Below are 72,089 nucleotides of genomic sequence, written 5' to 3' on the forward strand. Positions count from 1 at the left end.
GCTTTCCCCCTTTCTCTTAGAGAGTTTTTATAGGAAAGTTTTATAACTTAGAAATACACGGTAAATTCACTTTTCAAAGTGTCCCGTTTTCTTCCTGGGATTTAACCAGCTGGCTGAAAGTTAGAGCTGCACATTTCCTGTAGAGATAGAACAAAGGCTACTTTACTTAATCTCCTGCTGTTCTAGGACATGATACTAAATGCCAGAGACTGCAATTTCTTGTCTCAGAGGAACACAGGAGGCAGGTCAGCTACAGTAGAAATGTAACTTAAATTTAGATTAGTGAGCTTTTATTATTATCCAGAGAACCTAAATATCTTGTAAGACAAAGTCTTACCCCCACCAACACTCTTCCTTCCTTGCTGCCTCAAGAAGAACCCACAATAAGAAAGAAGCCCTCTCAAGGTTGTCCCTGGCAATTTTCACTGTAATGTTTTTCTAGTAAGTACCACACATTCAATGCTGTCATATGTATAGTATGACTATACAAAATTAAATATAAAGATAATAAAAATTATGTGAACAGTATGTTCTTTTAGGCGTAATATTATCTTGTATACTTTTGTACATTAATAAAGTTGCTAATTTTAATTGTTGTGCGCTCCATGAACTCTTGAACTCCTATCAGCTATGGTTGTCTCTGCATGGTCTATGCAAGATCAATCTGGTTGACATTGCAGTATGCATGATTAGAATATTCAAGGAATCCAAATGCTATCTGAGAAACTAATGGCAGTTAATGGCTGTTAGGAGTGTAAATTATTTTTACTCTTTAAGGGTTTGAACCCAGGTAAGTTGGTCCTGTATACACATACCATATCGATAGGACAGCACTATTTGAACTCAAGATATTAAACACAAGAACAAAAATTTGAGGGTATGTATAGGACATAGGAGAAGTTACAGTAGATAATGGGAGATTGTATTCAATTGCATTGTAGATACTTATGAAATTCAAATAAAGTTTTGTATTAGAAAAAAATATTAAAAACATAAAGTCTCACTGCATTTTAGATGTTTTTTTCTTAATGATCAACAGTTATCCACTTACATTCTAAAAAGAAGTTAGTGTCAGCTACATATTTTAACAAAAATTATACATATAAATTATGTAAATATAACATCCACAAAGAAAATACTTACATACTTAGATTAATTTTGACAATTATTAAATCACAAGCATGTCATGAAATGGACATTTTCATCCTGTTGATTTTTTTAAAAGAGAAGAGTTTCTGTAGAAATGCTGACAAATGCTGTGAGGCCATATTCAGTACTATCAATCAGTAAACACTTGTGCGAATTATTTTCCAGTCCTTGAGAAGCTGCCATTTGGCATTTAATTACAGGCAGTTTATTAAATTCTCCAGGCTTACAACTTGAAGGTGAGCTTGATATTAAACAGGTCCCATTTCTATTTCATACAGACTCCAGACAATTCCCAGCCCTGTCTCTGAAAGAGCTATCATTGCTCCCCTTCCCACACAGGCTGTCATATGCATAGGTCTCGCTGTTTTTCCTGATTTCCTACATCTTTTTTACTCTCATTCCCTTTCTGGGGAGGACAGAAAGATTGCTGCAGAGTGGCTGTCATATGTCAAAGCAATTTCACCCACTTCTGCAATCAGCCATACTGTCAGCATGTCCAGGGTGAGCTGTTCTGTTTCTATTACCATCCTATTACCAGTTTTACATGGGCATTATTAGGTCAACTCTTTTGAATGTATAAAATGCACACTGATGTTTCCCTGTCAATGTGAATGCACGACAATTTTTTTTTTTTTTTTTTTTTTTTTGCTTAACGGTATAGTATCATGGCTCTTCTTTGTAGCCTTTGTAATACTAAATGACTTTTATTTGCTTTTAAAGGCATATCATATTGAGATTTTCTAAGTTTTACTTTTAATTTTTAATGTTTAATTAGTGGCACACAAGTTAAAAGCTAGTTAAAGTATAATAATCAGGTAAAGCAGAATGCCAATGTGAATGTAATAGGCTCTATAGAATCCTACACAAATGGCTTCTCACCTCTAATGGCACTGAATGGGGAAAGTCACATTGCATTTCCATAAGAGTGTCAAGTGAAAAAATGTGAATTATGTGGCAAAAATAAACCCTGGAAATCATAATATAAAATTTCTCACTTTTAGGATGTGTTGATATGTGCAGCCAACTGTTGGACTTTTATTACAGCATAGACTGTGATATTTGCAGATTCTCTGGTACAAGTACTCCAGACTAGATGATTTTAATCTTTAGACCTGACAATGTGTGTTTTCTAGTCAATGTTTTAAAGATGCACATTGTTAAAAATTTGTATCTCACAGACACATGCACATACATTTCTAGAGTCTTCTTTAATTGCAAAGGTAGCTATTTTAAAGGTATATTAAATATTGATTTTTGCTTCTCTTAGAAACATAAGTATTTCTATTTACACATTCAGAATATATATATATATATATATTCTGAATGTGTAAATAGATAAAAATGTATATTCATATACATAATGAATGCTTGCATTCCTACATACATATTCCTGTGTAAGTGTGCCACAGGACACACATGGCAGTTAGAGAATAACCTGCAGGTATTAATTCTTACTTTCCAATTTCAAGAGAGAGAGTTATGTGTCTGTTTACTATGCCAGGATTGCTAGCTCATGTGCTTCATGGCTTCTTCAGTCTCCTCCTCTCACACTGTGATGGAGGCCCACTAGAGTTAGTGAACATTGAACGACTGAATGTAGCTTTAGTTCTGAGGCTGCAATCTCAGGCTTGTATGGCAAATATTCTCAGCCACTGAGTCTCCTCCCCAGTTTGTTGTCCTCTATCCTTGGTATCCTTACTCAACAATTTACTTGATGTTAAATTTAGATCATTGGACTTCTAGTATTTGGATAACTATATACAATATAATTTTATTCATTAATAAAGAAACTATAATTAATACATTTACAAGAAAGCTGATGAAATTGGAAATCATCATTTGGAAGGAAATATGTTTATTTTCATAAATGCAACTTTTATTTAAATGGAGATAGATGAATTATATTTTGTATAATTATATTATATTGTCTATTTATCTACCTATATAGGTGTGAGATTAAAATATAAAGTAACTTATGAGAGCAAACTAAAAGTTCGATAGAAGTGAAAGGAAAAACCAAGCAGAATAATGAATTAGATGTAACATAACCACAAAGCTGAGCTGGAATCAGCAGTAATAAGGAAAACATCAAGAGGGAACTTGGGAGTTAGAGCAGGAAATTGTGCTGGAAATAAGAGAAGAGTGTTGTAAATGAATGAGAATTCTATAAAACAAGCCAACTACCCTTTGCACTAACTGAAACATTAACACAAAGAAACACCTCTTGTGTACAACAACTTGCTCACAAAATTTCTGTAAATATACAAGTGACTTTCCAGGACAGACACACATCACTTCAAGCACACTAGTGACCTATGATCATTAACTTTTGTTTATATATCCATTTAAATATGAGGACAGGGGATGAAAATGAATGGTTTGGATGCGTTCAGTGGAGTAGTTTAGGACACTTTTTACTTAAGTAAGGGATACCATATATGCCTATGAGTATGTAGAAGAGGCACAGTAGTTGATTAGAATGGTTTACAATGCATAGCCATAACTCTTAGTAGAGAACAGGAGTTTGCAACTCTCTAGAGCAAGGGCTAATTTTTTTTTTTAAGTTAACATTTTATTGAATGTGATTTGATGACTGTCTGGATTATAGTAACTAAGAAATATCTGCTTCCTCTCTTCATGGGAAGTTGTGTTTTTATTTTATTTTATTTTATTTTATTTTATTAAGCTCTCTAATAATGAGCTATTTTTAATTGAATAACTTTATTTTAAAAACAAAGATAAATGTAGAGATTTTAACCATTTTTGCATAAAAGTATACAAATAAATTTTTGTCAGTACTTGATTTTTTTTAAAGGTTTGATAGTGCACATTAAAATCTTACTAGCTACAATGGGGATAAAGTACATGTAAAACAAGATGTAACCTGGAATTAGTCAAAGTTTTCTTGGTGTGTAAAGATTAAGCATAATGGTTTTTCATTTTCTTTCTTTTCCTTTCTTTTTTTTTTTTTTTTTTTTGGCCTTTGTTTTTTTTCTTGAACTTCACACAGTCTGTGGGTTGTTTCTGGGGTGTTCTGAGTTTTCTGGAGTTAGTATCGAATTACCAGTGACTGCATATTATGTCTGTTCTTTTGTGATTATGTTTCCTCACTCAGGATGATATCCTCTAGAGCAAGGGCTTTTAAGGAAGCAAAATCTTCAGTGCTTTACCATTCAAGCTGTCTTTGTGGGCCACTTGGTCCGGCTTCCTGTGAAACTGCTGCCTCCAAACGTTGTGTCCAGTGTTGCAGTGCTGTACCGTTCCTTATCCTGACTGCTGGAGGCCAGTTGTGAGTTTTAGTCTCTGTGGATGATGCAGTGAAGTACAAACAGCTGTCATCCAAAGCTGTACAATAAACAGCCTGGAATGTGCACACAAAGAGCTGTATCTGAAGTTCTGCTTTCACACTTGATGTTTTCATTGCCACCTTTCTAATATTAGGATATTTTCCTGTTGACAGTCATCATATTGAATCATTGCGGTGAAGATAAGACTTTGACTTCCGGTTTTTTTCCCAATGCTGAGGATGATAAGTTGACTGTCCAGATGATATAATAATATCCAATTAAGTAGAACTGCAGCTACGCAGCAAGCCTTCAGAAAAATACTGGCAGAAAAAACTTAAGATTCTCATAGTTATTACATTATTAGAAATAATCATTCTCGCTCAGAATTATTTTCAAAATAAATCATCAGAAAACGATTTGTTTCACAATAACCTTAACAAAATTGAAGAGACAATTATTTGACCTTTTTCCCCCCAACAGGCTGATGTATATACTGATACAACTAAGGGCATATAGTTACAGTTCAAAAACAGAATCTAAGTTGTAATAAATTGTTACTTTGTTTTAACCGTCACTCAAGTCATGATAAAAAAATTAGTAGATGCATCCTAAATATTTACTGCTATTTCCACTTAGAATTTCCTTACACTGTATCGATATTAATATTCTTATTGTCATCTTCATACCTTTCCACAAACAAAAAAAATTATGATGAAATCAACAGGAACGTCACAAGGAAGCAAGACAAATGTGAAGTCAATGATGTGAGCCCCGTCGGCGTCAGATTATAGACGATAGAAAGCTTTTCAGCTTTTTCCTTTTCTTTTTGTCATTGTATAGCTAGCCAGCTATGGGGAAAATGGAGTTTAAATGTGTCAGAAGATAGAATGAATAGGGATGTCAAAAATATATACAAATATTAAAAAAGTACAAACCTTATGCTCTTCTGTTAATGTCAGGGTTGTAGTTGATCACTTTCTTTCTCTCAATTTCCTCATTCATTTTAGACCATTGAGGACTCTTGCATCAACCTATGTTTAAAAATGAACATAGAATAAAAGACTTCTTTTCTGTTTCTCTTAATTTATAGTTAGCTTCAAGATTAATGGTAGCAGGTAAATGACTACATATTTTTGCAAGAGTCTTGGTTTTACAAAATTTACATATAAATCATATATTAAGATATAAATTTTATAAAATTATAATCTTATTTTAATGCCATAATTTTAAAACCAATGACAGGTTTTATCTACATGATACTAAATATTAAATTTAAAGACATTCAGGTGGTGCCATAAGGAATTATTTAAATGTAGCATATAAATAAACTACTAAATAAACTACTAAAATTTTATTTGAAAATAAAATTAATATAAATGCCATCTTTTTTCATAGTGTCAACTGATTTTCATTTTTTGGTCTTTAATAATTTATGTTTTTTTTTTATACTTTATAACTCAATCACAGTCCTCCCTCATTCCAGTTGCACTCATTAAAGTTCCTACCTAGTACTCCCTCCCCTTCTCCTCAGAGAAGGGGGAGACCTTGTGTACTATACCATCCTGTGATATTTCATCCCATCTAGACTAGACACATCCTTGCCCACTGAGGCCATGCCACACACTGAGGGAGGTGAGAAGGAGCCATTGGCAGGCAACAGCATCAGAATCGGGCCCTGCTCTACTTGTTAGGAAACACACATGAAGAGCAAGCTGCACATTCGCTACAAATGTATAGGGGTCTAGGTACTGCCCCTGAATGATATTTTCTTAGTGGTTCAGCCTATATGAGCCCCATGAGCCCAGGTTAGTTGATTCTATAGGTCACAGAACCTGAAAGGCTTCCTCTCACAGGACCCCATATGAATGGATAAGGACCAACCTAACCACAAAAGTTTCCACCCAAAATTTTCCTGCCTAAAAGAAAGGAGCAGAGACAAAGATGGAGCAGAGAGTAATAAAATGGCCAACTTAAAACTGGCCGAAATTTAGAAGTACCTCTTGGGCAAGCAACAAGTCCTGACACTATTGATAACATTACATTATGTGTATAGAAACAGCCTAGCACAACTATGAACTGAGAGACTCTATCCAGCATTTGACTGAAACAGTTAACCACAGTTATTCATTGGTCTGAGACCATGGACCCTCTTAAGAGAAGAGTTCTAGAGGGATTGAAGACTTTGTAGGTAATGAGAACCCCCCAGGAAGAGGAACAATATCAACTAACTTGGACCAGTGGGAGGTCTAGAGACTGATCCACCAACCACAGAACATACAGGGGCTAGACCAAGGCCCATGGCACATATGTAGCATAGAACTGCTTTCCCTGGCCTCAGAGGGAGATGATGCACTGAATCATGCAAAGAATTGATAGCCAGGGGGGCCCCCACCCTCTCAGAGGTGAAGAGGAGGGAAGATGTCACAAGGGACTCTCTGAGGGGTGGTCTCAATAGAAGGGGCAGCATTTGAAATGGAAATAAAGGAAGGAAGGAAGGAAGGAAGGAAGGAAGAAAGGAAAGAAAGAAAGAAAGAAAGAAAGAAAGAAAGAAAGAAAGAAAGAAAGAAAGAAAGAAAGAAAGAAAGGAAGGACTATTCAACAGTTTTAGCTATCACAGAAATTCAAGTTAAAACCACTTTGAGACTTCATTGAACCCCCTCAAATGGGTTGATTCATCTCTTAACAACATTCTAAATGTTTTTCCTTATACCCAAAGATAAGTGTAGTTTTCTCTCTTCCTCAAGTAATTTTTCTTAATACAGACCCTGTTGACAAAGTCAAGTACATAAAACCACAACCAATCAAAATGCAGAGAGGTAGAGCCCAGTTTCAGCATATGCATAAACAAAACATGTCTGTACCCAGTGCTCAGGGCACATTACAGAAGAGAGATTGTAAGAGCCAGAGGCCTGACTGATGAGGAAGTTTGATGCGAGATTGGTTACTCATAATGTCAGAAAATGATAGCAATAAAATTTTTACAAACATGATGTTCCAAACATCAGTAGCACAATGACACCACAAATGAGCGTTCCAAAGAGGACAGGAAAAAACCCAAGGGGTTCACTCCTGTACAAGAATTTTAGGCAACCATGGGATGTTGTGTGGGGGAGAAATAGTCTCCAGAGAAAGCACATCAGTTAGTTTTACAATACAAAATGGTTACCCATTAAAACACACATAGACACAATTCACATTATAGAAAGTAGGCAAGTTATATCAGAACTATATGTTTTATTCATAAATGCATGAATAACAATGAAAAACTATGCCATGAGTTTGAAAGAAAATAAGATTTGGAGAAAGAAATCAGATGGATGAAATGATCTAATTATATTATAATATCACAGATACACTGAAACTATTAGATGGGAAAGTAGGGAAAACCTTAGAACACAGGCACAGGAGAAAATTTCCTGAACAAAACACCAATGGCTCAAGCTCTAAGGTCAAAGATTAACAAATGGGACTTAATGAGATTGCAAAGTTTCTGTAAGGCTAAGGACATTGTCAAGAAAACAAAACGGCAACCAACAGAATGGGAAAAGATCTTTACCAACTCCACATCAGATAGAGGCCTAATATCCAAGGTATACAAAGAACTCAAAAAGCTAGACACCAGAGAATCAAATAACCCTATTAAAAAGTGGGGTACAGAGCTAAACAAAACGTTCTCAGTTGAGGAACACCGAATGGCCAAGAAACATCTGAGGAAGTGCTTGACATCCTTAGCCATCAGGGAAATGCAAATCAAAACAACCCTGAGATTCCACTTCACACCAGTCAGATTGGCCAAGATCCAAAACTCAGAGGACAACAGATGCTAGCGAGGTTGAGGAGAAAGAGGAACACTTCTCCACTGTTGGTGGGGTTGCAAACTAATACAACCACTCTGGAAATCAGTCTGGCGATACCTCAGAAAATTGGACATAATACTACCTGAAGACCCAGCTATTCCACTTCTGGGCATATACCCAAGAGACACCTTAGTACACAACAAAGATATATGCACCACAGTGTTCATAGCAGCTCTATTTATAATAGCCAGAAGCTGGAAGGAACCCAGATGTCCTTCAGAAGATGAATGGATACAAAAATTGTGGTACATTTACACAATGCAATACTACTCAGCCACCAGAAACAATGACTTAACCAAATTCTTAAGAAAATGGCTGCATCTAGAGAATATCATCCTGAGTGAGATAACCCAGTCACAAAAGAACAGACATAATATGCAGTCACTGATAGTGGGATGCTAACCCCAGAGGCTCGCACTGCCCCAGAAACAACTCACAGACTGTATGAAGTCCAAGAAATAAAGAAAACAATACAAAAGAAAAAAAAATAGTCATGCTCAATACTCATCCACCAAGAACACATTGACAAATTCCCGTTTGTTCCCTGTATTACATGTACTGTCTGCTCATTGTAAAAAAAAAAAAAACAAAATCTTTACACACCAAGAAAACGTTGACTATGTCCAGGTTGCATCTTGTTTTACAGGTACTTTATGCTCATTGTTACTGGTGGGATCTTTATCACACTATCAAATCTTAAAAAAAAAAAAAGTACTGACAAAAATATATTGTATAATTTTATGCAAAAAATGCTTAAAATCTGTACATTTATCTGTTTTGTACAATAAAGTTGTTAATAAATAAATAAATAAATACATAAATACATAAATAAATAAAAGCCAAAAAAATCAAGTACTGACAAAAATGTATTCGTATACTTTCATGCAAAAATTCTTAAAATCTGTACATTTATCTTTGTTTTTTGTTCAATTAAAAAAAACAAACAAAAATAAATAAATAAAATCACAAAACAAAAAAAAAATAATTGGCTTGCAGAAAAGGAAAAAAAGAAATAAAGAAATGTTAGCAAAAAAAAAAACAAAAACAAAAACAAAAACAAAAAAAAAACCCCTAAATTATCAAACAAGGATGTGCAGATAGAACGCCACTTACTATTGGTATGCATGGGATTTATGGAGATCTGTGCTCAGCAACTCCATCTGCCCTTCTCTACCCTGGTCTCTCATCTCCTCAGTTTCTTCTTGCGGTGTTTGAGTTCAGACGGGAGTGTCTGTTTCATACTCAACAAACACTTGATCATTTTTCTATATCTCTGGCCAGGTCATTTCAACTTCAAGGTGACCTGTATTTGTTCTAGTTTGTGTTTCACTTGCTATGATAATCAGTGACCAAATTATATATATTTTTTGGCTCTTTCTTAATTTTATTACATACTTATTACATTATTATTTTCTATTTTTTAAACTTTATTTTATAAAACAAAGATAAAAGAAAAATTATTTGAATATTTTTGCATAAATGTATACAAATACAATTGTGTCAGTGCTTGGCTTTTTTTTTTCTTTTTTTTTAAGGTTTGATACTCTGCATTAAGGTCTTACTAGTTACAATGAGCAAAAAGTACATGTAAAACAGGATGTAACTCGGAATTAGTCAACATTTTCTTGGTGTGTAAGGATTGAGCATGACTTTTTTTTTTTTTTTTTTTTTTTTTTTTTTTGCTTTGTTTTGTTTTCTTTTTTTTCTTGAACTTCACACAGTCTGTGAGTTGTTTCTGGGGTTGTGCGAGCCTCTGGGGTTAGCATCCCACTATCAATGACTGCATATTATGTCTGTTCTTTTGTGACTGGGTTATCTCACTCAGAATGGTATTCTCTAGATGCATCGATTTTCTTAAGAATTTGGTTAAGTCATTGTTTCTGATAGCTGAGTAGTACTCCATTGTGTAAATGTACCACAATTTTTGTATCCATTTATCTACTGAAGGACATCTGGGTTCTTTCCAGCTTCTGGCTATTATAAATAGAGTTGCAATAAACATTGTGGTGCATGTGTCTTTGTTGTATATTGGACTGTCTCTGGGGTATATGACCAGAAGTGGAATAGCTGGATCCTCAGGTAGTACTATGTCCAATTTTCTGAGGAATCGCCAGACTGATTTCCAGAGTGGTTGTATTAGTTTACAACCCCACCAACAGTGGATAAATGTTTGCCTCATGTTTCATATTAGGCTTGGAAAATACATCTCAGCCAGCACAACATAGAAAATCTGCTTATTAAGCTATCATTTTAAATCAAATAAACATTAAAAAAGAGAAAAGGAAACTTGTACACAATTTGTAAAGAGGGAAAAGATTGAAATGCCTATTGTTAATATTAGTAGTAAAATTAAGAAAAATACTGTTGAAGTGGATATGTCAGGAAGAAAATGTAATCAATTTTAGAAGGATTATAAAAATAGCAACCAAAAACCAACATGATCAAAGAATTATATATATGTTTATACTTTCATTTTAAAATGTACTTGCTTTTACAAATGATATATACTTGTATTACTGTATGTAAAGTTATATATATATATATATATATATATGATGCATATATATATATATATATATATGATGCATATATATATATATATATATATATATATATATATATATATATAATGCATCCAGATGTGAAAAGCTTTGCAAATCATATTAATTTCAATTTACTACAATGCTTCATTAGAAATAACAAAAATTCACATATACATCATTCTCATTCTTTTTTATACTTTATGTGTTTCAATAAAGACTCTAAACAGTGTTTTAACAATTATGTGTCTGGATGAGGTTTTTTTTTTTTTTTCTGATTTAATCTATTTGGAATTCTGTACTCAATGTCCCTAATCATTAGGGAAATGCAAATCAAAACAATCCTGAGATTATACCTCACACTAGTCACAATGGCTAAGATCAAAAACTCAGCTGACATCAGATTCTGGTGAAGATGTGAAGATATAGAAACACTCCACTATTGTTGGTGGGATTGCAGGCTGGCGCAACCACTCTAGAAATCAGTCTGCTGGTTTCTTGGAAAAATGGACATAGTACTACAGGAAGACCCAGCTATACCACTCCTTGCCATATACCCAAAAGTCAGTCCAGCATCTAACAAGGACACATATTCTACCATGTTCATAGCAGCCTTATTTATAATAGCCAGAAGCTGGAAAGAACCCACATGTCATTCAACAGACAAATGGATACAGAAAGTTTGGTACATTCACACAATGGAGTACTAATCAGCTACTAGAAACAATGGCTTTATGAAATTCTTAGGCAAATGGATGGAACTAGAAGCTATCATCCTGAATGAGGTAAGCCACTCACAAAGAACACACATGGTGTGCACTCACTGATAACCAGATACTAGTCCCCAGTTGTGTATGTAACAGAGGGTGGTATTGTCTGTCATCAATGGAAGAGGCCTTTGGACCAGTGAAGGCACATTTTCCCAATGCATTAGAATGCCAAATCATTGAGGTGGAGAGGGTCATTGGGAGAGGGAAAACCTTCATAAAAGCAAGTAGAAGGGGTGGAGTGATGGGAGGGGAAAGGGGGATAACATTTGAAATGTAAATACAGAGAATATCCAATAAAATAATAAAAAATAATGACATTAATCTTGAATTTCAGGACACTAGACAGTGCTGTTTGCAGTTCATAATTTCTGAACAAAGTTTTAGATTTCTTCTTGTAAAACATCATATTTGTCATTTGTCTGCACATATAAAACAATTTTTTAATTATTTAAATTTGTTTTCTGTTAACTAAACTTCAATATACAAATTGTCAGAATTCCTTAAGATTCTAGAGAAGTGGAGGAATCAGTGTATATTGTGATGTAGAGTGCTGAGCCCATCAACCCAGAGGAGTAGAAGATCCTTACAGAGCAGCTAATAGATACGCTGAGTCCTTCCTCCTGTATTTGGTTTGCCCCTATTTTTGATGAATAGGGGATATTCTTAATTAATTTATCAATAAAACCAAAGAATTAGTTAAAAAAAAGACCTGTAAAGGCCTGTGTGTGTGTGTGTGTGTGTGTGTGTGTCTCATTCATCTACAAAGAACAGACTATCCCTGCAAATCACATGAGCAAATCTTACATCAATAACTTTAATTTGTATTTCTTATCAATTCCCCCCTTTAATCATATATTTTAATTTCTTTCTCTATTGCATTTTTATTTCTTTCTCTTTGTTTTAGTATTCCCCTTTCACTTTTTCAGTCTTTCTCAATATAATACAATAGGCCATTATAAAAGCTGAATACGTGGCTTGCAGCTCTCTTTCTGTTCCCCACAGGAACTGTAAATGCACACACTGTATGTAAGTGAGATGTACATTAACTTACCTTCTGCTACACAGGAAGACCAGGAGCAGGCTGCTAATGTGCACTGTGTTGAGACTCTGAACATGGGGAATGAGAATTAGCTCGCAGTAGTAATTTGGTAAACACCTGGGAAAATTGCAGGCTTCATTTCTTGCAACGTAGAATATGATTAAAAAGAGAATATATTATTATCCTGGGCACCATTTAAAAATGTGTAGACAGCATTCTACGATGTTAAAATGGAAATTGGAAGTTGTACTCAGAGATGAAGATGCTGCATGTTAATTATTGTACTGTGGAGCACTGCAAGTGCCATTCAATTATTTACCTTCTCAAGAAGTATTTTGATTAACCTGAACTTTAATTTTTTACATACTGTATTTTGAGAAAATAGTATAATGTTCTGTGCTTAGCCAAGGACACTCCAAAACCAACAAAATATATTTAAAAATATCACAGGAAGCACAAAAGATTGTATCTAAAATGTCTTCCTAATTAAGAGAACTTTTAAAAAATCAGATATTTTACTTTTAAAATATTTGAAACTCTTGCTAGTGAGTGTTTGCAATAACTTTGTTCTTCTAGAAAATTTTTGAAGTGTTTACGATTCTGCCCATAATTCATTGAAAGATTCCATGTGTGAAGATAATTGTGTAACATGCAAATAAATCTTATTTAGCTATTTCTTGGTGGAATCAAACTTCAAATGGACACTTACTTCTGACCAAAATTCTGACATACTATGTCCTTCAATGTTAAGTGATATTTGCTTATGTTACAGCTTCTATGAAACCTCTATAATTTATAGTAATATTCTACATTAATCTGGACAAAAAGCACCAATTTTACAAAATGGTCATCACAGTTTGGTGAACATTTTTTCCTTTTTTTTTTTTTATTTTAGAGACTGGGTTTTACTGTGTAGCCCTGGCTGTCCTGGAACTTACTCTGAAGAAGAGTCTGGCCTAAATTTTAAAAGCTTCTGTCTCTTGAGGGCTAGGATTAAAGGTGTGTGCCACTTCTGCCTGGTGATAAACATTTTAATAAAGGAGCTAGCATTTGCTGATTGTTTAGCTCTATTTACAACTAATTTAGTATTCAAAAGGACAAAAACACTCAATTCATTCAAAAGGGTTACAAATAAATAATAATTATTTATTTTGTTTTTAATGTGGTTAATTATTGTATTAAAAGAAGTAATAAAAGTATACATCTTCGGTGTTAAATAGGGTATCAGAATTGCATATTAAAATATTCTCCTGAGATTCACTCCATCCCATTCACTTTTAACATGCATTAATTGTCCCTCAGAATCACAGTCATAAAATTAAAATGCTGCATATATTTTTCATAAAAAGACTGAAATTTGTTTACAAATCAAAATTCATCATGTAAAAATATTACTGAGAGAACAAGATAAGATAAAATGCTAATTGACCAAAGAGGATGCACTCACTAACTTTGCCTAAGGGAGTGAATTAAAATAGAGTGGGAAAACGTAGTCAAGGAGCCGGAACGTGGTTTGTACTGAGAGAAATCCAGTGTGCCAAAGAGCATCAGATGGAAGACAAAGTGGCTGACTTCAGTTCAGTGGAAAAGTGTCATCTATGAGGTGAGTGGGAAGGTAGTAAACAATCCTATGGCTTGTGCATTTGCAACACACACACACCAACACACACACACACCAACACACACATACACCAACACACAAACACACACACACAAACACACACACACACACACACACACACGCACGCACGCATGCACGCACGTGCGCATGCAGCCATGTGCAGGCATATCAGGAAGTACTGTCTTGCTTTCCATGGTTTTCTTCTTTTAAATATGAATTTAGGCATGACTATTGCCTGAGAAAACTAACAAGGAGAAAACTGAGTCCTGATGAAGAAACTGACAATGAGGGCATTGCATAAGAAGTCTTACCTATAGGACATACATATGACAATCACTAGAAATCACTTTCACAGATTCATGTGCAAGTGTGCGCAAATGTTCTGAATGCTCTGTTTTAAATATGTCATCTAGAATACCATAATTAACTGTATTTTTCTATAGAATAATTAAAGCACATTTTAAATATTCTGTTAAAGAAAATATAGTTATCAGCATTTATAACTTCTCAGTCCTCAAATAATTCTCAGTCTTATGGAAATGTGTACCTGTACCATCCCAACTAACCTGAACAAACAGTTTAAGCATTTCTGACTGGTTCTCATTGTTTGTTGTCTGTTGAGGTAGTAATGAATCTAGGTTGGGAGCTGTAATTAAATACTTTGCTTTAATAAAAGACCTTCTGTTTGCTCCTGCTTAACAGCTCAACCTCAACAGCTTTTGTTGGCTTATAGTTTTCTTTAATGCCATTATTGTGAGGGAACCACATTTCATCATGCAAAGGCCAGTTCCCTTGACATTAAACTTTACAGTCTTCAATATTAAATATGTAATTCACTTATAATATCCTCCCTGTGGACAACATTTCACAGATTACATATCTATTTCTTTCTTTATTGCCAAATATTTGTTTATAATCTGCAGCTGTTTAGTAATGTTGGTAATTATTTTGTAACTATTCCAAATGGGCTTTGACATGCTGTGATACTTACTTGATGACACTTGACAATATTAATAAAGATGATGCACAAAGCATCACTTTCCAGATAGTTCCTTTTTCATTTGATCAATACTGTTAAACTTTACCTACTTTGTCCATGCTGTTGATAGGAAATTGATCTAATTAGTGATGAAATAAGAGTTAGAAAATCTCATACAACCTTGGTTAGGTAATAAAAATGACTGTCCAACTTCATTAACCTCATATTGATACAAACATATCTAACAATTAGTGTAATCTAATGAATATAATATTTTTCTTCATTTTCTATTTTTCTCACTTTGGATATAAAAACTCTCATTACATTCCAAGAATTATCCTCATCTCTTCTTTGTTTTTATTCATTATCAGTATGAGGATTGAAAAATGATATTACTTTTTATGGAATTATAGAAATTAAGTGAATTTTAATTGACAAATAATCACTTGTTGAAATGTAGAAGAGATTGTCTACGTGGCTTCAGTATGTTGGATTCCAAGCTAATTGATTCAACTTCAAAGATAAAGGATGCATTTATTTTAGCATGCACCCTCACCAACTCTTTAGGGATAATGATAAGTGAATATGAGGCCTATGCAGTGCAATATGACTTTAATTAACTATTAAACCTATTAGAATTGATGTGTGTGCTTCAGCTACTTCCACCATCAGATGCTTGGTGCGATCTTGCACGTTCTGCTGCCCGGGCCTCAAATTCTATCTTCTTCATATAGTAATCTCCATAGATAGCCAAGGGAACCAATTTTAAAGCAGAGTAAAGTGAGACCTCTAATCCTCAGAATGCTGACATTAGCTTTAGTTGTTTTGTGTCCTCTTGTTAGTTACCACTTGCTGTGTAAATATTAGACACAATTTGACAAACCAATATGGAGACCACACCGAACACCAAGTGCAGTATTGAGAGGGCTCTTTTCCCAACACATGCCCACCCAAAAGCTTAAAAAATGTGATCAGATTTGGAAATATGATCTTTGCATATGTGGTTATTTAAGCTGAAGAAACATTAAATTGCAAAGACCTTCTAACCAATGACAACTGTCCTTGTAAACACCAAAGGATATACACTGGAATAATGTGAGTTTTAATTTCTGAGTTGACATTGTTAATCAAATATTGGAGTGGTGATTTAACAGTCCAAAGGGCTGTCAACAAAATGAAAATTAGAAGAAACCAAGGAATAGAAGGTTGTTCAACATGTTGGAAAGAAGCAGCTTGGCTCACACTGACTTTATAGGTTTGGCCTCTGGAGTCATAAAAATGATACAGTTTGGCCTTTTAAAGATGGCCAGTATGTAGAGGTTTGTCATGGGAGCTGGAAACAAATACAGTGAACTTTTGTCATATCAATAGTTGGAGAAAATTGGAAATACTATTCTGGGAACTCATGATGAAAAGAGTCACAGAGCTGAGCTCAAGGCATCCAGGTGATGCGAATGTGTGGAGCCAGTGCCACTTGTCTGCAGTGCTCTTTGAGGTCCTGCCTGGTGTGAGCCTGACACTGACAGACTAATCCCAGGACTCACGACTGACAGCAGTAAGCAGGGGCGCTGTGAGGAGAGGTCTGTGGCCACAGGATCCACACATGTGCTCATTTCCTTCAGCTCTTTGACTTAAAAATGCATCCTATGGTTAATGTAAAATGTAGTTATTGTTCTATATCATTGTTTATTAAAATGAGTGATTTACTTAGTCTGTCTTTTCTCACGGACACATAAAATGTGATTCTTAACCTTAGATATAATGACACAATGGAAGTATCACAGTTACTTTTTGTTGTGCTTTTCAGATATCAAAATATACTCATGAGAATAAATGAAATTGAATAATATATAAATTAAAGTTATTTGTTTAATAGTAGCATTCACAAAATAGAAAAACCAAATGTAATAATCAGAATCAAATAATAATGTTGGATTCATTATTAAGAATTCTAATGGTTGTAGTATCATAGATATTATTACTAGATATTATCTTTATTGAACTTAAAATTATATTTATATTATGGTTTTGACAATCTTTTTGAAGAAAATTACATATCACTTGTTCATTCACACCAAAATATAGTGCTGATTGCCTCTTATTTTGACCCCGTAGATGGTTTGATCTATTTTATACACTTATTGGCTTTTCTAGAATACTTTTCCCAAAGATATACAGATATTATGAAGCCGTGAGATTTTATCTGAGTGTTAAATTTCTATTTTTAAAAAGTTTAAAAAATTCAATCATTCAAATATTTTGTGCTAACAAGAATTTCTATTAGTCCTTATTTGGTTGGCTGTAGAAGAGTATTTAGTAGTTCCTCCATCATAAAAATTTATATCACCACCTTATTTAGATAAAATTTTATTTTCCATGACATTAGACTTTATGCCTTTGATTTTTAGATTCTTAATAACATACTGTCTTATTTAAAGTCCCATAAAATGATTGTGGTTAGCATAAATCTTTGAAATGAATAAAAGACTCCTGCTTAAATATAAAAAACTTGGATTAATGAAAAATAAGATTCACTTTCAACATGTTTCTTTTACTTACTTTGATAATTAAATATAATTTTATTAAGTATACAGTATATATATAGTATATATATATATATATATATATATATATATATATATATAGTCTTATAGTATAACTACATCATTCCTCCATTCCCTTTTCTCTATCTAAAAATTTTCATAACCCATCTTACTTTCTTTCAAATTTAAATTCATGGTCTTTATCTTCATTAATTGGTGTTATATATATGAATGGATGGATGGATGGATAGATAGATAGATAGATAGATAGATAGATAGATAGATAGATAGATAGATAGGTGCACTCTTTCATGGGAAAAATTATTTCTTCTGACTTCTACATTACATATTTGCCTGTAGTTCTTTCTTTGTGTGGAGCTGAGACTCCCTGAACTCACACCTTCTGTTCTTACTAGTGTGTCTATTGCTTTTGTTTGTCTTATGGTCATGTTAAGGCAGTTATGTTGGTGACACTTTAAGGTGGTAATATATGAAACTTCTATGATATACAATATTACAAAGACTCCCTGTACCACTGCGTGTTACACCCTTTCTTTACTATCTTCTTCAGTGATACCTGAGGTTCAACTCTGGACATTCTACATTGTATTGTCGAAGTATCTGCTGTGACTGGGATACACAGTTCTGTGTTTTGATTGGTTGTGTTTTTAAGTAATGGTCTCTGTCAGTTGCAAAGAGAAGTTTTATTGTGGTATTATGAGAACTATATGTATTCAATATTTAAAATATTTATAGAGTTCCTATTAATTTAGTAAAAGGTAAGTTGTCCTTCAAGGTTCATGACTTAACTAGCTTCTTAATGAGCAAGTTACAAGTCCAATTATAGTGTGCCCAGGTACCACCACGATGGCTCATGGTATGGCTTCTCTCTTGTGTAATCATTCCATGATGGGATATTGCTGTGGTTTATGCACATAATAACTGACTTTTATTGTTCATTTCTTCTCTCTTTGGAACCTTTCAAAGCACCATTTGATAATATAAAATCAATTCCTCAGGAGCAAACTTTCTGCTCAGTTACAGCCCTGGGAGCTCTGGGCCTGAATTGCCTGATGTTTTTAGCAGCTAGCAAGTAACTTCCATTTCTCAAGAACAAGAAAGAATATGCAATAGCCTATGATGTTTTTGGAATCTCTTGTACAATCATGAGTAGCAGCTCGAAAAAAAGAATTTCCTGCTGAGTGTTCAATTTTTGTTAGCTGGTAAGAGACTATTGGAGAGAATTTCTGCCCATAAGAGAAACTTGTATTTAAGTGATATATTATTCTTGTGTTAATTATAATATTTATATATTTATATGGTATATATTGTATTTAAATGTAATTTATAGTTTAAATACATTATATATTTATTTAATTATATAATTAAATATATAATATTTTATATTATATAACTACTGCTTGAGTAGAGCCAATACTATCTGCGATGACCTGAGGAAGATACCATACTGCTCTGATTATCACATAGTAAACAATGACATTGCCAGTGTTTCAGAGTAAACCCACCTGTACCCTGTGTTTGTGAGTCTGTGTTTGTGATTGTTGTGATGGAAGACTAGCCAACAGCAACTTGGGGAGAAAAATCATCATTTCAGCTTGCATGGTGTGGTCCATCTCTGGTAAGATCTCAAAAAGAAACTTGGCATCTGGAACCACTGAAGAAAGTTACTTACTGTCTTACACTTCAGGTATTGTTCAGCTTGCGTTCTTATGCAAACCAAGACCAATTGCATGGGGATCAGGGACCATCCACAGTAGGACACCCATTTCCACAAGAGTCTTTTGTCAAGTAAATGCCCCACATACATGGGTCTAAACCAATTTTATTGAAATAATTCCTCAATTGAGTTTCTACCTTTCTAGGTGACTCTACTTTTCGTGAAGTTGACAAAAGTAACTAGCAGACTCGAACTGAAGCAGGAAGATGACGTTCATAATATTTTGAAATATTATGTCCACATCTCCTTCACAGTACTAGTATTTGTGGTACCTTTAATGTTTCCTGCTTGTGTATGTTCCAGATATATTTCTGTAAGGTTGTTCTCTGAATAATCATTATATTGATTTATATTATCTTTTCAAGCATACTGAAATTATTTTGGCAACAGAGAAAGAAAAGATCTTGCTTCTCAGTATATAAATATATGAAGAATAAATTTTGTTTTCTTTTGGTGTATAATAACTGTATTAATTTACAATAATTGAAACAATTTGGAACTCAAAGGATTTAAATTAATCTGACAATGAACTACATCCTTGCTTAGAGATTGTGTAAAGAAGGATTTGGTTTCAGGCTCTGCTTGGTTATGGAATAATTAATTCTATGTGGTTGGTATCTGAATTTCTTTTTTATAGCTTTCTCCTGTGTGCAGCTATTGTTTGCAAGCAGATTTTGGGTGTCAGAATAAATGATGTGGTTCCCCATTTCATAGAAGTGAATTTGATCAAAGTCATCAGACAACCATTATCTTAAGTCACTTAAGTTGGAGTCTAGTGTGACAAACATTAAAGAATAGGGTCTATTTATACTAATGTAGATGGAATGTTTTACAGACACAAGTTCTCTGGAGTAGTTAAAACTTTTTTTGAAGGCCATCTCTCCAGGCCTTCAAATCAGAAGCTTAGCAGATACAATTATTTGTTTAGTTGCTAATTCATTCACTAAATATGCATTTCTTCACTTCATATATTCATCCAGATATTTCCAAAACAACACAAAACAAATGCCACACCCCTTACAATTTATCATGATTTATATAAGTAGTGTCTCATTAGAGTAATCTGAAAGTTAATTTATTCAGAGTAGATGCTTACATATCAGCAGAATAGAGAAATGAAGCATTGACTTTTTAATTACAGTAAAAGAAGTTATCAGTTTGTTATGTGACATTTTAAGATTTCATGGGATATAACCCTTTTTGATCATCAAAATACAGGATCCACAAATAAAATATTCTGAAACAATCTAGTGGCCCAGCCTATGGTCAACATAAATTTTAATGAGACAACTTTTATTAAGAAATTGCTTACACCAGTAGACATTTTGGCCCACTTTGTAGATTTTCAAAAAAATCACTTACATTTATTTACATATAAAAATTATCAACAATTGTTCTCTGGTGAGTTAAAAATCAACATATCTTGAAAACATATTGCAATGACAAGACAAGTGCTTATAAGAGCTATACTTTGGTTTTCTCATTTTTTGTGAAAGTTAGCCTGAATGCATCTCACCACACAAGCAAGGATAACCTGTAATGCTAGAGCCTCCTTCCTCTACAGCTTGAGTTCAGAGGTTAGTGTGTGATAGATCTGCACAATACCAGCTTTGATGTAGGAATGCATACTTTTCACTGAGGGTCACTCTAAAGTGAGGATTAGCCCAAGCTCACATTTTTCTATTTATTTTGTTTTCGTGTTTTAAATCTGAAGAACTAAAGACTCACTAGAGAGCATTTATTGGGAATGGTAAAGACATTGTAATAGCATATAGACAAATATTAATATGAAGTTTTACAGTATTCTATCAGGAGAGATGTATTTGAACTTTTCTTGGAATACTGGACTTTTTGATAATGCTTTACGCAATATGATTGTCTTATTTACTTTCATATTTCTGAAAACTAAACAAAAACATAACCAAAGAAATGTAGAAAAGAAGGCATTTACTTGGCAGTTTGTGCTTTCAGAAGGTTAGAATCAGTGACCAACACTTTGTGTGTGGGGGGAGGTATCACAGCAATGAGGCAGCCATGATAATGGGACAAAAGATGAGAGCTCCCCTCCTGAGCCACAGCCATAAAGAAAAGAGAGTTACAGGAATGACATGAACTTTAGAAACATTTGGCCCTACAACCAATGGCAAACCTACTTTAACAAGGCTATCCCTTCTAATTTGTCCCATAAAGTTCCATGAATTGGGGACAAAGTATAAAATATATGAACCTATAGTGGTTACGATTGTTTGATTGAGAATGGCCCTATTGGCTCATATCAACTTTTATTTGTTCTTGCTTTTCAGGAACAGAAAATTTATCAGAAGTTTTTATTTTGATAATTGAATCTTATGAGGGCAGTGTTTTGCCCTGAGGATATTCTTCCTGTATTCCGTTCAGGATCAGGCCTTTCTTCAGTTGCTCGTCTTTCATGACCAGCCTTTGTTCTAACCTTAAATTTTCTACTTATCTTCTTATATCAAGACCTACATTTAACATTTATGTCTGCCTCACTCATTCTGCTTCATTGTAGTCCTGTGCAACATTACTGACTAATAACCATGAAGTAGAGTCAATATTAGCTTCTCCTGAAATCTCTCCTACTAAAGGTTTACTTCATTACTTTTCAAATTGACTCAGGAATATTAAGGCCTGTGCAAAAGCAGCCACATGCTTTGCCAAAATATCTCAGGAACTGTCAAGTTATTAATACTGTATCTTCCATAGTTCACATTAATTCCATGAATGATGAATTTTGAATATCTATGCTCTAAATGCAATGGCACCCACATTTATTAAAGAAAATTTACTGAAATTCAAAGCACACATACACCTCAGCACTCCTGTCTTTCAACCTCTGGTGGCCTCTTTGGGCCAAATTACAGCAGTGAACAACCTTCCAATCCAAAGTTCCAATGTCTTTTATGTTCCCCATTCCTGATAGCATCTTAGTTACATTTCTGTTGCTGTAATAAAACACCATGCCACAGGTCACATTGATAACTTATACAGAGAAACATGTGATTTGGGTCTCATGGATTCAGGAAGTTCAAGTTTATCAACTTTATGGTGAGGAACATCAGAGCACGTAGTCAAGCATGATATTGGAGCAGTTCTTTAAAATTAATATCTTGAGACACAGTCATGAAGAAAAGGGGCAGTGAGAATGGTTTGCACTTTGGAACCCCTTAAGCTCACTCCCAGTGACATACCTCCTCCAACAAGACCACTTTTTCTTCAACTTGCCAAGCAGTTCCATAAACTGAAATTTAAATATATTATAATCTTATAGCAGCCAATTTAAGCCAAACAATCAGTGATTTATGTTGATCATCTTATTGACCAACATTTACACATAAAAGTTTCTTTGAATTATAGTTTATAGAAATGTTAAAATTGTGCTATTTCATTTTTAAAATATGCTGGAATATTCAAATAGTAAATTACTTAAATGGAGGTGTCAGAGCAAGGTCACAAGAAGCATTACACAGTAATTAGTCAACATTTGACACAATGCATTCAGTGAAATTCCAACCTTCAATTATATGATGAAAGTTTATTGATAATAGTTGGAGAAAAATGTATTCAGTAGTATATTCCATGGGAATAGAAGGATATTTTTAACATTTGATTTTATAATTTTAACAAGATTTTTAAAACATCAAAGGTCATAGTTTTACAACTATAGACAAAATAGACTGGGTATTTCTGGTGATGAAAATGGCCTAGATTAATTTATTGTGTATATTACTAAAATACATATAAGAACACATTATCACTATTGTTACTATGTAAAATAAACATGAGATTTTAAAGTTGTTTCTCAAAATCAGGAATCTATATTGTGAAATTTTGCCACTAATAGCTGCTATCATAAGTGAGTAGGAGCGAGCATGCTGTCCTGAGGACATGGGAAGGGGATGGGCATGGGAGCCTATGGAGGAACTGGATTATGTCTCAAATGTAAATACAGAGAGCATTCAATAAAAACAAATAAATGAATAAGAAGAAAAAAAGAAAATAAAAACACCAAAGGAAAATAAGTAAAGTACAAATCATAAGCTTATAAAAATTAATGAACACTGCATATTTTGTATAATATGTGATGCTTTTAATTTATTTCATTCTATATATGAATATAAATCATAAAAAGTATACATTCAGAAATGATTTTTAGTTTAGTGCATTTAAATTCATATAATTTCTAATTTTGTGAACAGGAACACAAACTTTTTACTAAAAAGTAATTGAAGCACAATAAAATATAATTAACATATGAGAATATATAGAAAAAATACAGAATAACAATGTTTTCATGAAGAATTTGCTAATATTGGCAGGAGTATTGCATAAAACTCTAGGGTTTTTATGTATAATCTAAAATTCTAATAAGTGAAGGTTATGCTATTTTTAAAATAAATTAGCAGGTGCCATTTAAACATAGCAATTGGATCATAAGAATTTAGTATTTGCAAAGATTTATAAAAATATTTTTATTCATAATTTAATTATTTTGTTAGCAGGTCAGGTTTAGTTAAAGAAACTGTAAAATATCAAAATCATATTTCAGCTTTTGCAGAGATTGCATTTTTGGAAGACTGCATTCTAGGCATGGAGCATTCATTTAAGAGAAAGAAGATGCATTAAAATAAAATAAAACAAAAATTAAAAACATTAATAAAGGCCCTCATAGCATACGAAGATCTATAATACCAATGACCCTGGTGGCACAGTCCTAGCAAAGGTTACATTTTTTTGTCAGAGTTAAAACAGATGACTTACTTATGAGTCAATAAATATGTCCAGTAATAGGAGGCATTGGGGAAGGTGAAATGGGACATTTCCTCACCAGGAGGCAAGTAAGAAGACCTAAAGAATTATGCATGCAGTCTTCAAGAATGAGCTGCTTCTCTTGACTTACAGTTTGGGGTCAGTATATTTCATACTCATCAAAGGAAAAATATAATATCATGAATGATCAATTTTGAATATCAATGCTCTAAATGCAATGGCACCCTATTCATAAAAGAAAATTTACCAAAACTCAAGGCACACATGTACCTCAAACAATAATAGTGGGAAACTTCAATGCCCCACTCTGATCAATGGACAGATCATAGAAACAGAACCTAAACAGAGACACTGTAAAACTAACAGGAGTTATGAATCAAATGGATTTTACAGATGTTTATAGAACATTTCACCAAAACCAAAAGAATATATCTTCTCAGCACCTCATGGTACCCTCTTCAAAATTGTCCATATAGTTGATCCCAAAACAGTCCTCAACAGATGAAGAAAGACTGAAATAATCCTATCCAGCTTATCCAGATCACCATGGACTAAAAGCTGGTCTTCAATAACAGCAGAAACAACAGAAAGCCCACATACACATAGAATCTGAACAATATTCTACTCAATAATAACTTGGTCAAGGAAGAAATAAAGAAAGGAATTAAAGACTTTTAGAATTTAATGATGATGAAGGCACAACATGTACAGGACACATGAAAGCAGTGCTAGTAAGAAAACAAATAGTTCTGATTGCATACAAAAAGAAACTAGAGAAAGCATACACTAACAATTTGACACCTCACCTAAAAGCTCTAGAACAAAAAGAAGCAAATATATTAAAAACTAGTAGACTGGAAATAATCAAACACAGAGCTGAAATCAACCAAGTAGAAACAAAAAGAACTATACAAAGTATCAAAATCAGGAGCTGGTTCTTTGAGAATATCAACAAGATAGATAAACCCTTAGTCTGACTAATCAGAAGGCACAGAGAAAATATCCAAATGAACAAAATCAGAAATGAACAAGGGAGACATAGCAACAGAAACTGAGAAAATTAAAAAAAAAAATTCAGATCCTTCTGCAAAGACTATACTCATAAAAACTGGAAAATTTGAATGAAGTGGACAATTTTCTAGACAGATACCAGGTAGCAAGGTTAAATCAGGATCAGATAAAACATCTAAAGAGTCCCATAACCTCTAAAAAATAAAAGCAGTCATTAAAAGTCTCCCAACCAAAAAAAAAGCCCAAGACCAGATAGTTTTAGTGCCAAATTCTGTCAGACCTTCAAAGAATACCTAATACCAATACTCTTCAAGCTATTTAACAAAATAGAAACAGAAAAACCTCTACCCAATTTATTCTATGAAGCCACAGTTATGCTTATACCTAAACCATCCAAAGGCCCAACAAAGAAAGAGAACTTCAGAACAATCTCCTTTATGAAAATCAATGCAAAAATACTCAATAATGTTCTCACAAACCAAATCCAAGAACACATCATGATTAAATAGGTTTTACCCCAGGGTTTCAGGGATGGCTCAATATATGGAAATACATCAACATAATCCTCTATATAAACAACTTCAAAAAACAAAACCACATGAACATCTCATTAGATACTAAGAAAGCCTTTGACAAAATCAACACCCCTTCATGTTAAAAGTCATAGAAAGATCAGGAATTCAAGGTCCATATCTAAACATAGTAACAGCAGTATATAGCAAACCAGCAGACAATATAAAACTAAATGGAGAGAAACTTGAAATCCCACTAAATTCAGGAACTAGACAAGGCTGCCCATTCACTCCCTACCTATTATAATAGTACTGGAAATACTAGCCAGAACAATCAGACATCAAAAAGAGGATAGAAAGGTACAAATTGGAAAGGAAGAAGTCAAAATATCACTATTTGCATATGATATGATAATATATTTAAGGGACCCCCAAAATTCTACCTGAAAACATCCACAACTGAAAAACAACTTCAGTAAAGTGGCTGGATATCAAGTTAACTAGAACAAATAAGAAACCTTCCACTACTCAAAGGACAAACAGGCTGAAAAAGAAATTAGAGAATCAATATTCTTCGCAATAGTCACAAAGTATACAAAATACCTTGATGTGCCCCTAAACAAACAAGTGAAGGATCTATATGATAAGAACTTCATGTCTCTGAAAAAGGAATTTTAAGAAGATGTCAGAAGATGGAAAGATCTTCCATCCTCATGAATTGGAAGTATCAACATAGTAAAAATGGCATCTTGCCCAAGGCAATTTATAATTTCAGTGCAATCCCCATCAAATTTCCAAATTGATTCTTCATATAGTTAAAAAGAGCAATTTACAAATTTATTTGGAGTTATCAGAAACCCAAGATAGAAAAAAAAATTCTCAACAATAAAAAAAAAAAATTCTGGGAGGCAATCACTATCCCTGACCTCAAGCAGTACTACAGATTAAAAACTGCATGGTATTGGTAAAAAGACAGGCAAGAAGAAAAATGGAATAATATAAAAGACCCAGAAACGAACCCACATACCTATGGTCACTTGGTCTTTGACAAAGGTGCTAAAAACATAAAATGGAACAAGGATAGCCTCTTCAACAAATGGTGCTGGTTCAACTGGCACGCAGCATGCAGAAGAATGCAAATCGATCTTTTCTTGTCTCCTTGTACAAAGCTCAGTTCCACACATAAAACCAGGTACACTGAAACTAATAGCAGAAAAAGTGAGGAAGAGCTTAGAACACCTCGGCACAGGGGAAATTTTTCTAAACAGAACACCAATGGATTATTCACTAAGAACAAGAATTGACAAATGGGACCTCATTAAGTTGCAAAGGGCATTGTTATAAGGACAAAAATGCAACCAACAGATTAAGAAAAGTTCTTTACCAACCTACATCTGAGAGAGGGCTAGTATTCAATATATACAAAGAACTCAAGCAGTTAGATTCTAGAGAATCAAATAATCCTATTAAAAATGCAGTAAAAAGCTAAAGAAAGAATTCTCTACTGTGGAATATGGAGTGGTTGAGAAGCACCTAAAGAAATGTTCATCATCCCTAGTCATCAGGGAAATGCAAATGAAAACAACCCTGAGATTTCAACTCACACCAATCAGAATGTCTAAAATCAAAAACAGTTGACAGCAGAAGCTGGCAGACATGTGGAGAAAGATGAACACTCCTCCACTGTTGGTGGGATTGTAACCTGGTACAACCACTCTGGAAATCAGTCTTGCATTTTTTCAGAAAATTGTACATACCTGAGGACCCAGCTATATCACTCTCTGCATATATCAAAAAGTAACTCCAACATCTTATAAGGACACATGCTCAATCATGTTCATACAGTCTTGTTTACAATAGCCAGCATCTGGAAAGAACCCAGATGTTTTTCAGCAGAGGAATGGATACAGAAATTGTGGTGCATATACACAATGCAGTACTACTCATCTATTAAAAACAGTAACTTCATGAAATTTCTATGCAAATGGATGTAACTTCAACCTATCATCTTGAGTGCAGTAACCAAGTCACAAAAGAAAGCTCATGGCATTTTCTCACTTATATTTGGATACTAACTCCCAAACTTCAGAATACCCAAGAAACCACTCACAGAACTTTTGAAGTTCAAAGAGAAGAAAGACCAGAAAGTAGATTCCCCAGTCTTTCTTAGAAGGAAGAACAAAACATTAATGTGAGGAAATAAAAGGACAAATAGAGTAGCAAAGATTGGAGAAAAGATTATGCAGAGCCTGCCTCACTTGGAGATACACCTCATATGCATCCAATAAAACCAAGCACTATCCCTGACACTGAGTAGTGCTTACTGGCATGAACCTGATATGGGATGCCTCCTCAGAGGCTCTGCCAGATCCATACTGATAAAGAGCAGGATGCTTGCAGCTCACTATGAGACCATGAACAAGAAAACCTCAATGAAGGAGCCAGAGAAAGGACTGAAGGACCTGAAAGTGTTTGCAACCCCACGAGAAGATCAAAATAATCAGCTAACCAATCCCAACACAACTTCTAGGGACTAAAACACCAACCAAAGGGTTTGCATGGAAAGACCCATGGCTCCAGGTGCATATGCAGCAGAGGATGGCATTTTCTTACATTATTCAGAGGAGAGTCTTTTGGTCCAGTGAAGGCTCATTTTCCCAGTGTAGGGGAACAACAAGGTGCTGAGGTAGGAGAGAGTGGTGAGAGAGGGAGCACCCTCATGGAGGCAATTGTAGGGTGAGGGGGATGGGATTGTGTGAAAGAAATAACATCTAAATGTAAATGCAGAGAATATCCAATAAAAATAAGTTGAAAGATATAATAAAATAATCTTTGTTATTTGAAAAATATTTATATTATTAATTTTATTCTTAATTTCTTTCACCTTTGCTCATTGACATCCCTTTCAGTGTCATATGTGTTTGTGTGTGTATGTTTGTTTACGTGTGCATGTGTGTTTTAATGTGGGTACATATGTGTGTTTATTCATGTTTGTACATGTGTATGTATTTGTATGCATATGGAGTCTGTATGTGTATGTGCATTTGTGAATATATGTGTGTCTGTGTGTCAGTGTGTATATTTGTGTAGTGTGTTTGTGTATTCATACATGTTTAGATGTAGTTTATATGTGTGTGAATGTATATGTGTGTGTTTAGGGGTGTCTGTGTGTATTTATATATGTGTGTTTCAATGTGGGTGTGTGTGTGTGTGTAAATACATGTATGCACAAGAAACTGGAGTTCCCACTGCTCCATATTCTTACAAGTTGTTTCTATTGTCATTTGCTTTATGGTCATATGTCATAATTATAATCATATATGTCTCAATTCAAGTTGATTCAAAAATCTTTCAGACTTATTCACTTCATTAGCCATCGTTCATGCATCCTACTTCTGGTTATCTCTCTTCTGAGAAAAAAAAAAAAAAAAAAAAAAAAAAAAAAAAAAAAAAAAAAAACAGTGCCCTTCTAAAAGCTTTTCTAAATTTCCAAGAAAATCATAAGGACTTTTTGATTATACATCCAGACCATTGCAATATGAGGCTTCCTAGTCTATGTGGTCCTTGCTTATCATGAAGAATCACCTATAATATATGCCCCAAATGTGACTTGCTCATTTATTTTATTAAAATAAATTTTATTTGTTGCTTTATATAGTGATGTGAAAGATAATATATTTTATCAGGAAAAGCCAGTGGGCATTTGGTTCACTTCCTACACAACTTTTCTTATGATATGATTTTCCTCAAATTTGTCATACTCATATCACTTCTATTGAGTGTTGCAGTGTTTCTGCGCAAGTTCATTTGAGTATCAGTAAAGCAAAAAGTCTTTCATGGCAGGTGGCACAGGGCATGTGGCAAGTTAGTGTCACCACTTTCACTGAGTTCTAACAGCAGATAGACAACTTTTCTCTAAAGGATAAAGTATTTCCAGATGTTTCATCAAATGCATTCAAAATCCTCTGTGTATGGTCTGTCATTCACTTAGAGACCCCAAGAAGCTTTTCAATTGCAACCCTAATGAATAATGACATTTTATCGCACCCTTAGAGCTTCAGGACATATAACTAAAATAGAGCCGATTGCAAGGCAACTTGAACTTGTTTGTAGCATGCCCTTGTTCTGAGTACTTTCCAAAATTAGAAAGTTTCTAGATGTATGGTTTAGAGCACTAATTCCAACGTAGTAAACGTCATTTTGAGAATTGAATGATGAAGGCCTCTTGATGCTTTGGGAGTTCCTTGTCTTGCAGCAACTTCAGACAGAGATAAGGACCCAGGGTAATGACCAGATTAACTCTGTGTCAGGCCACAGATAATCAGAAATATTCAGGACATCCCATATTTCTCTAATGTTCTATGCTGTGAGCAATAGTTAATTTTAGAAACTCAGAATTGGTTGAAGTGCAAAGTAAGTGATTAAGCAGTGTTGAGCTACTAACAGGACATGTGCACCATACTCAGTTGTTAACAGGCATCTGCTTCAAACTCCTACCCCAATGATCAGAGACTAATATAGAAGAGAGGATTAGAAGGATTGTCAGAAACAGGTCAGGGAGGAACAGAGAAAAATTGTGTCTCCTGATTCTGGCAAGACCACTGATTTCATGAACTCCCTCTAGCTGTGGTTCCATAAAATAAACCTGCAAAAGATAAACCAGGTCTACACTCTAGCACAAAGGAAACAGCATTTATAATGCCTACTTCACACAGAGAAGTTATGTTAGGTCTTGGGAAAGAAGAGCAAGTTTACTTCTTTAATAAAAGTGTGATTCCCAGTTTGCTGACCATGTTCTCATGGTGGGTCCCATGCACATTATTACACAGACATCAGAGACTGGAATCATAGGTTATTAAATCAAAATGCAAAACAAAATTGAGAGGTCAAAGAAGAAAATATGAGCAAATGCTCTAGGTAAAAATTCTAAAGTAGGTTGATTTGCTGTTAACCAGTATTACGACAGTGAAAAGCTGTGGTTGGGAAATTCAGCAGAAATGTTCTTGTGGCTTCATTAACAAATAAATACAGGGAAAGAAATAATCAAACAAAGCATCCTGTAGGTGAGTAGTATGCCCAAGGTGCAACCATGCCTCATATAACATCAGGGAAAGAATGGCCATCTGAGTGTGTTTATGATGGAGATTGCTATTCGCCATCATCTGTTTGTCCTTACACAGCCCAAATAGAAGAGATATCTAGAGAACAGATAGTGAGAATCATCCTTTAGATGGAGTGTGGTCTGTCTCAGCCATCCCCATCTCTGCAGATATTCCAGGATTGCATTGCCTTTGTTTCATGGTTAGACACAGTTTCATTGGCTTTCAATTACCTCTCCTTCTACAATGCCAGTCAATCCAGAGTCATTGAGAATGAGTGGGAGATTTATTTCAACTTTATATTCTGGACCAAGAAACCTGCCATAGTATATTTAGGGACTTAGTGGACCAATCTGAAACTGAGGCAAAACTCTTTGGATCACTTGTTCCTATAATTCCTTGTTTTGCCTGGAACATTATAATGTCATTTTGAGTCTGCAGAAATCTGAATCTCTTCTGAATGAAGGTTAATCAGTCTTTAAAACTTCTATTTCTGCTTTTCTGTTTTTAAAATTGAACAACTTTACTTTTAAAAACAAAGAAAATGTACAGATTTTAAGCATTTTTGCGTAAAAGTATATGAATATATTTTTGTCTGTACTTGGCTTTTTTAAAGGTTTGATAGTGTGCATTAAGATATTACTAGTTACAATGAGCATAAAGTACATATCAAACAAGATGTAACCTGGAATTAATCAAAGTTTTTCTTGGTGTGTAAACATTAAGCATAATGGTTTTTCATTTTCACTTTTATTTTTCCTTGAACTTCATATAGTCTGTGAGTTATTTCTTGGGTGTTCTGAGCATTCTGGGGTTAGTATCCAATTATCAGAGACTGCATATTATGTCTGTTCTTTTGTGACTCGGTTATATCACTCAAGATGATATTCTCTAGATGCATCCATTTCATAAGAAACTCATAAAGTCATTGTTTTTGATAACTGAGTGGTACTCCATTGTAGAAATATACCACAATTTTGAATCCATTCATCTACTGAAGGACATCTGGGTTTTTTCCAGCTTCTGTTTATTATAAATAGGGCTGCTATGAACATTGTGGTGCATGTGTCTTTGTTGTATGCTGGAGCTTCTCTTGAGTATATGCCCAGAAGTGGAATAACTGGGTCTTCAGGTTGTACTATGTCCAATTTTCAGAAGAATCGCCAGAATGATTTCCAGAGTAGTTGTACCAGTTTATAACCCCACCAATAGTGGAGAAGTGTTCCTCTTTTTCCACCTCCTCACCAGAATCTGCTATCATATGAATTTTTGATCTTAGCCATTCTGACTGGTGTGAGGTGGAATCTCAGGGTTGTTTTGATTTGCATTTCCCTGATGGCTAATGATGTCTAGCACTTCCTTAGATACTTCTCAGCCATTTGATATTCCTCAATGAGAACTTTTTGTTTAGCTCTGTACCCCATTTTTAATAGGGTTGTTTGATTTTCTCCTGTCTAGCTTCTTGACTTCTTTGTATACCTTGGATATTAGGCCTCTATCTGATGTGGTGTTGGTAAAGATCTTTCCCCACACAGTTGGCTGCCTTTTTGTTTTCCTGACAGTGTCCTTAGCCTTACAGAAATTTTGGAATCTCATTAAGTCCCACCCTTAAGTTTGATGTTGGCTGTTGGTTTGCTGTATATTGCTTTTATTATGTTTAGGTATGGGCATTGCATTCCTTTTCTTTCCAAGACTTTTAACATGAAGGAGTTTGGAATTTTGTTAAATTCTTTCTCAGCATCTAATGAGATGACCATGTGGTTTTTTTCTTTGAGTTTGTTTATATGATGGATTGTGTTGATGAATTTTGGTATATTAAACGATCCCTGCATTCCAGGAATGATGCCTATTTGATCATGGTCACTGATCGTTTTAATGTGTTCTTGGATTCGGTTGGCAAGGATTTTATTGAGTATTTTTTGCATCAATGTTCATAAGTGAGATTGGCTTGAAGATCTCTTTCCTTGTAGCATCCTTGTGTGGTTTAAGAAAAAGGGTTATTGTGGCCTCAAAAAAAGTTAGGTAGTGTTCCATCAGATTCTATTTTGTGGAAATGTTTGGAGAGTATTGGTATTAGGTCTTCAACGAATATCTGATAAAATTCTGCACTGAACCCATCTGGACCATGGCTTTTTTTGGTTGGGAGGCTTTTTATGACTGCTTCTATTTCTTTAGGTGTTATGTGATTATTTAGATTATTTACCTGGTCCTGGTTTAACTTTAGTATTTGCTATCTGTCTAGGAATTCATCCATTTCCTCCAGATTTTCCAGCTTTGTTGAGTATAGAGTTTTGTAGCAGGATATGATGATTTCTTGAATTTTCTAAGTTTCAGTTATTATGTCTCCACTTTCATTTCTGATTTTGATAATTTGGATACTCACTCTTTGACCTCTAGTTAGTCTGGCTAAGGGTTTATTAATCTTGCTAATTTTCTCAAAGAACCAGCTCATGGTTTTGTCGATTCTTTGAATGATTCTTTTTGTTTCTATTTGGTCAATTTCTGCTCCTTGTTTGAATATTTCTTGCTGACTACTCCTCTTGGGTGTATCTGCATCCTTTTGTTCTAGAGCTTTCAACTGTGCTGTCAAGATCCTAGCGTATGCTCTCTCCAGTTTCTTTTTGGAAGCACTCAGAGCTATGAGTTTTCCTCTCAATAGTGCTTTTATTGCATCTAATAGGTTTGGATATGTTATGTTTTCATTTTCATTAAATTCTAGAAAATCCTTAATTTCTTTCTTTATTTCTTATTTGACCCTGTTATTGTTTAATAAAGCATTGTTAATTTCCATGTGTATTTGAGCTTTTTGTTGTCTTTGTTATTATTAAGGACCAGCCTTAGACCATGGAGATCTGATAGGATTCCTGGGAGTATTTCAATTTTCTTATATCTATTGTGGCTTGTTTTGTGACCGATTATATGTTCAATTTTGGAGAGGTGCTGAGAAGAAGTTGTATTTTTTTTTTTTTTTAGGATGATATGTTCTGTAGGTATCTATTAATTCTAATTGGTCCATAACCTCTGCTAGTTTTACCTTGTTCAATTTCTGTTTCCATGATCTGTCCATTGGTGAGAGTGGGGTGTTGAGGTCTCCCACTATTATTGTGTGGGGTGGTGCAATGTACTTTTTGAGCTTTAGTAGGATTTCTTTTATGAATAAGTGTGCTCTTGTGTTTGGAGCATATATGTTAAGGATTGAGAGTTCCTCTTGAGAAATTTCCTCTGTAATGAGTTAAAAGTTTCCTTCCATATCTTTTTTGATAACTTTTGTTTGAAAATCTACTTTATTCAATATTAGGATGGCCACTCCAGCTTGCTTCTTGGGGCCATTTGCTTGGAAGTTCTTTTCTCAAACTTTTACTCTGAGATTGTATCTGTCTTTGTTTCTGAGATGAGTCTTCTCTATGCAGCAAAATGCTGGATTTTGTTTATGTATCCAGTCTGATAGCCTATATCTTTTTATTGGGGAATTGAGTCCATTTATGTTAACAGATATTAAGGAATAATTGTTGCTGTTTCCTGCTATTGTAGCTTTTGCAGGTAGAATTGTGCCTGTGTGTCTTTCTTCTTTTGGTTTTCTTGCTTAGGTATTTTCTTGTTTTTTTTCTAGGATTTAGTTTCCCTGCTTGTATTGGGTTTTCCACATATAATTCATTGTAGTGCTGGATTTGTGGTCAGATATTGTGTAAATTTAGTTTTGTCTTGGAATATCTTGGTCTCTCTATCTATGGTTAGTGAGAGTTTTGCTGGGTATTGCAGCTTGGAATGACACTTGTGTTCTCTTGGTCATCCATGGTTATCTCATCATGGTCTGCATGATGTCTTTCCATGATCTTCTAGCTTTCATAGTCTTTGTTGAGAAATCGGGTGTGATTCTGATTGGTCTGCCTTTGTATGTTACATGACCTTTTTCTCTTATGGCTTTTAGTATTCTTTCTTTGCTTTGGGCACTAGGCGTTTTGACTATTATGTGTCTGGAGTAATTTCTTTTCTGGTCCACTCTATTTGGAGTTCTTAGGCTTCTTTTATGCTCATGGTCATCTCATTCTTAAGGGTAGGGAAGTTTTCTTCTATGATTTTGTTGAAGATACTTACTGTGCCTCTTGGTTGATATTCTTCACCCTCCTCTATTCCTATTATCTCTAGGTTTGGTCTTCTCATTGGGAACTGGATCTTCTGGACATTTTGGGTTAGGTCTTTTTGGTTTTTGCCTTTTCTCTGACTGTTTTGTCTATGTTTTTGGTGTTGTCTTTGGCCCCCGAGATTCTCTGTTCCATCTCTTGTAGTCTGTTGGAGATGCTTGCATCTGTGACTCCTGATTTCTCTTTTAGGTTTCCTACCTCTAGAGTTGTCTCTTTTTATTTATTGTTTTAGTCTTTTCTTTGTTGTTTCCATTTCCGTTTTAAATTCCTTCTTCCATTCCTTCATCTCTTTGGTTCTGTTTTCCGCTGGTTCTTTGAGTTTTTTGAGTTTTTTTCTTGTTTCCTTTTTAAAAGCTTGTATTTCTTTATGATTTTCCTCCTGTTCTTGTTTAAAGTTCTCTATCATAATATTGAGGTAGGATTTAGGGTCTGAGTCTTCTTTTTCTGAAGTGATTGGCATTCTGCTGTTTGCTGTGCTGGGAGACCTGGGTTCTGGTGTTGCCAGGTTTTTTTGGTTTCCCTGGGGTATGTTCTTTCACTTTCCTCTTGCCATCTTCCTTTCAGTAATTCTACGTGGTCTTGTTGTCAGTGATTGTTTCTTGTCTCTCCCTTGTACCTGCCCTGTGTCCCTGGTTCTCTGCTGTTCATTTTGGCAAATGGCCTGAGCACCTGTTCTCTACTCAGTGGGCCACCAGGTGGAAACTGATACCCTAAGGCAGGGTTCCTGCTCCTCTGAACAATCGGGTGGTCGCACTTTCTGGGCGCTCAGCACAGACCTCTCTGTTCCCTGGCTACTCGGAGTGCCATCTCACCTGGCCTGTGACCCTGGATCTCTGCTGTTCCTGGTAGCCGATGGTCTGCACGCATGTGCTACTGGCTGGAAACAGCTCTGCTTTTCTAATGTACTCCAGTACGTTGAAAAGTAGCTACAGTTCTTTTAAAGAAAATTTCATAATAAATCAATACTATGATTATAAACAACATCAAAGGGACATGTATTTACAGGATTGTGGCTCTTGATCTTCCTTTAGTTTGGGATTTCAGTGAAGAGCAGTAAGTTTGTGTAAGTAAAGGAAACTAGATATTTATGTTCTAGGCAGATATTTTTAAACCTGTGGTTCGATGCATGATGACAAGATATTCTGTTTTTAGCATCACCATGGGCAACTAACAGAAACAATAGTACCAAAGTTTTCCTTAGGCTGATCTGTCTGCTGTCTATAGCTTTCATGTCTATTTTGGTTGTGACTAAGATGAAGAGCTTGATATGTTCACACTGGGATATCATCAGCCTATTGCACTCAGAGATCTAAGTTCTCTTAGTATTGGTGCACACACTTGTGAATGGTGTATACCTACTAGGAGAGCTCAAATCTTTCTTCACACTTATAGTAAGGACACAACCACTAGCCACAGATAGAAGATAAGCATGGATTATAGAATGAATTCATTGGTATTCACTTATCTAATACCATCAGGCTTTGGTTGTTTTCCTCTAGAGCAACTTTTCTAATCTTCCTCATGTTTCAACCCATTTATTAGGTCCTATGTTGTGATAAAACTCAAACATAATGTCTTTTGTGTGTTTCACACAAAAAACTTTACAATTATAGTTCATGACTATTATGAATTATAATATCAGAACCTGGGTTTTCTTATCATTTTAAGCAACCTTTAGGAAAGGGTTCAACTCCTCTAAAGTGGTAGTGGCCCACAGATTCAAACCTTCTTCTCTATAGTATTCTCAGAAAAGTCCTCTCACTTCAACTGAATTTAGAGTAGGCTATCTCAGTGTGTATATTTGCCACTTATAAGCTAAAACACACATTCATTGCTGTGTGTGTGTATGTGTGTGTGCACTCACGCATGTGTGTGTGTTTATTCAATGACCTCATAAAACTTGGAAGTTGTGTACTTTGTTCTTAAATTCTCATTACAAAAATGATTTTTTTAAATTTATTTTTGTGCCGAGTGCCTTGCCTGCTTGTTTGTATGTGCATTGCATGTGTGCTTGTTTGTATGTGCATTGCATGTGTGCTTGGTGCCAACAGATGCCTTCAGGGCACCAAAGGCTCTGACTATGTGATGTCACAAATATGACATATTTAATTTCATATAAAATCAATAAATAAGATAAGAGCATCTAACTATAATAGATAGGGGATTTAGAAATATTTTTTCTAGTAGTTTCTAGCAAAAATATGATTTGTGCTTTTATTCTATTTTCAAATATAATATTTCCTAATTGTATATTATAAAAATATCATAGTTACCTATAAGCTTGAGATTTTATTATGGGGCCAGAGAGATGGATCAGTGGTTAAGAGATATTATTTATATTTTTATATTATATACATATTACTTGCTTATCAGAAATATAAATGCACAGTTGTTATAATTCAATGTCATTAAATAACCATTTCTACTAAATTAAACTAAAAGTCAACATCTTTAAATATTTTGACTTTTTCTAAATTCAATAACTATTTCTCATGTCTTATTTATTCTCCTTCTTCTCCCCTTCCCTCCTTCATTCCCTCCAATTTCTTTGTTTCTTTGTTTCTTTCTTTGTTTCTTTCCTTGCTTCTTTCTTTCTTTCTTTCTTTAATTCTTTCTTTGTATGTCTAACAAGTAATGTTTGCATCTTATGATTTAATGAAAGAGAGTCATGAGGAATTTTCACATGAAATTTTTATTCATTTATAGGCTATGGAATGGGGATTTCAATATAAATGAGCCATTTGCTTCATTTTAAATTATCTTCTCTACTATTTCTCTATCACTAATTTAAGGTTTATTCTTTTTTCTTTGTTGTGACTTTCCTTCAAGAGTAATGAACAGTTCTTTGTTACCCAAAGATGGAGCAATGGCACAGAAGCAATGCTTCTAAAGAACTACTCATTGAAACATGGACAGCTTGGTGGAAGACACAATCTCAGCAAAGCACTGAAGGCAGCTAACTCAGGGATTCCTGTACAATGTGCTGTCATCTGCACTAGAGAATGAGGGTCCTGCCCTAGCAAAGGCTTCCTGCTGTTACAACATTAGGGGCCCATTCTGGGAATATTTCTGAGCTTCCTGTACCTTCTAATTTCATTAGTTTCTACCATCATTTTAAGAAATCTGTCCAATGAAGGAGGGAATGTGTCAGTTCCAAGGAGATCCCTCTATAATATCTCAATGAAGAAACTATCGAGCCAATGTCTTCTTCTTATATCACTTTCATGTTCTCAAATCTTTGTTCTTTCCATTGGAAGAATATGTTCCTTCTGTTCTTTTTTATTTGATTATCTCAGCATCGGGCTGGACTTCAGCCACTTTTTGGTAGTATTTATTCTGACTATGGAATCTTCATTTTGCCCTCACAGCTATGATTTCCAGGAAACTTCACACTTTCTGAATGTTCCCTGATCCCAGCCTCTGTTTTGGTTCAGTGCTTTCATCAGCCAAGGGATCTCTTCAAGAGCACTTAGAAACACAAAGGTGTCAAAGCTCTTTTTTGCTTGTTTTGATTTTATATGTTAAAGTTAACTGCTTAGCTTGTTTTAATTAAGGTAGCTACTGCTTTGAAAAACACCATCACCAACAGCAACTTGAGGAGAAAAGGGTTTATTTAACTCAAAATTGCATATATCAGTTTGTTATCAAATTCAGTGAGAGCAAAGACCTAGAGGCAGAACAGAATTAGCACCTATGTCTGAATGCGGATTACTGACTTGTTCCCCATGGCTTGTTCAGCTCCCCCACCCCTTTTTTTAATTGAACAAATTTATTTTAAAAAACAAAAATAAATGTACAGAATTTAAGCATTTTTGCATAAAAGTATATAAATGCATTTTGTTAGTACTTGTTTTTTTTTAAAGGTTTGATAGTATGCATTAAGATCTTACTAGTTACAATGAGCATAAAGTACATATAAAACAAGATGTAACCTAGAATTAGGCAAAGGTTTTTTTTTTTTTTTTTTTTTTTTTTTTTTTTTTTTTTTTTGGTGTGTAAAGATTAAGCATAATGGTTTTTCATTTTCTTTCTTTTTAAATTTGGCCTTTGTTTTTTCTTGAACATCATATAATCTGTGAGTCGTTTCTGAGGTTTCTGAGCTTTCTGGGGTTAGTATCCAATTATCAGTGACTGCATATTATATCTGTTCTTTTGTGACTGGATTATCTCATTAAGGATGATATTCTCTAGATGCATCCATTGTCTTAAGAATTTCATAAAATCATTGTTTCTGATAGCTGAGTAGTACTCCATTGTATAAATATACCACAACTTTGCATCCATTCATGTACTGAAGGACATCTGGGTTCTTTCCAGATTCTTTCTATTATAATTAAGGCTGCTATAAACATTGTGGTGCATGTGTCTTTGTTGTATGCTGGAGCTTCTCTGGGGTATATGCTCAGAATTGGAATAACTAGATCTTCAGGCAGTACTATGTCCAATTTTCTGAGGCATCGCCAGAATGATTTCCAGAGTGGCTGTACCAGTTTACAACCCCACCAACAGTGGAGAAGTGTTCCTCTTTCTCCACATCCTTGCCAGCATCTGCTGTCATCTGAATTTTGGATCTTAGCCATTCTAACTGGTATGAGGTGGAATCTCAGGATTGTTTTGGTTTGCATTTCCCTGATGGCTAATGATGTCTAGCACTTCCTCAGATGTTTCTCGGCCATTCGGTGTTCCTCAACTGAGAACATTTTGTTTAGCTCTGTACCCCATTTTTAATAGGGTTGTTTGATTCTCTGGTGTCTAGCTTCTTGACTTCTTTATATACCTTGGATATTAGGCCTCTATCTGATGTGGAGTTGGTAAAGATCTTTTCTCACTCCGTTAGCTGTTGTTTTGTTTTCTTGACAGTGTCCTTATCCTTACAGAAACTGCAATCTCATTAAGTCCCATTTGTCAATATTTAACCTTAGAGCACGAGCCGTTGGTGTTCTGTTCAGGAAGTTTTCTCCTGAACAGAACAAACTTACTTTATATCCAGATGACAGCTTTCTCTCCCTCCTCTCCTCCCAGTTCTACTCTTTTCCCTTCTCTTCCCCTGTCTCCCACTTTCATTCTCTTCAGACATGGGGAGGCCTCCATGGATATCTAACTTCCTTGGCATATCAAAATGCAGCAGGACTAGGCACATAGTATCTTCAGGTGATGCTCAACCATGTTGGGGGAAAGAGATCCAAAGGAGAACAACAGAGGCAGAGGCAGTGCCTGTTCTAGTTGTTAGTGGTGCCCATGAAGCTCAAGCTGAATCTGTTACACATGTGTAGAGGGTCTGCCCCATGAATGTTCTGTTGCTGGTGGTTCAGTCTCTGTGAGTCTCTTCTTGCAGTATCTTTGACCTCTCCAGCTAATTCCATCCTTCCTCTGGTATAAAATTCCCTGAGCTCCACCTAATGATTGGCCCTGAGACTCTGCATTTGTTTCTATCAGTTTCTGGGCAAACCCTTTCAGAGGACAGCCATGCTAGATTGCTGTATGCATGCGTATTACTAATAGTGCAGGGGCTGATTCTCTGCCATGGGATAGTTCTCAAGTTGGGCCATTCACTCAATTTCTGCTTCACCTTTATTCCTACTCATAGGCAGAGCACTTTTTTTTAATGGTTCTTAAACCTTTTTTTTTTTAAGTTTTTTTTTTTTTTTTTTATTAGATACTCTGTATTTACATTTGAGATGTTATTCCTTTAACCTGTCTACTTCCATGTTTTGGGGTGAAGGTTTTGTGGCTGTATTGGTGTTCCCATCCTTCTATTGGAAGTCTTTACAGTTTACAGGAGATGGTCATTTCAGGTTTGATACTCTCTGTTATTAGTGAAAGTTTCCCATGTCCAAGTTTATAGCTTTTTCCTGAGATGTCCCCTTTCTAATTTCAGATGTCTCATCCAGTACTCACTCCCCATGCCTTCCCCCATCTCATCTCTCCTATTATCATCCTTAACTGTCCCCAACTCAATCCCCCATCCATCAACCCCCAATATCTAATCTATTTCACATTCTCAATGAGATTAAAGCGTCCCCTCATTGAGCTGTCCTTGCTATTAGTCTTCTGTGTTGTACCACGGATATACTATAATAAATGACTATTAGCAACTTATAAGAGAGTCCATATCATGTCTGTCTTCCTGGGTCTGTCTAAGTTACTTCACACATGGTGACATTTCATAGTTCTATTCATTTGCCTGCAAATTTATAATTATGTTTTTAAATTTTATGAGATATTTGCTTACATTTAAAATGGTATCTTTCCCAGTTTTCCCACCAGAATCCCCCTACCTCATCCCCCTCCCCCTGCCTCTATGAGAGTGTTCCTCTACCCAGTCCCTCCCATATCCCTTTCCTGACATTCCCTACACTGGAGTATTGAGCCTTCACAGGGCCAAGGAACTCTCCTCTCTTTGATTCCTGATAAGGCCATCCTCTGCTACATATGTTGCTGGAACCATATGTACTCTTTGGTTGGTGGTTTAGTCCCTGGGAGCTCTGAGGGGTCTGGTTGGTTGATTATGTTGTTCTTTTTATGGGATTACCAACCCCTTCCGCTCCTTCAGTACTTTTTCTAACTCCTCCATTGAGGACCCCATTCTTAGTCCAATGGTTCTTACAGGGGCACACACATATAGTTAGTTACCCAGCTTTAGAACCTAAGATGTGTGTTTGTTACAATAGCCACAGATTATTTACTTGTGTTCTTCTCACAGGGAAGTGGAATTAGCAGACACTTCCATGAAGAAAAGAAGCAAAACAATCTGCCTCTTTACTCATATCAGTACCACCATAGAATAAGGCAAAGAAAGTAAAAGCAGGACCAGGTTTGTACATGATCAAATGGGTTATTAAAGTACTCTGGAAGAATCATTCCTGAAGAGTAACATTGCTTTTCTATGACTATCTAGCAAATTAGAGCATAGAGCTAAATAGAATAATCATCCATCTTTGGGTCAGAAGTCAGACCATGACCTAAATGGTGTTTCTGTCTAGAGTTCTGTAGGTTGTGACTGAAATTTCAGCCAGTGCATTCTCACATGAAAGCCAAGACAAGATGATTGACGTTCTCCAGCTTTCATAGACTAATAGGATTCAGTTCCTTATAGTTTCTCCTGGAGGACTTAACCTTTGACACAAGAATCTTATTGTGGGATATTTATATGATCATGTCCTCTTTCTCCTTTGATGTACAAAATGTACTCACACTTAACTGCCAAATTACTGTCTGACATCCATACTGTTTTATGCTAGGAGCATCTATCTCATCACTCCTGCAATGTTTTATGGTTCAGTGGCCAATCACTACTGAATTCATACTGAAGCAAATGGAACTTAAGGAGCTTGCAAATCATTGCGGGTCAATTTAGGGTACACTTTTATCAAATAGTAATAAAAGAAGCCTTCTCAATGAGAAAATGTTTAATTGTCACCTATGGTATCTGATTTCTCTGGCACAAAGTATGGTAGAAATAAGGAGATTGCCACTGTTGTGGGTAGCATCTGAGGCCTTTAATAGACAGAGAAGAAATGGAATAAGTCAAGAAATAAGATTCTCACCTAAGAAAAATTTATACTCCAAAAGTGTACACATATTTCTGCTCATTTGACAATTTACCAGGGACTCTGTTACAGATGGGGCTTATCATAGTTGGCTGGACCATGTCTGTCTTGACATATGAATCAACCCATGTGATGGAGACCAATTGCCCTCTGTCAGGAAAGAACATTCTCGAAGTGTCTTGTTTAGCACTGTACTCTTTTTCTTAATTAGATATTTTATTTTATTTATTTATATTTTAAATGTTACCACCTTTCCTGCTTCCCCCTTGGCAAATCCCCTATTACTCCTCCCCCTGCTTCTATGAGGGTGCTCCTCCAGCCACCCACCCACCTCTACCTTACCTCCCTATCACTTCCCTACACTGCAGCATTGAACCTCAGAGACTGAGCAATGGAGATGCGGATGCTTGTAGCCAATCATAGGACTGAGCATGGGATCCCCATGGATGGAGTTAAGGGAACAACTGAAGGAGCCGGAGGACTTACCAGTATGATATTTATGTGGCAGTGATTATTATTGTTGTTGCTGTTGTTGTTATTATGTTGGACTTTTTCTACCCTTGAATAGATTATGTAGTCCATCCTTGCTAGAAGAAACCTGTACTCTGAATATAGATTTACCATCCTGACCATCATGATCACCTTTACTGGATAATTAATTAGCATATTTCCTTCTAAATGAAGCCTGCATCCAGTGTATTTCCTATGGGCAAGGTCATGCAATTTGTAATACATTCTGCTCAGAGTAAAATGCTGGTCCCAGTTCTTGGCCCATTAGTAGAAGATCAATAAATATTTCTTGAAAGAGTAGATACATAAAATGCATTAAGATGTCCTAGAATAGAAGTTGAAGGGAGAGAAAAGGAATATAAAGCTAGGGACTCATAAAATGGATCCCAAAATGAGACTAATACAAAAATCAATTCCTAAAAACCTTTCACTTTGCTATGAGTGGGCCACAAAGTTGACTTTCAGCCTTCCAGAAGCCAATATGGAGGAGAAAATGTCATCCATTATATAAGTCATAGTGTCTATAAAGCAAATGATACTTAGTTATCTCTAGTTGGAAACATCTTATTTTACACTATTCCTTAATATAAACTTTGGTATCTTAATATCTTTCAATCATAAGGTAAACTAGCATTTTTAAAGACTTTCATGCTTTTGATAAGGATTATGTTAAACTTACTAAGGTATCATTAAATGGTTTTAAAAATTAATTTTAATAAAATGACAAATACTTGAAATTATTTTAGCAGATAACTTGTTTCAAATAAAAGTACGTAAATATATTTTGATTGATGCTGATATTTAGTACTCTCACCATTTGCTTGGACATCAAGGCAAGGTGAAAATCATTAGATGCCTATTTGTCAGTTCTCAAAAAATTTGAAGTTAGCTTCCTTAGCATTGTTATTTGGAAAGTTTTTGGATGATGCTTGTCACAGTGATCAAAAGATGAACAATCTCCTTTGAGTTATTATCATTTATCTTTGAAGCTTTAAACTTAGTTTGATACATCTCATCTGTACATAAAGAGTAGCTGGGGCTTAAGGCTTCACTAATAAATTACAAAGCAGCTTTTGCACAGTGACTGAAATGACAAGAATATAAATATGTCAGCGTAGACAGCAAGTATGGTTTGACTTAGCAACTGTAAATTAATGTTTGCCAAAACACTGATGATTATACAATGATAAATATTTTGTTTCTTTGGGTTGCTCAATGATCAGATTCTGATGTAGGCATTGGAACTTTTTAAAAAGATTTATTTATTATTATATTCAGATGAGTACTGTAGCTATTTTCAGACTTACATAGCTTTTATAAATATGTCACACCCAAACACAGAGACACAAATGACATTTGTGATTTTTTTCCAAATATGTTCACCGGCTGGGTCTGTTTAGATTTGCATATATGGGTATGAATTTTGGGTTAGCTACTCGGTAGTAGTTCATAAGAGGAGTCTTATTTCTGGGGAAGACTATTTCTCCGTTTTCTGCCAGTATTGCTTTAGTTACTCTTTCTCCTGCTGGAACTCCATGGATTTTACTCCTTACATGCTGATATATCTATCAGTGTTGTCATTGTTCAAATAATTTAGAAAGTCACATATCTGTGTTATCATGGGTAGATTCCTTGGTTATTTGTAGCAGACACAATCACAAAGAATTTTCTAGTACTTATAAAATAGATTTTTATTTTATTTTTTTCCCAAACTGTAAGCAATATACTGTTTATCAAATGGAATTTTTGGATCATACATATGTGTTACATTTGAACTTGCATACAGTTGATATTACGATTCGTTAAAATTACATCCCATATAATGATATTCCTAGAATGTTAATTATGATTTATAATAGTGATGTAATAAATTAAATGAACACAGTATACTACATTAGAAATGTAGTTTGCATTACTTTGCAGGATGATTTGTTTTTTTTTAACGACTTTATTTTACAAAACAAAGATAAATGTACAAATTTTAAACATTTTTTTGCTTAAAAATATACATTTTTGTCAGTACTATTTTTTCAGACATTGAAATAATTTTTACATAAAACCATGTGAATGTATTGTTTTAGTCAGTACTTGATTTTTTTCAAGGGCTTGACAGTATGCATTGAAAACCTAATAGTTACAATAAGTGTAGAGTACATGCAAAACAAAACACAATATGGAAATAGTCAAATTCTTCTTGTTTTGTAAATATATGTATATTTTTTTGTTTTCTTTATTTCTTGGACTTCATACAGTCTGTGAGATGTTTCTGGGGGAGTGCAAGCCTCTGGGGTTAGCATCTCACTATCAGTGACTGCATATTATGTCTGTTCTTTTGTGACTGGGTTATCTCACTCAGGATGATATTCTCTAGATGCAGCCATTTTCTTAAGAATTTGGTTAAGTCATTGTTTCTGGTGGCTGAGTAGTATTCCATTGTGTATATGTACCACAATTTTTGTATCCATTCATCTTCTGAAGGACATCTGGGTTCCTTCCAGCTTCTCGTTATTATAAATAGAGCCGCTATGAACATTGTGGTGCATATATTTTTGTTGTGTGTTAAAGTGTCTCTGGGGTATATGCCCAGAAGTGGAATAGCTGGGTCTTCAGGTAGTACTATATCCAATTTTCTGAGGTATCGCCAGACAGATTTCCAGAGTGGTTGTATTAGCTTGCAACCCCACCAACAGTGAAGAAGTGTTCCTCTTTCTCCACAGCCTCGTCAGCATCTGCTGTCATCTGAGTTTTGGATCTTGGCCAATCTGACTGGTGTGAGGTGGAATCTCAGGGTTGTTTTGATTTGCATTTTCCTGATGGCTAAGGATGTCGAGCACTTCCTCAGATGTTTCTCGGCCATTCGGTGTTCCTCAACTGAAAACGTTTTTTTTAGCTCTGTACCCCATTTTTTAGTAGGGTTATTTGATTCTCTGGTGTCTAGCTTTTTGAGTTCCTTGTACACCTTTGATATTAGGCCTCTATCTGATGTAAGGTTGGTAAATATCTTTTCCCATTCTGTTGGTTGCCGTTTTGTTTTCTTGATGATGTCTTTAGCCTTACAGAAACTTTGCAATCTCATTAAGTCCCATTTGTTAATCTTTGACCTTAGAGCTTGAGCCATTGGTGTTTTGTTCAGGAAATTTTCTCCTGTACCTATGTGTTCTAAGGTTTTCCCTACTTTCTCATCTAATAGTTTCAGTGTATCTGGTTTAATGTGGAGATCTTTGATCCACTTACACTTGAGCTTTGTACAAGAAGATAAGAACGGGTCTATTTTCATTCTTTTGCATGCTGAGTGCCAGTTGTACCAGCACCATTTGTTGAATAGGCTGTCCTTTTTTCATTGAATGTTTACTGCTCCTTAGTCAAAAATCAGGTGACCATATACATGAGGGCTCATTTCTGGATCTTCTATTCTATTCCATTGATCCACATGCCTATTTCTGTACCAGTACCATGCAGTTTTCAGCACAATTGCCTTGTAATATAGCTTGAGGTCAGGGATAGTGATTCCCGCAGATGTTTTTTTGTTGTTGAGGATGGATTTCGCTATTCTAGGTCTTTTGTTATTCCATATGAAATTGCACATTGATCTTTCCAATTCCATGAAGAACTGGGTTGGAATTTTGATGGGGATTGCATTGAATCTGTAGATTGCTTTTGGTAGGATGGCCATTTTTAAGATGTTGATTTTTCCAATCCATGAGCATGGGAGATCTTTGCATTTTCTGAGATCTTCCTCGAATTCCTTCTTTAGAGGTTTGAAGTTCTTTTCATACATGTCTTCCACTAGAAGAGCCTGGACAGATATCATGCACACCTGAGGAGAACACAAGTGCCAGCCCAAGCTGCTATACCCAGCAAAACTATCAATCACCATAGATGGAGAGATGAAGATATTTCAAGACAAATCAAAATTTACACAATATCTGACCACAAACCCAGCACTACAACGAATTATAGCTTTCATAGTCTCTGTTGAGAAATAGGGTGTGATTCTGATTGGCCTGCCTTTAGATGTTACCTGACCTTCTTCCCTTACTGCTTTTAGTATTCTATCTTTGCTTTGGGCACTTGGTGTTTTGACTATTATGTGTCGGGAGGTATAGATTCCATTTGAGAGTCACTGACAGGTGTGTTGTTCATCACACAAAAAAAAATGTGCCAGAGAATTAAACCACAGTGAAGGAATGAATATCCAGGAAGCAAAAGGAAAGACACTGACATTTGACAGTCCCTTTGGCTTTCTGCAGAAACCACAATGAACTCTTCCTGGAACCTGCCTCCTCAAATCATCAAATCAAAACACAGCTAGCTTCACTGAGATTGAACTCAGGCTTTGAACTTGATCACCCAAAGAATCCACTTGACTATAAACAGTGGCTCAAAAGAAGAATAAGCAAACAGAAACTGAACTGTAGATAGGGGTTAATCAAAGCAAATACATAGGAAAATTCATTTTTGTGAGTGTATGTGATTATTCTGATCATTATACACAGTAAAGAAGAAAGCCATTTAACTTGTTATCCACAATATCCTGGAAGGTGTAGTTGTAAACTCTAACTTTCAGAATTTAAGAGATATATTAAAAATACACCACCACTTTGAAAATATTTGTTATATTTCTCATCATTCTCAGTAAACATGGGCAGGAGAGAAGTTGTGATCAGTACACATATCTGGAAGATGAAGAAAAGATGAAGTCATGGTTAAAAGAAATCCCTTTGTCTGCTGTGAACCCAGGGATGCCTGAAAGCCTTCAGGTTGTTGAACATGGTGAATGATACTTCATTCATAGGAAATCCAGGTGATAGCAAGCAGATGAACTCACCAAAGAAGTCCTAACTGTGAACTCCAATGTACAAAAGCACAGTTACCACCAAGGAGCAGAGTGTGACAAAAAACATGTGGATAAGTATGCTTTGACTAAGTCACATGACAGGTCTCTATTTGAAGGTGACAGATGTTGCAAAGTGTCAAGGGTTGTAGAGACAGAAGAGTGGAATTATTTGCCAAGCTGATAAGCTGATAGTGACTGCTGCTTCTTCTTTCCCTTCTTCCCGTGTGCTGTCTTTTTCTTCCATTTTACTCCTCCTTTCTTTTTTCTTTCCCCTCCCTCTTCTCCTGTCTTGCTTCTATAAGTACACTTGTTCAGAATAGCTCCTACACAGCCAACCAACATGGGGTCCTAAGCTTGGTTATAGGCAGAGAACTTAAAAGATTCTGAATGAAATATGGTTCAAAGGACAATTTTCACACAGGTGCAAAGAGACAGGAGTCTCTGTCTTCTTTCCCATCTTCAAACAGATATTTCCTTAGAAACACACCTCTGTGAGCATGCAAGAGCACACATGCACATGCATGTGCTTGCACACGTGCGCACGCATGCACACACTCACACACTCTCATACACGTTTAAAATGTCAATATGTAAGGAAGCAGAAAGAGAATTTATCAGAAGACATAAGAAGCAGGCCTGATCATACACCTCATTCTGTTCTCATAGACTTGTCCACTATTGCATTTGGAGAATTTAGGAGACTGTGGGGCATGTGACTGTGTACAGGCTTTGTAGAGACAGTGGATCTAAAACAAGCTGCTTGTGTCTCACACCACACACTGGTACACACACCAGGGCTGGATCAAATGCTTTGTGAAACAGCTGGTGATAAATGGTTTGGGTTGTTCCCACTGTAGCTTTTTGTTGCAGCTAATTTAATTGTCTTTACAAGATGGAAGGACAGATACAGATAATTTGAAAACTTTTAGTCAAAAAGGAAATAAAAATCAAACAAAACAAAACCAATCCACAAGAATACTGAAATGTCACTTTTCTCTAATTTTGTATGTCATGGAATATTTTCTTTGAACAGTTAAAAACAATTTAAATGGCAAATACAAACTTCTATAAGAAAAAAATCCATGTAAAAACACATTGTGGAAAAGAATTGGCCCCAGTCTTGATTATATACTGTCATGTAAACTGATGTATATTTATGAAACCCAACTCTGTAAACAGATTCTACGGACATTTGACCAATAAGAGAGTCTCTGTTACCCCACCACTCTGTGGACAAGTATTGACTGTCTCACATCATGAATCATCTATAGGAAGGAAATGCCTTGTTTCATCTCTCAGATGGAAGAAATGGGTGTTGCTTGATCTTATTCATTTGCAATTTGTGTCAGTTGGCATTAGTAAGGCTTTATCCCTCGTAAAGCTCTGTTAAAAGATTTCTGTAAAGTATCATTCTTTCCTTCCATCTGTTCTGACCAGTAAATACTGATAGTAATTCTCTTTGTTACAGACACATACAGGAACAGACAGATTCACAGGCCAACGTTCAGGCAGGCACAAATTGAGACTCATGAAGCAGACAGATGGGAGGTAAGAGAAGATATGGGGAAACAGAAGTAACAAAGTCAAATCTGGGGTTGTTCTTGCAATATTACTGCAAGAAAAAGTATCTTAATGTGATTCTGATGAATTTTGGGTACTCTGAGATCATTACTAACATGTTTAAATCACTGTGACAACTTCTCCCAAGTGATCAGAACAGAGCAGTTTGTCAGTGAAGATGCTATTTGAGCACAATCTTTGTCAGGGTATGTATTCCTTCACAAAACATCATGACCAAGAATCAAGCTGGGGAGGAAAGGGTTTATTCAGTTTACACTTTCAGATTGTTCTTCATAACCAAAGAAAGTCAGGACAGGAACTAACACAGGGCAGAAACTTGGAGGTGGGAGCTGATGCAGAGGCCATGGAGGGGAGCTGCTTACTGGATTGCTCTTCCCCCACCCCCAATCCCTGGATTGTTCAGTGTACTTTCTTATAGAACCCAGATCTACCATCCAAGAAACGGCACCACCCACAATAGTCTGGGCCCTCCGCACTTGATCACCAATTGAGAAAATGCCTTACAGCTGGATCTTATGGAGACATTTTCTTAATGGAGACTCCTTTCTCTGTGACAACTCCAGCATGTGTCGACTTGACACACAAAACCAGCCAGTCCAAGCACACATTATTAAGGCAGACAGTCCTCCTCATTCCTCAACAGTGAGCTGTGTCATCTTTTAGTGCTATTGCGTCCAATTTCTCCTCTATCCTTTTTCATTTCTTTATTTTGATTTCTGTATGTTGGTTATTTCTAATATTATTATATTTATTTTAGCAAAGGAGATTTAGATCACATGGAATCAGCAAATTTGAAATAAAAAATAATACTACAAAGTATCTAGTGATTTCAGAACTGGAAATGAATAAATCAAATATATATGATATAAGGTGGCACTAAGGTGAAGGGCCACCTTTGATGTTAGGATGCAGGCTACCCATGTTTCTTACTTTCTCTCAGCCTATTCTTTTTTCTTTTTGGAATTTTCACTTCCTCCTGTTGAATACGGTCAAATAGCAGCATAGCACAAAGCTATTTCTGTGTCTGGGCTCAAATAATGATGATATTCACATTTGAACTTCCTGTGCATTACTGGGCTTCTTATGGTTCATCATTTTTCTAACATCTTTCCTTATCAAAGCAATGACACATAGGATGACAGATGTAAGTGAAATTGGCTGCTCTACATTTAACATAGAAATGATGTCTCATGCTTAAACTATGAGAAAATGGAATAAAAATTGCTAAATTGAAACTGTACTTCCTTCGACCAACAATTTATGACTAAGCAAAAGCTTAATTCCAGGTCCTTCAAAAACATAAGGTATAATTTTTATTCTATTTTTTTACATCTTGACCTGTCTTATGGTCTTTTTAAATTCGTCTTATTCATTCTTAGGCAATTTAAACAGGAATACGATGATTTAGATAATATTCATCCCAGTACCACCACCAACTACTTTCCAGTTCCTATTTTTCATCAAATTTCAGCTTTTTAACTTCTTTTAATAGAAAAAGGACACGGAGTGAAATTATTGCTGTTTGTACACCAGAAGTCTTCACCAGAACACAGTTAACCTACCATGGACCACATAGATGAAGGAAGTTCAATCTCCCTGCGCCACCAGCAAACAGCTGCCCATAGCTTCTCATCAAGAGATGAACAACCATGATAAATACCCAGGTCCTGTAAATCATTCCATACATTCATGTCTATATGAGAAATACTAATAGATTAAGTGGATAATGACCATTCATCTTTAATGATTCCCTACAAAACATTTCAGGTCTCATATTTCAGTGCAAATTTATCATTTCTTTACTTTCTTCTTATCCTAAATCTATAGATTGGATTGATGCATCACAGATTGTATGTCTATGATGAGTATTCATAGTGATAAGCTATGGATTCATTCTCTAAGGTACCTATCTTCATAATAAAAGACTGCCAAATGACATTTCTGACACAAAACTATTTGAAGTTTATATGAGTACAGATTTGGCTTCTAGAAGTCATGTTTGACAATGCACTGAAATATTTAAGAGGATAAGTCTTAGGTGGCAGTGTGTGTATAATCTGGCTTCTGCCCAAAATAACATCCACAATGCCTGCCACTATTTTTGAAATGATTAATGGTGAGTAAATGCTTTACTCATGTATAATTTATTCATATATCATTCTATAGGAAGCTCACATGTAATACTCAAGGGAAAAAAAAACAAGAAATAATAGAGAATTTCACATTCCCTAGAGTTTGTATTTTAATGATTAAAAGGTAAATTCAGACATTTACATGTCACAATTACGTTCTAAATGTATACTTTTTATTGGATATTCTCAGTATTTACATTTCAATTGTTACTCCCCCACACACTTCCATCCCCTTTCTTCCTTGCCTTGCTTCCATGAAGATGCTCCTTCTTCCAACCACCCTCTCCATCACAGCACCTTGGCATTTCCCTACACTGAGAAAATAAGCCTTCACTGAACCAAAGCCTCTCCTCCCACTGATCCCACAGAATGGTATTCTCTGCTACATATGCACCTGAAGCCATGGGTCTCTCCATGCCAACTCATTGGCTGGTCCCTGGAAACTCTGAAATGCTTTAGGTTGAAAAGGTACCACATTGCTGAACAAAGAAAAGCATTTCTCACAAAATACATTTGCTTATTCTACTTTATAAGCTCTAAGGTCCTTGCTATAGCACACAAGGATAAAAATAAGATACACAGTTAACAGAAAAGAAAACAATGATCCTCAAATATTATTTTAATTTTTGTGTGTTCCATATCAACCCTGTAAAAATGTGATGATCTTTCTCCTCTTGCTCATCTTCTGTTTTCTATCTTCACAACCTCATAGCTTGAAGTATTGTCAACTTGAGTAACATTTCTCTTCTTACTTCCAATGTAAGCCAAAATGTAGGTCTTATTTATATTAAAATGCCTGAGTATTTTCACCTAATGGATATGCATTTCTTAAAGAACATCTGTAAATTTAGTTTTGTTCTTAACCTCCTAGTTTTAGTGACATCTCAGGAGGATAGACCTGTGGCATATAGAGATGCAAATATTTCACACTGTCAGTCAGAATCAGTTCCTCATATTAATATCTCTGCAAGGTTTATTTCTCTCATAGCTGTGATGTGTGTACTATATGTGATGAGGCACATCACATATAGTAAGTACAAGGTCAGCACTCCAGGTGACATAGGTTTCTAGTGTCTTATGGTTTCTCTGTCTTACATTCAAAGACTCTCCAGGGGTTTCTCAAAAGAAAGGTATGTATGTGTAGGGCATATATGACTTTACTCCAATGTTCTATACGGATACTATATGGATCTTACAAGACACTGTTACATGTGCCTGCTATCAGGTCCTTTGTCCCTGCCATAAAATGCAGCTAAAAATTTCTCTGTACCTAATGCACAGCTTCCTTTGTTCTAATACAAATGATAGAAATTCATGGGGACAGGCGAAACAGTGGTAAATATGCCCTAATAGAAATTAGACTTTATTTCTAGTAGAAATTAATTTATGAAATTAGATTTGGAAAAAAATTGATATAAATTTAATTTTAAAAAATTCATGATATGATGACATCTCTGCTTGATGAAACCCAACCAGTTTCAGAGGCCACTGACTACTGTCACAGGGAAACAAGTATTTAACAGGACAACATTCATATGTTACACATTAAGAACTGTGTAGATTTATTTTTCTGGTTAGGGAATGCATTTTGGCATCAAATTTAAAGTTTCACTCATTGGCTTACATTGGTCACATTGTTATTCTTTAAAAGGTGTCAATTGCACATGCTATGTTCATGGAAATTGTTGGACTACTTCTTTCATCTGCTTGATGATGATTTGTGTATGTGTATAACATATATTACCATTAAAAAAAGGTTTTCACTTGCAAAAATGCATTGCAGAAAATCTTCTAATATTCCTAGACCACATATTTCAAAAGATATTATAAAGAATTCTTCAGATGGTCTAAACCTGAAACAAGTAAATTTGTGGAGTGTACCTATTATGGATTAATAATCTTATAATCTTGTAGTCTCAAAACCATGGTTTAAGTAAATCTAAAAATGTTGAACCACTTTTTCTTAAATAACTGAGAATAGTTTTAAATATATTTAGCATTAAAATAACCTAGTGCATAACTCTTGTGATATTATTGTAGCCCAGGATTTTAAGTGCAAACCTCAGGTATTAATAAAGAATGCACATAATAAATGCATGTAGCACGTTTACAAGTAGCTTTTTTTCTGGAAGTTTAACATCATGCCTAAAATGTACAAAGTGTGTTTACTAGAAGCACACATTAGGGCAAAATAAAGTTGGAGTTAACAGGAATATATATTGAGATCCTGGAGCAGTAAAGGTCATATAGTGACAAGGATATATTCTAGTTATTATATGTGGTAACTTTTGTAATAAAAATCAGTTATATATTTATGACATGAAGCTATAGGAGAGTAAAAACATTAAGTATGGAAATAAACTTTTTCAATATCAGATATCATAAAAGCATGTAGTTTTGGGATAAAAAGATGGTCTAGTGGATAGTAGGGCTGTAGCACACACAGAAGACCTGGGTCTAGATCTCCAACTCTTCTTGAAGCCTAGGCATGGCTACAAAAGATGGTTGAGCTGCATAGCAGGAGGCAGAGAGAGAAGGTAAACGGGAGCTTACAGATACAATTGTAGCTTAGGGTGAGTGAAATATGCTATGTTAAAGGAGTCAGACAGAATGACACAGAAAACGCTGGGCTTCATCCCCTGGCCAATATACACATGGTGCACTGGAGAATTACTCCATGCACACACATGCATAACCACAACACATATGCTCTACATATATGAAAGATGGAGAGAGAGAGAGAGAGAGAGAGAGAGAGAGAGAGAGAGAGAGAGAGAGAGGAAGAAGAAGAAAGAAGAGGAGCAGCAGGAGGAGGGGGAGGAGGAGGAGGAGGAGGAGGAGGAGGAGAAGAAGAAGAAGAAGAAGAAGAAGAAGAAGAAGAAGAAGAAGAAGAAGAAGAAGAAGAAGAAGAAGAAGAAGAAGAAGAAGAAGAAGAAGAAGAAAGAAGAAGAAGAAGAAGAAGAAGAAGAAGAAAGAAGAAGAAGAAGAAGAAGAAGAAGAAGAAGAAGAAGAAGAAGAAGAAGAAGAAGAAGAAGAAGAAGAAGAAGAAGAAGAAGAAGAAGAAGAAGAAGAAGAAGAAGAAGAAGAAGAAGAAGAAGAAGAAGAAGAAGAAGAAGAAGAAGAACAAGAACAAGAACAAGAAGAACAAGAAGAAGAAGAAGAAGAAGAAGAAGAAGAAGAAGAAGAAGAAGAAGAAGAAGAAGAAGAAGAAGAAAGAAGAAGAAGAAGAAGAAGAAGAAGAAGAAGAAGAAGAAGAAGAAGAAGAAGAAGAAGAAGAAGAAGAACAAGAACAAGAACAAGAAGAAGAACAAGAACAAGAACAAGAACAAGAAGAAGAAGAAGAAGAAGAAGAAGAAGAAGAAGAAGAAGAAGAACAAGAAGAAGAAGAAGAACAAGAACAAGAACAAGAACAAGAAGAACAAGAAGAAGAAGAAGAAGAAGAAGAAGAAGAAGAAGAAGAAGAAGAAGAAGAAGAAGAAGAAGAAGAAGAAGAAGAAGAAGAAGAAGAAAGAGAGAATATAGTTTAACGGCTTTATCACTAATCTCTGCTGTATATGTATAAAAGAATTGAATGGTTACAGTTTCCTAGTGCTGCAAAATTCAAATACTCAATGAAAAGAAAGCTTCAAGTCTTCATTAAATTAGTAAGAAATTACATCTAACCATTTATACAATGATACACTTTATACAATTACCCAACTCTGAGGGTATAAAAACCCATGTAAATTCCTTGTAACCTGTGCTTGGCTTAATTTATATGCACACTCTCCTTTGCTTCCATCCATTTTGTCACAAATATTACAATATCAACACAAGCAAAAAGAAAATAAAGAAAAATAATAAAATAATTTAAAGTTTTTATCCAGTTACACCAAAATTTAATGTTTGGGTTGCATGCAGAATATGCTTAAAGTAGAACAAAATAATGTAGTTATATTGTGCTGATTTTCAGGCACTAACCAAATATATCATTGCTGATTATAGCTTAACTAGGGTATACTTTTTTATGAATTAATACAATTAGACTTATAAAATATTTCTAAAATTTATCATCAAAACCTTGAGTTATTGTATAAAATGTTAATAAATGAAAAGTTCCACTTAGGATATTTTAAAATATATTATACAAAGTTTAATAGCACAGAGCATACATATGTTTATAAATGTATAGATTTGTGCACACATGTGTAATGAACAATGGTATATGTGTGAGGGTTGAAGGACAGATTTCTGCTGTGTCTTCTAATTTCTCAGTATAAAATTCAAACTAATCCTTACACACCAAGAAAACTTTGACTAATTCCAGGTTACATCCTGTTTTACATGTACTTTATGCTCATTGTAATGAGTAAGATCTTAATGCACACTATCAAACATTTAAAAAAAAACAAGCACTGACAAAAATGTACTTGTATAATTTTACGCAAAAATACTTAAATTTTGTACATTTATCTTTGTTTTTTAAAATAAAGTGGTTAAAAAATTGAAACCAATAAACTCAAAAAAATTCAAACTAAAGGCATCAGGCTCAGTAGCAAGTGTCTTTACTTTGTGAATAATCTCATGTATCTTTTCAATGATTTTTTATTTAAGGATTACCAAAAATAAATATTTCCAAATGATACAGTATTGGAAACATTTTTCAGAAGGTTGCAGCTGGGATTGAGTGTCAACTGTATATGCTGCTCTTGTAGAAGATTCAGTTTCCAACACACACAAAGTTTCCACACTCAGTTCCAGGGCACAAGAAGCTATCTTCTGACTTTCACAGACTTCATGCATGAACAGGATGCACATAAACATGCTTACATATAAGCAGGTAAAACTCTCAAACACAGAAAATAAAAATTAATAAATCTAACAAAAATTTAACAAAAATTTATGACATTTTAAGAAATGGTTTTACTTTGTACAGGATAGAAAAGATTAAGAATTTGGGGAACTCCACACTTGCTTCCTATGTAGAAATCCCAAAGGCGTATGGATTTTTCATGTCTCTAAAGAACTGTCAGCAATGATTTTGGCTCTACCTAAGATAGTATTTATATTTGGTGGACAGGTGAATATGCAAACATGTATTCCAAACTCTGCAAAGGTTTCTGAAAGATGATTCTGCAGTTATGAGTACCTTTCACATCAACTTGAAGACATTGATTTGGTCTTTATACAATCTTTAAAGTGAGTTGAGAAAGAAATCTGGGAGTCTACCAATTGTTGTCAAAATACAGAGGGGTTTATACACTAGCTGGGACCTACTGTGCAAATGTCATGATATGAATGTAACTGTGAGGGCTCTTCTCATGTGACATAAGAGAGATCATAGGACATATGTAGCATGAAATATTTTAAAAAATAAAAGTGGGTCCTCTTTTTATTATTTCTTACTACTGGCATATGTAGTACTTAGAATTAAATTAGAAAACATCCATGTTATTGAGTTTAGACATGAGAAGATACTCAACAGATATATTAAAAATAGTCTTGAAGTTCTATGAAGAAAGTTTTAAAAGGCAATGTTCTGAAAAACATTATTAACTTGTTGTCTCTTTTGGCAGTTATGTCTTTTGTTAGTCATTATTACTCCTCTGAAAACATAAATTACTTATACAAGTCAGAAAATAAATCCAATTCATCTCATTGCAATATTAAAAAAATAATTTCCTTTATTATAGAAAAGCAACTTAACAGAAAATATGCTGTGCCATTTAAAAATCAGAGTATAATAGAAGACACTCCTCTGCATTCTCCCACTTACAATGTATCATAAAGAAATTATAAAGCAATGAATTTAAAATGGGTCAGATGAAAGCCATTTAAACTGTGATATATATAATCAATTCTAGTCAGTTAGTGCTACAGGCTTATTGAGACAAATTCTTTATGAAGATATAAAGCACTAATAAGAACAGAGTGTTCACTTACTGTGGATAATGCCTGCAAGACGATGTAATTTCACTTTAGTATGTTGTTACCATCAACATTATTCCCTGTGCCCAGTGGGCACACACAGCTACTGGGGTGGAAAGCAGGGTGAGTGGATTTCTCTGAATGAGGACAACCTCCAAAATTTAAAGCTACCATGAACACTGTTTCCTTGAACAATAATGCTAGTGTATTCACACAAATTAGTATTCTATGTGTCCTTGAAATTTTTCATCAGAGTATAACTCAATAGCTTTCAAATGGGTTTCTGATTGGATTATGTAGTGTTTTTTTTCTCAGACATAAAGAGCAAAATCCCCCAATTCTGAAATAGTTCCTTATATCTAATTTAACACTCCATGGGATGAGATCGTGTTGAATATTATTTAAAAATGCATAAGAAGTTACAATCTAACAAATTATTTAGGCTGGAAAAAGTTCTGAGCAACTATTTTTACCTGAGAATCAAAATGCACAAAGCAGCAATGGTGAAGCTGTGTTAATGCAGAGGCCTGGTTTATATCTCCAGGTAATTCTCTACTTAGCATTTACATGCATTTTAGTGCTACTAAGGTTTTTCAACCCCATAGGAAGAGCAGCAATATCAACCAAACAGATTCCCCCTAGAGCTCCCAGAAACTAAACCGCCAAAGAATACACCTGGAGAAGTCCATGGCTCCAGCTGCATATGTAGCAGAGTATGACCCTATTGGGCATCAAGGAGAGGAGAAGCTCCTGGCCCTGTGAAGGCTCAATGCCCCATTGTAGGGAAATGCCAGGGCAGGAAGGTGGGAGGGAATGGTAAGGTGGGAGGGTGTGGGCAAAGGGGAGGGAACATTCGCATAGAGGCAGAGGGAGCAGGATGAAGTGGGGGATTCTAGAGGGGAATCCAAGGAAAGGGGATAACTTTTGAAATGTAAGTAAATATCCAATAAAATGTCAAAATTTAGAAAGTACAGCATTAGAATACATATACTCTACCACCTCACATCATAGCCTAGTCTATCTTTGATTTGTTCAGATCGTTTCACCAATACTTGGAAAAACTAATCTTAGACAAAACCAATATTATAACAAACAAAAATTAATATTATAACAGTTTAATACTTTACTTAATACATTGCACACCATATTTAGCATAAGGTAGTGAGTTGTATGGATATTGGAGTTGTAGGTAAGCATTTTGCAGATATGATAGATGTGAAAGCATAAAACCTAAATCCGGAAAACAGTATCCATTAAACGTTCTATGTTGTATCATGTAATAAAATGACTGCATGGATATATGGCCAACATTGGAGGGCCTCAGTTTGAGCATAAGGCCACACATTCCTAACCTGGACAAAGATCAATATTTGAAGAACATTTTTATAAATATACATGACTTTCACACCTTCCTAATTTCAATACTTGTAAGTCAAGCTATATAGCAAGTTATGAATAGAAAGGTAAGGCTTTACTTCTTCCACAGCTCAAAATTCTTTCTTAGTAATTTGTAAAAGTCTGATTAAGATTTATAATAAATAAATATGCATGGTCTTGTAGAGAAGATGAAAACAATGGTCATAAGAAATAGTCTAAGATTTTTGCTGTGATGAGAAATATCTTTATTTGGATATTCATGAATACATAGTGTTCAAATTGCAGCACCTTAATGTGTGAAATTCTATTGTCAGCTTCAAAGCAAAGGGTTAGTTTCACTCTAAAATTGGAAGATATTGTATCATTTTGCAGTGCTTAAATGACACAATCGTTGAGATTCATTAGGAAACCAAATTAGCAAGAGGTTCTTATAATTTAAAGTAATCTTCTGAAAAAAGACAAAAATCAACTAAAATACATTTAATAACTATTATATTGCTGGGTGGTTCAATATGTGTGCTGCAGGACAAAGAGTAAGCTGAGAAGAATAAGATGCACAGAAACTGAAGGAAATTGATATGGAGGCCATTGTCTTCCTTAGATTTCAAGAAAACTAAAGAAAGAATTGATTAAGGATTTGAAGGAAATAGAATGTCAAGGATTAGGTGTTCAAAGTAGAGAAGTTCACCACTGCACCCCCTTTAAAATACTAAATGTGAGCTTGAGAGATTGCTTACGAGGTAAAGCATTTTTTATATATCTGTAAATAACTGAGTTTAAGTACTGAGAACCCAAGTAAAAGTCAGGCATTTCCTTGTCTCGGTATAATTCCAGTCATCCTTCATAGATATGAAGCATAGAGATAGAAGTATCCACAAAGGCTGCCTGCTGTGTCCATCCATCAGCGAACTACAAAGGTGTCATGACTCACACATGATTAAAAGAAGATTAATACCGAAAGCTGTTTTCACAACCCTAAGTGTACATATTCAGGAATACCTGTAACCATATATACATTCTGGGTGGACATAAGGAAAGAATATGGATGGGATACAATCATATGCCCATCAGATGTTGCTTAACAGGGTCATTGACAGGGACTTTGCTTCTTTTCTAAATTACAAAGGTGCTTATAAGAATTTAGAATAAAAAATAATGCCATTATCTTTGCTTGAAAAACTCACTTGATAAAACTACCATACCACACATACATATAGCTAGAGGCACGCACGCGCGCGCGCGCGCACACACACACACACACACACACACACACACACACACACACACACACACCAGAACCAATCAACATACCATGTAGACCAAGGCTATTTAAAGTTTCTATGGTATGGAGTCATTCAAGAACTTTGGGCACAGTGAGATGGGGAATGAAGTGTAGTGTTTTAAGTAAAGAGAGGTCATTTTAACAGTTAGATAATAAATGTATACAAAAGTTATAGTTTAATTTATAGGCATCATTTAAAATCCTCACATGCTTACATAAGTATGAGCTTCTAAAGTGAAACAGGCACATTGTGTTTATGATTTTCCTCAGCCATTTATGACTGTAATTATCCATAAAATTTTAAAGTAGAGGTAGGTTTTTTTTTCTACATGAGAAAAAATGAAATAACTGTGAAAAAGTAGCAAAAATGTTGATTTGACATTAAAGTTAGACTCTCCACCCTCAAAAACAATACAGTAATGAGGAAATTACACAGTTTAATAGTTTACCTCTGGGTATGGGTAATAGCTGTTTGGATAGTAACAATATCTTAGGTGTAACTAGCTGCAAACAGAGAGAGTGGCTGGGAAGTTACTGATATTATGAGGCTTAAAAGTAAATTAATGTCTACAATAATAAAATGCAAGAAAGAGAGAAAACAAGGTTGTTGGTGATTAATGCACAGATTTGAGAAGCCAGTCCACAGTAAAGATTTTTATCCAGATTTAAATGGATAGAAACTAATTGTTTTCTGAGTGGAAATATAATTATTCAATATTTTCTGATCATGACTTCCACCTTCTCAAAGATCTTCCCACCTACAAATTCATCCATTCAGTTCTTCCCCTTCTTTGTGCTTGCTTCTTTGTTTTTATGCTTGCTTTGTTTGTTTGTTTGTTGGTTGGTTGGTTAGTTGGTTGGTTGGTTTGTTGGTTGGTTGAGCTTTATTTTTGTTTTAAAACAAGAAAACGTAACAAAATATCATATAATAAGATAAATCAAAACTATTAAAGTTGGCAATTTTTGAGAAAATAATATGGGTAAAGTCAAGAAATATAAATAATTTGAGAGTAAACAAATGGTAGCAAAGAAGCAAAAAACTGGGCTAATAATAACAAAGTGATAATACAATCATTGCTTTGTATGGCTAATGAATGTTCTGAAAGTTTTATTAAACTTAATTTTAAAAAACAAGAATAAAAGAAAAAATTTTTAAACATTTTTGCATAAATGTATAAAAATACAATTGTGTCAGTGCTTGAATTTTCTTTTTTAAGGTATGATACTCTGCATTAAGCTCTTACTATTTACTGTGGGCAGACTGACATGCCACAGGGAAGAAAGCAAGGCCACCTAGCTGCCAAAAACCAAGTGCTTGCACAAAGTAATAAGCTAACATTTAACAAATATACCAAGTTTATTTTAAAAACAAACAGTGAAAAATATTATACTTGAAGAAAATCACTAGGAGGCACTCAACATTGTACTAGACAGAATCATCTTTCATTCTGGCTGCTGAACTCATCAGAAAGGAACCAACTGTTGGTTAACAAGGAATTTACTCTCCATCTGTGTGTCTCTGTTTCACATGACACATGTAGAGTCACATTTGCATTTTGTTTTAAAGGAAATCTTATTCTCTTTTTACCAAGTATTGGTTTAAAATGCCAGCTACCTCCTTCAACACCCTCCCAAAATGACCTCAAAGTAAATAAACTTATGTTCCTGCCATTTTCCTGCAGAAGTTTGAATCACACCGAGAATGCATATCCTTAAAAGGAAATGTTTTCCCTCCCCTTGCATCCTGTTATTTAAGCTATTTTAAGTCCTTGTCTGGAGAAGGCTGAGCCAGAATTCAAGTGGTTTTCATTTTGGCTGCTGTTTTACACTGCCCTTGCCTAGGTGGTATGCACTGGAGCCCATCCCTTCAAAATCATCTTCTAAGGTGTTAGTTTGTGTTATAAATCTGACAGTAAGAAAAAACAAGGATTTCCTTTAATCCTCAGGGACTGTGTGTGTGTGTGTGTGTGTGTGTGTGTGTGTGTGTGTGTGTGTGTTGCTTTAACTCTTGAGTCTGTTTAAATATAGAGTTTTTCTCGGGAAAAAAAAAAAAAGATCTTACTATTTACAATGAGCAAAAAGTACATGTAAAACAGGATGTAACCTGGAATCAGTCAACATTTTCTTGGTATGTAAGGACTGAGAATGATGGGTTTTTTTTTGTTGTTTGTTTGTTTGTTTGTTTTCTTTTCTTTTCTTTTTCTTGAACTTCACACAGTCTGTGAGTTGTTTCTGGAGCAGTCCTAGCCTCTGGGGTTAGCATCCTACTATCAGTGACTGCATATTATGTCTGTTCTTTTGTGACTGGGTTATCTCACTCAGGATGATATTCTCTAGATGCAGCCATTTTTTTAATTATTTGGTTAAGTCATTGTTTCTGATGGCTGAGTAGTATTCCATTGTGTAAATGTACCACAATTGTTGTATCCATTCATCTACTGAAAGACATCTGGGTTCTTTCCAGCTTCTGGCTATTATAAATAGAGCTGCTATGAACATTGTGGTGCATGTATCTTTGTTGTATATTAAAGTGTCTCTGGGATATATGCCCAGAAGTGGAATAGCTGGGTCTTCAGGTAGTACTATGTCCAATTTTCTGAGGAATCGCCAGACTGATTTCCAGAGTGGTTGTATCAGTTTACAACCCCATCAAGAGTGGAGAAGTGTTCCTCTTTCTCCACAACCTCCCCAGTATCTGCTGTATTCTGAGTTTTGGATCTTGGCCAATCTGAATGATGTGAGGTGGAATCTCAGGGTTGTTTTCTTTTGCATTTCCCTGAAGGCTAAGGATGTCCAGCACTTCCTTAGATATTTCTGAGCCATTCGATATTCCTCAATTGAGAAGGTTTTGTTTAGCTCTGTACCCCATTATAATAGGGTTGTTTGATTCTCTGGTGTCTAGCTTTTTGAGTTCCTTGTATACCTTGGATATTAGGATTTTATCTGATGTGGTGTTGGTAAAGATCTTTTCCCATTCTGTTGGCTGCCGTTTTGTTTTCTTGACAATGTCCTTAGCCTTATAGAAACTTTGCAATCTCATTAAGTCCCATTTGTTAATCTTTGACCTTAGAGCTTGAGCCATTGGTGTTTTGTTCAGAAAATTTTCTCCTGTGCCTATGTTTTCTAAGGTTTTCCCTACTTTCTCATCGAATAATTTAAGTGTATCTGGTTTAATGTGGAGATCTTTGATCCACTTATACTTGAGCTTTGAAAAAGATAAGAAAGGGTCTATTTTCATTCTTTTGCATTCTGAGTGCCAGTGGGACCAGCACCATTTGTTCAATAGGCTGTCCTTTTTCCATTGAATGTATACAGCTCCTTTGTCAAAAATCAGGTGACCATATACATGAGGGATCATTTCTGGACTTCTATTCTATTCCATCGATCCACATGCCTATTTAGGTACCAGTACAATGCAGTTTTTAGCACAATTGCCTTGTAATATAGCTTGAGGTCAGGGATAGTGATTCCCACAGAAGTTTTCTTGTTGTTGGGGATGGATTTTGCTATTCTAGGTCTTTTGTTATACCATTTGAAATTGAACATTGATCTTTCCCACTCAATGAAGAACTGGGTTGGAATTTTGATGGGGATTGCATTGAATCTGTAGATTGCTTTTGGTAGGATGGCCATTTTTTAAATGTTGATACTTCCAATCCATGAGCATGGGAGATCTTTCCATTTTCTGAGATCTTCCTCAATTTCCTTCTTTAGAGGTTTGAAGTTCTTGTCATACAGGTCCTTCACTTGCTTAGTTCGAGTCACACCAAGGAATTTCATAGTTTTTGTGACAACAAAGACAAGAAAAAGCCCACATACACATGGAAACTAAAAAATGCTGTGTTAAATGATAGCAGTGTCAAAGAAGAAATAAAGAAAGAAATTAAGGATTTTCTACAATTCAATGAAAACGAAAACCAACACAGCCAAACTTATGGGATGCAATGAAAGCAGTACTGAGAGGAAAACTCATAGCCCTGAGTGCTTCCAAAAAGAAACTGGAGAGAGCATACACCAGCAACTTGACAGCACAACTAAATACTCTAGAACAAAAGGAAGCTGATACACCCAAGAATAATAGACGGCAAGAAAATATCAAAATTAGGGCAGAAATAGACCAAATAGAAACAGAAAGAACCATCGAAGGAATCAACAAAACCAAGAGCTGGTTCTTTGAGAAAATCAACAAGATTGATAAACCCCTAGCCAGACTAACTAGAGGGCAAAGAGAGAGTAACCAAATTAACAAAATCAGAAAGGAAAGTGGAGACATAACCACTGAAACTGAGGAAATCCAAGAAATCATCAGATCCTAGTACAAAAGCCTATACTCCACAAAGTTGGAAAATCTGGAGGAAATGGATGAATTCCTAGACAGATACAAGATCCTAAAGTTAGACCAGCACCAGGTAAACCATCTAAATAATCCCATAACACCTAAAAAAATAGAAGATGTCATCTAAACTTCCCAACCAAAACAAGTCCAGGTCCAGACGGGTTTACTGCATAATTTTATCGGACATTTGCTGCAGATATAACACCAATACTCTCCAAGCTATTCTACAAGATAGATTCTGATGCAATAATACCTAACTCATTTTTTGAGGCTACAATGTCCCTCGTTCCTAAACCACACGAACACCCTGCTAGGAAAGAGAACTTCAGACCAATCTCACTTATGAACATTGATGCAAAAATACTCAACAAAAACCTTGCAAACTGAATTCAGGAACAAATCAAAACGATCATTCACTATGGCCAAGTAGGCTTAATCCCTGGAATGCAGGGATGGTTTCATATAAGGAAATCCATCAATGTAATCCACCATATAAATAAACTCAAAGAACAAAATCACATGGTCATCTCACTAGATGCTGAGAAAGCATTTGACAAAATCCAACACCACTTCATGTTAAAAGTCCTGGAAAGAACAGGAATCCAAGGTCCATACCTATACATAATAAAAGCAATATACAGCAAACCAACAGCCAACATCAAACTTAACGGTGGGAAACTTGAAGCAATCCCACTAAAATCAGGGACTCCACAAGGCTGCCCACTCTCCCCCTACCTATTCAACATAGTACTGGGAGTCCTGGCTTGAGCAATTAGACAGAAAAGTAGATCAAGGGGATACAAATCGGAAAGGAAGAAGCAAAAACATCACTCTTTGCAGATGACATGGTAGTGTACTTAAGTGACCTCAAAAATTCCACCAGAGAACTCCTACAGCTGATAAACAAGTTCAGCAAAGTGGCTGGATACAAAATCAACTCAAACAAATCAGTATCCTTCCTATATTCAAAGGACAAATATGTGGAGAAAGAAATTATGCAAAAGATACCCTTCACAATTGTCACAAAAACTATGAAAGTTTTTTTTTTTTTTTAAGATGCTAGGAAACTGCTCCATCTTCACTTGACCCAGATAGATAATTTCAAGAAAATAAGCAGTACAATATGCTCCAGGAAACAGCATCCTCAGGTACAGCTAAGCCACTCCCTCAAGGAAAGAGGTAGATAAGTCATGTTTTACCATCTTCATTTTCTAATCTTAAATGATAACCATATTTCAGAGCCAAATGAAGGTACAAAATGTAGCTCTATAGTGTCTAAAAGCAACTGGTATCTTTAAATGTTTTCTTGACTGCCCTGACATAAGCTACTGATTTATTTTACATTTATTTTATATGTATAAATGTTTTCTTTCCTGTAATATGTGAATCATGTGTGTACAGTATCTGCAAATGCCAGGAGTGGACTTAAGAGCTGCTAGAGCTCAAGTTACAGACATTTGCTAGCTGTTACATAGAGACTAATAGTTGAACCCCTATTATCTGGAAAAGCTTCTATTGCATTTAACTGATGAACCATTTTTCTAGTGCCTATTTATTAGTTTTGGTTATTTTTTTCAGTGCAGTTATTTCTGTGAAGTCATTAAAAGAAACTGATTGATTTTATAAAACATTGAACTCAACCTAAGTCCAAGGACAAAGTGTTTATATGATTATCCTGTACTGAAAAATTTAAGGTATTTTATTTAATATTTTTTGCTCGAAATATGTGGTAACTAACATCACGTTAAATGAGATCCTCTGTATTAACTGAAACTTAAAAGAAGGATACTAAATATGCTTATTGCCTGCCTAGCTACCAAATTTTTTTTCTTATTTTTTTATGAAACAGGAAGCTATAGCTTACATAATTGAACAAAATACTACTTCCTCAGTACTTTCAGCTACATCAAAGTGATGTGACAAAAACTGGCCAGGTAAGTGCCCTACTCTGGAGATAGAATATCAGAAAGTTGTTATATGAAGAGATCAGATTGGTCATGGTAAAAGGAAGGAGAAAGAAAGTGTTCAATGGTTGAGAGTAGAAATGTCATATTTAGCCAGAAGTAGAGAAATCAGGATGAAAAAAAAAACTCTTAAGTTTCTTATACATTAGGACCAAACAAAAGGCTTTTCCAGAACCACAGAAAGCACTTCTTACCTTTCTCAGGTTGAGGGCTTAAAAGATTCTAATAATGAGCACTCAGGTGATTCAGACCCAAGCATCAGTTCAACTAACAGCTTTTTGCAGTCCTTGTAAACCCTGACTGCCCTGGTGAGGTGATTGCACAAAGAGGAAATTAGTGAGCCATGGGAAGAAGAGAGGATGCAGGAAAATGAAACTCGTTCTCACAGGCTCACAAGGCATCTCAACCAGAAGTGGCTTGCAAAGAACTTACCTCAAGGAAACAATGTAATATAAAAGGGATTAAGTTGAACAATTTCAGATTAGATATCCTAGATACCCTGTGTACATTAAGCAATGGTGAAAATCCTCATTTTTTTCCCATGGCAGCCAAACTTCTTGTAGAAATAAAGTACCCACAGACATTGCAATACCTGAGCACTGTAAAGGTTTATTGTGGGCAAGAGAACACTAACCTATTAGGTAACTGAGGAAGCCTCACATGGTTCCCATGGCTATCCTTTTACCAGTGTGTTATAAATACGTGAATGAAGAATTGTAGTTTCTCAAGAAAAACCTAGAATGGGTGGAATAGGCACTGCAGTCACTCTAATATTTAAATGACATTCTGAGTTCATAGGTCTGTTTAGATACTGGGTGAACTGCAAGAGCCAAAGCACATGCAACTTTATATTATGTGATATAAGTTGACAGTATAATTGTTTGACTCAAGGTCATAGTTAATTGGTATGCAGTAATTGTTATGATTAAACACACTGAAGTTCTATTGTACTCGAATAGTTACTCTCCAAATCAAAGGCCTTGAAATCAAAGCAGACTCACTAAAAGAAAGAAATATGTCTTATGATTCTCCCACAGATTTAGTTTACTCAAATGTATATAATTCTTTGAATGCGTAGTAGAATGTGACCTGAGGACAAATATGACTCTTGTCTATTTTACAGGAAAACCTGATGAATACCACCCAGTATCTGCAAGTAGAGGCAGATGTGAAATCCATGGGTGGAACTAACATGATACTAATTGCAACATTAAGAAAAAGGGGGCTGTTATCTAGCAGAACCCTAGCTCAAAAACAATGAACATGGGAAGTAGAGATGCTTCACACAACATACAAAAGGTCCATAGTTTATGTGTCTTGGTGGAAGACTGTTCCTGATGTATAAAACTAGAGAATGAAGGAGCAAATGGAAACATGTTTTCACCTGCTTGCTGCTGTCTGGATCACCGCAGGGTTAGGGAGGACCAAGTCCTTGTTGAGTACAACTTTTTTATTGAAGCCAATGTTGCACAGAAAGGACAAAGACAGAAAACTTTTCTTCCAATTCCCAGAGTGATTTGCATCACATACCTGTAGTTGTGGCTGATGACTACTGTCCTTATTTCTCTGAGTCATGGACAGAAGTAGCTTCAGAACTAGTCCTGCTTTGTAGGTTCACCTAAGCTTCACACTGAGGAAGGGGGCATCCCTCTTCTATGAGACTCAGCTTGGAATTTGCATTGCTTACTACAACTGTTTAGCATGGGAGAATATAGTCTCCCTTTTTTCTGTGGCAAGCATCATTTGTTGAGATTGATCGAGGTCATAGTTCTATTCTAAAATTAAGCCTGCTAACACTCATCATAAATAGCTAAGATTGTGACTACAATTAACATCTTAATTGTTTTTTCCCCTACTGGATGCAACAATACTGATCCCTTCTTCTGGTACAAGATGGAAGCAGGACTTTGGCCATATGATTAGAACTGTTCAGTTCTAGGATACTTGTTGTCCATGTCCTTGGCCTGCTACTCTGTCATTCCATAGATGGGAGCAGAAAAGAGTAGTCACAAATTCCTAGCCTGAAGAATGTTTGTGTATGTGTATATGTGTTTCACACACACACACACACACACACACACACACACACACACACACACACACATTCCTATGGCTGTCTTCTAGGCTGCTAATATCCTACAAAGGCTCAGCAAATACTCTCAACGCAAAACTGTATAAATATTTGCCACTTAAAATATTGATGAAATGGCGATTTTTGAAATGTTTGCTGTCACAGGATGCCCTGTCACAAATTGTTTTAATTAAATACTCAGCCTCATTTTGTTTCCATGGAGCTATGAAGAGGGTTACTTTCTTCCAACAGATAGTGCAGTAGATGAGATAGTAGGAAATCTGTCTGAAAAATAAGTTTACCCTAATATTTGGTCTACACCTGACTTCAAAGAATGTCTTCTAGTCTCAAGTCTCTCTAGTATTAACATAGGCTTCCTTATCCATAAAGGCATTTTGACAACAAAACCCATGTTTTACACCAGAATCCATTTCCCACAACAGATAAGTTGAAAGATAAAACACAGATCTGAATACTTGATGAGGTATCATGAAATGTGTTTCTCAGACTCTACATTTTCCCAAGTACAGAATCACAAAATGTGCTGTCTAATAGTAGTCTGGAAAGACATCAAGTTAAGTGGTTAGCTTTGAGATCACTAAGGAATGTGTCAGCTCTGTCTTGGTAGTGAGTCTCCTGATACCTAGGATGCTTGCATGTAGCTAAGTGCTCTTAAAGCTGTGGTTAGGTTGTTCCTGTCACATGAGAAAGAAGTGCACTTTTCCAGTTGCCTTATGCATGCATTCAGGCATATTGATCATCCTCAGAAGCTTGTGACTTCATTGTCATAACACTCTTACTGGGGATTTGAAGCCATTCCTTTGTGGGTAGTTCTAGAGGATGCTGAGACAACCTACCCAAGAAGAAGTGTGTTCCATGATAATTTGGAAAAAATAAAGAAATGCTCTTTTTTATTATTCCTTACTGCTTTATTAAAAAAGAGGGATACATTTACAGATTTTAAAGGCATTTTGGCATAACATTATGTGAATAATTTTGTTAGTACTTAATTCTTTTAGAGGTTTGATAGCATGCATAGAAATGCCACTAGTTACCATAAGCATGAAGTACATGTAGGACAGAAATTAACATGGAAACAAATTTCTTGTTGGGTATAGATTAAGCATAATGATCTGTGGAGTATTTAACCAAACTCATATATTCATAATAATGTGTCTTAAATGAATGGATACAAAAATTGTGGTATATTTACACAATGGAGTACTTCTCAGCTATCAGAAACAATGACTTTATGAAATTCTTAAGAAAATGGATGCATCTAGAGAATACCATCCTGAGTGAGATAACCCAGTCACAAAAGAACAGACATAATATGCAGTCACTGATAATTGGATACTAACCCCAGAAAGCTCTCAACACCCCAGAAACAACTCCCAGACTATATGAAGCTCAAGAAAAACAAAGGCCAAAAAGACAAAAAAAAAAAAAAAAAAAAAAAAGAAAGAAAGAAAGAAAGAAAAAAAAAAGAAAGAAAAAAAAGAAAGCCTCAGTTCTTTTTAGGGAAAAGTAATAAATGTATAGCATCCTCTCAGAGTGTGTTACACCTGGACCTCAAATCATTAATAATCCAAAAGCTAAGATAATAGCCTTACAGCAATTTTTGGTATTCACAGATCATTATGCTTAATCTATACCCAACAAGAAATCTGTTTCCATGTTACATTCTGTCCTACATATGCTTCATGCTTATGGTAAGTAGTGAGATTTCTATGCATGCTCTCAAACCGCTAAAAGAATTAAGTATTGACAAAATTATTCATATAATGTTATGCCAAAATACCTTTAACAATCTGTAAATGCATCCCTCTTTTTTTAAAAAAATAAAGTGGTAAGGAAAAAAGAAAAAAAAAGAAAAGCTAACATTTTAGAACCTTTATGAGAAACTGTACTTTACTTTTGACTTATTGCTTTGATAACAGGAGTTTTGATATAAGAAATAAGGCTCTGAATTCATTGAAAAAAAAGAAAAAAATCACTGGGTTTTTGTCTGCCTTCTGTGTAGACCTCTATACTGTCTTTGAAATATAAGCTTTGATTTTCAAATAAGTTTGTGATTAAATTGTCTCTCAACTGAATTCTTACTTTTGAGACCCACTTAACAGAATTACAACAGACTTTGGAGGGATTTTTCTTGAATTTTCTAAATTCAAGAGATCCAAAATTTATCCCAAGAAATTTACATACCTCTTTCGAATATTAAATGGTACTCTATTGTTTTTAATTCCCTTTCTGAACCATTCTGTTTTATTGTGCTGCCATTAAATTACATTCTATAAAGCTGGTAGAACCTCTGTTGTTTATAACTCCCATTTTGAAGCATTCTGTTTTATTTTCCTGCCATTATATTGCAATAATATAGAAAGCTGGTAGAGCTCTTAGTCTACAAATCTTATAAAATAGTTTTTAATAACACTTCACAGATGTCAGGGAAAATTTCAGAAGAGCACATTTTAACTTATTACAAGATCCTTATACTTGTTTATAAAACTTTTAGCTAATTATTAGTAAACTATTACTTACACTTTTAAGTTTTATTTAATAGTGGTGCAAATGTGATTTTAAATGGTTTGCACAATAGATATTCCTTATAGAAATATGTGAAGCATCAGATCTATAATTTGTGAACTTTAGTGTATTTTCTTCACTGCATCTGGATTAAGAATGCTTTGTACTTTTAAATTACAACCTTAAGTGCTAGAGTGCTGGCTCAGCCATTAAAGACTAGGCTCACAATCAAAATTGTAATCTTATAAGTGTGATCACATTTGCCTATAATCTCCACAGTCAGATAACTAAACAAGATAATAAAATGAGTTCTAGTCCAGTCTAGGCTATATGATGACACCATGTTTCAAAAAACACAATAGGTAGGTAAATTGTAGATAACAGACAGATGGATGGTAAATAGAAAGATAAATAGATAAATATATAGATAAATAGTAGATAAGTGAAAGATGAAGATAGTAGATGGATAGATAGATAGATAGATAAGTAGTAGATAGATTGATATATGGCAAATAGTTGATCAATGACAGATGGATAGATAGATGATAGATAGATAGATAGATAGATAGATAGATAGATAGATAGATAGATAGGAGAGATAGATTCAGCAAAAGATTTAGATCTCCATAGCACATGCAAGAGAACACGATAAAATTACTATCAGTTCAATGAGTTTCAGAGTGAACAGGTATTACTATCCAAGTTCAAGCATGCCTGTGCCAACTGCGAATATGAGCTACAGATGCTGCTGCCACAGCACAAGGTCCTGGCTCAGGCGGGAGAGCTGGGGCCCTGCCATACATGCAATGAGATAAACCTTGGCTTTTGCTGAGCCAACAGTGTCTGAATCTATACTTGGTCTTGACCTCACCAAGAGCAGTATCAGTGATATAGCCGGTGCACTCCTCACACTCAATTCACAGAAAAGAAAGCCAGGAAAC

Source organism: Micromys minutus (assembly GCF_963924665.1).
Source record: "Micromys minutus genome assembly, chromosome: 8".
NCBI lineage: Eukaryota > Metazoa > Chordata > Mammalia > Rodentia > Muridae > Micromys > Micromys minutus.